The sequence below is a fragment of the Sander vitreus genome, chromosome 2, assembly GCF_031162955.1.
Source record: "Sander vitreus isolate 19-12246 chromosome 2, sanVit1, whole genome shotgun sequence".
NCBI lineage: Eukaryota > Metazoa > Chordata > Actinopteri > Perciformes > Percidae > Sander > Sander vitreus.
Genome location: NC_135856.1, coordinates 28,811,020 through 28,883,108, shown reverse-complemented (window position 1 = coordinate 28,883,108; position 72,089 = coordinate 28,811,020). Strand labels below are relative to the sequence as shown.

Genomic DNA, 72,089 nt, shown 5'->3' with positions numbered 1-72,089 from the left:
TAAATAACGGCAAAGACATTTTGTTAAAAGAGGAGAGCTGCTCCTTCTGCAACCCTTTCTGCTCCTTTCTTTCTCCTGCCCCTTTTTTCTCTTCTTTCATTCTGAATCCATTCCTTCTTCTCTCAAAACTTCATCCAATTTTGTAGTTATTTCTGTTTATACGCTTCTTGATCTGAGTGTACGACATCCATTCATCCATCACTAACTAATGCACAATTACACACACAAACCACATAACTGTAGTGGCTCAGTATACACTTTCTGTGCATGAATAAAATTCAGTATAGTCCAGGGAGAGTAGAAAGAAGAGAACTCAGAGCTAAAAAAAAAAAGAGAAACAAGGACACTGAGGCACACTTTGAATAATATTTAAATGTACAGAGACGTGTCAAGTGCAAGATATAGTGTAGAGCTATTATTTTTCATCATATCATGGTTGTTATATTTATCAGTATCAGATGATTTTATTTATCAATAGCTTGAAAATACAGTGCAGCATTTAGCAGCTAAAGAGCCAGATACGTATTTCCCTCAGGAGTTGTTGGAGACCACACAGAGCTAAAAGGAGAACAAATATTGGACTTCAATTCATCAGCTGGCGAGAAACACGACTTCAAATGAATGATAATGTTGCTCCATATCTGCTGGATGTGTACACAGGCAACTGTTTGCAAACAGTGGATGTAGTTCATCCGTATTAACTTAAAAGGGGGTGATTTGTCAGTGTTGTGTTTGCAGCCCCTAATTGGCAAAAAAGAAAATCCCTTGTTGCAGGTTTAAACTAGACTAGACATAGATACAAAATAACAGTTTGCATGACCTGTGTCTCACCTCAGATTTGTGCATGGATTGTTTTTGGTGCATAATAAAGACACACATTTCCTGTTTCACCACCTTGTTTAAAAGTAAAAATCAAAAGATCAGCGACAGCCCGGTGAGTGATGCATTTGTTCTGTCAGATGGAGGACACGACACCTGACATGACACCTGCCTCAAGCAAATGCCAACTGAGCCTTAACAGACCATAATGAGCAAAGTGAAAATTGTAAGCTGGCTTTGTGAGGAGACTGAAATACAGTCAGGCCATTTAAAGCACATTCAGGAAGAAAAAAAAAACAGCATTTGTTTGTGATCAAATTTATAAATGATAAAACTTAAATGTTTACCAAAAACGTGTTTGTGAGAATGTGTGTTTCTCAGCCAGGTAACCACGTTGGGTTAGCAAGGGTAGAGTTGGTTGCCATGTTCTACCTGTGTGGCCCAGAGAAAGAGAACAGCAGGAACAGATGGCCAGTGGGAGTACATGGCACCATGCTGCACATACACACACATGCAAGCATGCACACAAACCATAGGGCCAGATTCAGACGTTAAACTCCACACAATCATATTTCCCGATGAATCCTCAAATCCCAGCTCTACCATATAATGACATTATGCAAAGGGATACATAGAGCTAATAATAACATATGTAAATCATGGTGTGTCCACCTGTTTAATATAAAGCGTAGATTGTAACAGAAGCCAATATATATGCTCATGTCTTTACATAACCCCGAATCCACGCTGAGCAGCATCAGTGTCCTGGTGTAAAACAAGAAAAATGCATACTAATAAGTGGAAAACACCCAGTAGGATATGAACTACTGAGTCACAAAAATGATAACGTAATAATGAGTTTCATTAACATTACTTATGATCTCAGTCCTCTATACCCTGAGCTTTTTTTTACACACTGTCTCCGCCCACCCACAGTCATCTTCTTCATCTTACTCAAGACACATGAATTTTTAAGGAATCATCAAAGGGGATGGCACTATCAAGCCACACACTCTGTGCCAAGAAACCATGTAAATGGGGTGAACTACATTGCATCTAGCTTTCTTTTATTGATGGTTTAAAATATATGACCTTACCAGACCTCTGTAGCCTGCTCATCATCTCTGCTTGAAGCTAGATGCTCGAGGCTACATTAGCCGCTACTAGCATGGCTGAATCTTTAATCCTAACTGTTGCAGATTGCAGATTGGCAGAACAGGCAGCCCAGTGACAGTACTCTGACCCAATGGAAATCACAATTGTCAGATTGACAGCACTCTAGCCCAATGGATTGGGGGGGGCAATCATATTTCAGGCCGGGCCAGTGCCACCCTGTGCCCCCCTTGGTCTTTGGTGTTTTTTTCCCCCCAACGTCTCCTCCCAGGCAGCGCGGCAATGGTTATGTTTAGGGTTAAGGTTAGGGTTAGCTGCCTGGAAGGCGCCGTTGGAGGCAAAAAAAACACCATCGAGCGCCCCCCTTCTAGCCCCGCCCCTGAATGTAGGCGCCAGGTTTTGACGAGGAATAAAAAAAGAACAATATCGCAGTATCAGCTTTTTTTAAACTGTCCATCATGAGTCCAACAATGTCATACTCTAGGACTGCAATGTTAAATTGTTGGAGCACTCATCAATTCGAATATAGAATAGAATATAGAATTAGAATAAAGGTTACTTCCAAGGATGTAATTGAACTGGGAAAATTATCCCCCACCCCACTTTTACAGATTCAGGTTGATCCACGCTTTTTAAACAGAGTCCTCTTACTGCCCACGTGTCATAATAAGATGATAAGCGAATCTGAGTTGCCTTCAATTGTTACAGTGCACACATAGCAATGAGCTTTATGAATAGCAATTAATTGGCTTTTGTTTCTCCTAGTTTTTTCTTCTCAGGACAATAGCACAATTTGTGTATTGTAATAAAAACGTGTGATTTCCTAGCATTTCTTTATTATGGAAAGCACTAATGTCATTTGCTAAATATCCATCCATCCATCTTCATCCGCTTATCCGGGGTCGGGTCGCGGGGGTAGCAGCTCCAGCAGGGGACCCCAAACTTCCCTTTCCCGGGCCACATTAACCAGCTCCGACTGGGGGATCCCGAGGCGTTCCCAGGCCAAGTTAGAGATATAATCCCTCCACCTAGTCCTGGGTCTCCCCCGAGGCCTCCTCCCAGCTGGACGTGCCTGGAACACCTCCCTAGAGAGGCGCCCAGGGGGCATCCTTACCAGATGCCCGAACCACCTCAACTGGCTCCTTTCGACGCAAAGGAGCAGCGGCTCTACTCCGAGCTCCTCACGGATAACTGAGCTTCTCACCCTATCTCTAAGGGAGACGCCAGCTACCCTCCTGAGGAAACCCATTTCGGCCGCTTGTACCCTGGATCTTGTTCTTTCGGTCATGACCCAGCCTTCATGACCATAGGTGAGGGTAGGAACAAAAACTGACCGGTAGATTGAGAGCTTTACCTTCTGGCTCAGCTCTCTCTTCGTCACAACGGTGCGATAAATTGAATATAATACCGCACCTGCTGTGCCGATTCTCCGACCAATCTCCCGCTCCATTGTCCCCTCACTCGCGAACAAGACCCCAAGGTACTTGAACTCCTTCACTTGGGGTAAGGACTCATTCCCTACCTGGAGAAGGCACTCCATCGGTTTCCTGCTGAGAACCATGGCCTCCGATTTAGAGGTGCTGATCCTCATCCCAGCCGCTTCACACTCGGCTGCGAACCGATCCAGTGAGTGCTGAAGGTCACAGGCTGATGATGCCATCAGGACCACATCATCTGCAAAAAGCAGTGATGAGATGCCCCAGCCCACCGAACTGCAACCCCTCTCCACCCCGACTACGCCTCGATATCCTGTCCATAAATACTACAAACAGGATTGGTGACAAAGCGCAGCCCTGGCGGAGGCCAACTCTCACCTGAAACGAGTCCGACTTACTGCCGAGAACCCGGACACAGCTCTCGCTTTGGTCGTACAGAGATTGGATGGCCCTGAGAAGGGACCCCCTCACCCCGTACTCCCGCAGCACCTCCCACAGTATCTCCCGGGGCACCCGGTCATACGCCTTCTCCAGATCCACAAAACACATACTCCCAGGCTCCCTCCAGGATCCTTGCGAGAGTAAAGATCTGGTCCGTTGTTCCACGACCAGGACGGAATCCGCATTGTTCCTCTTCAACCTGAGATTCGACTATCGACCGAACCCTCCTTTCCAGCACCTTGGAGTAGACTTTACCGGGAGGCTGAGAAGTGTGATACCCCTGCAATTGGCACACACCCTCTGGTCCCCCCTTTTTTAAAAAGGGGAACCACCACCCCTGGTCTGCCACTCCTTAGGCACCGTCCCAGACTTCCACGCAATGTTGAAGAGGCGTGTCAACCAAGACAACCCCTCCACACCCAGAGCTTTAAGCATTTCTGGACGGATCTCATCAATTCCTGGGGCTTTGCCACTGTGGAGTTGTTTAACTACCTCAGCAACCTCCACCAGGGAAATTGATGCCAATCCCCCCTCATTCCATCCTTACTGTACACAGCTTGGATGGTTCCCCTCGCTCCCCTCCTGAGGTGGCGAACGGTTTTCCAGAAGTACCTTGGTGCCGACCGAAAGTCCTTCTCCATGTCTTCTCCGAACTTCTCCCACACACGCTGCTTTGCCTCTTTCACGGCAGAGGCTGCAGCCCTTCGGGCCCTTCGGTACCTTGCAACTGCCTCTGGAGTCGTCTGGGATAACATATCCCGGAAAGACTCCTTCTTCAGTCGGACGGCTTCCCTGACTAGGGTTAGGGTTACCGCCCCTTGAGGCACCTAAGACCCTAAGACCACAGCTCCTCACCGCAGCTTCAGCAATGGAAACTTTGAACATTGTCCACTCGGGTTCAATGCCCCCAGCCTCCACAGGGATGCACGAAAAGCTCCGCCGGAGGTGTGAGTTGAAAGTCTGTCGGACAGGGGCCTCCTCCAGACGTTCCCAACTTACCCGCACTACCCGTTTGGGCTTACCAGGTCTGTCCAGAGTCTTCCCCCACCCCCTGACCCAACTCACCACCAGATGGTGATCGGTTGACAGCTCCGCCCCTCTCTCCACCCGAGTGTCCAAAACATATGGCCTCAGATCAGATGAAACTATTATAAAATCGATCATTGACCTTTGGCCTAGGGTGCTCTGGTACCAAGTACACTTATGAGCATCCCTATGTTCGAACATGGTGTTCGTTATAGACAATCCATGACTAGCACAGAAGTCCAACAACAAACAACCACTCTGGTTTAGATCAGGGAGGCCGTTCCTCCCAATCACGCCTCTCCATGTGTCTCCATCATTACCCACTTGCGCGTTGAAGTCCCCCAGCAGAACTATGGAGTCCCCGACTGGAGCCCCATGCAGGACTCCACTCAAGGTCTCCAAAAAGGCCGAATACTCTGAACTCTTGTTTGGTGCATATGCACAAACAACAGTCAGAGTTTTCCCCCCCACAACCCGCAGGCGTAGGGAGGCGACCCTCTCGTCCACCGGGTTAAACTCCAACGTAGCGGCGCTCAGCCGGGGGCTTGTGAGTATCCCCACACCCGCCCCGGCGCTCACACCCTGGGCAACTCCGGGAGAAGAAAAGAGTCCAACCCCCTATCCAGGAGTATGGTTCCAGAACCAAGACTGTGCGTAGAGGTAAGCCCCACCAGATCTAACCGGTAGCGCTCCACCTCCCGCACAAGTTCCGGCTCCTTCCCCACAGAGAGGTGACATTCCATGTCCCCAGAGCCAGCCTCTGCTGCCCGGGTCTGGTCCGCCGAGGCCCCTGACCTTCACTGCCACCCATGTGGCAGTGCACCCAACCCCAGCGGTTCCTCCCACAGGTGGTGGGCCCATGGGATGGAGGGATGTCCGCCACGTAGCTTTTTCGGGCTGTGCCCGGCCGGGCTCCGTGGCAAACCCGGCCACCAGACGCTCGCTGACGAGCCCTCCATCTGGGCCTGGCTCCAGACGGGGGCCCCGGGCTTCCTCCGGGCAGGGTCACTTCATCCCTTCCTCGATTTTTCATAGGATTTTTTGAACCATTCTTTGTCTGGCCCATTCACCTGAGACCAATTTGCCTTGGGAGACCCTACCAGGAGCACAAAGCTCCAGACAACACAGCCCTCAGGTTCATAAAGACACACAAACCTCTCCACCACGATAAGGTGATGGTTCCCGGAGAAGCTTGCTAAATAGATTCAGGAAATTGTGTTCACCTCTTCTTTTATTTATTTTTGGTTAAAACCCCTAATGTCCTTATTCTGCCCCCCACACCTCTGAGACCAAACCTGCATCTTTGGTTATTTGGTTAACTGGCAGAAACTCTGAATAGCCTCAGTAAATTCATGTAGTAGGCCATGCTGAACCATTTATTGTGATTACTCCCTTCTCTAATTACCATAATTATTAATTCTTTCTTTCTAATGACTTCACCCTGTGACAATTAAACCACTTAATCAAAGCATGGCCCAGTAAGTTCACTGAATGAATTACTCTGGGGATGACATTTGGTGAACTAATTTGACATGGTTGTTTTTCAATTTGAGGTGCAAGATGATTCTGTTGGATAATTTAGCCCTGATAAGATGTTTATGTTGTCTAATCTCAACATCAGGCTGCTTTGATCTGAATCACTTATGGCAGCAGCTACAGTGATTACTAGGGTTAAGTAAACTATACATGAATCTGTATCATGGACATTTATTTACAGTAAACATTGATTAGGGACAAAAGGACATTAGAATGAACCAATGCATGAGCTTATGTGTTCAAAAGTCCTAAAATAGAAAAGAAAGAGATGGACATTTGTTCACAATATTCAGCAACTTAAATGCTTCCTTGTTTACCTCCTCAGTGTGTTATGCAGACAGTTTTGTACTCTGACCTTTGACAGAGTATCTCTTTATAGAGTAGCATTTTTATTTTATATTTTTGAGCAGAACACCAAATGACAGATTTAAAGGTGCCCTAGCATCTGTGAAAAATGTGATTCATCTAAATATGAAATATGTCACACCCCGTCTCATATCAGTGCAGGCAGACTTTTCTCTCTCCTTGACTCTGTCGCTCTGTGCAGGGGACACGGTGTAGTAGTAGCGGTGGACCGCTCGAGCGCGACTCATAGATGCAACAATGCCTCCAGTAAAATAGTTGGCAGTATGCAACCTCATCTGGCTGCTGCTGCTGCTGCAGGAGTCCTGGGGGAGGATTGGAGTAAACACAGCAGCAGCTGCTCTAATACAGCCAGAAAGTAGTGGGAGAATAACATAAACCAAAAGGTTAAAGTGCTCATATTATGCTTTTTGGCTTTTTCCCTTCCCTTTATTGTGTTATATATATTTTTTGTGCATGTTATAGGTTTACAAAGTGAAAAAGCCCAAAGTCCACCCCAAAGGGACTTACCATCTCCAACAGAAAACACTGTTCACAAACTGCTCCAAACAGCTCTACTGTAGTCCAGCCTTTACTTCCGTGAGAAACGTGCGTCACTTTGTAACACACGTTATAATGCTCGCCTAGCTGCTAGCATGGCACGCCCTCATACTCTGCTTCTGACTGGCTAGTAGTCCTTACCTAGGTACTGCACATGTGTGACTCCCAACAAAGATGGAACAGAAGTGAGATGCCTCACTCTGTAGCTAAAACAGAGAGCTCAACACACAGGGTGAAAAGAGGAGCTGCAGCAATGTGCAGTACAACAAAAATCTGGTGTTTTTTGAAAATTAAACCATGTAAACCTATTCTGATATAACCTCTAAATACAATTATGAAATTGAAAATGAGCATAATATGAGCACTTTAAATACTGGTCTGTCAATTACGACTAGGGCCATTGTTAGAAAAAGTAATAATCTAAGATTTTGAGATGAAAGTTATAATGTTATAATATTACAAGACCAGCAGCTCTGGGTCGCTTTCTCTGCGTCTCCCTCGCTTAGAGACAGGATGCTTCCCACTGAAAAGCTTGGGAAAGCAGCTCTAAGCTGCACTTTATCAGAGCTAGTGGAATTAAGCCATAGAATGGTGAGATTGATGCCTGATCAGATGTGTTTTCAGTTAGTTTGGGTTTTCCTCCTTCATTAAAAAGCAGCACAAGGCACTTTACATGAGCATTTAAAGAGTTTGCTTCCCCAAACAAAAGACACTTAACAGGATGGAGGACTATGCACTCAAAGTTTCCTGGGGGAAATATTTATCATTTGTGCACAAAAATGTACACACATAACTTTTTTTAAATGCAGTTTTCTGTCAATGTTGAAACTGTATCTATTTATATATATATATATATATATATATATATATATATATATATATATATATATATATATATTTCAATTTTAAAAACAGCAGCTCCAAAGTGCTTCACATTTAATATTAAAAATGCATAATAATACACAGCATGAAAACACATACGGTATACAATGTATAAAATGGAAACAGATACCTAACAGTAAAAGCAATATAACAAACAAAACAGAATTAAATGACAAATGAAACCAAAAGGAGTTGCAGGCGAAAAAAATATACACTGTAAACATGCCAGCCTATTTTTCAAGACAAGAAGGTCTGTTTAATTCTGTTTTGCTGCTTCTCTTCTCATTATCAGATAATATTTGAGTTTAAAAACCACGTCAGACCAACACGATCCTGGTGGGGTCAGTACTAATCGCAGTGCCATGTTAGTTGTACTCAGCATGTGCACTCACTAGCTAACATTTAAAAAGACAGAACACAAATGGTTACAGACCCTGGAGGAATCCAACACGCAACCGGTCTACCCATCCTCTCTTTGAGCAAGGTCATCCACTGCTGAGCTTTTTTCATTAGCTTAATTTACCTTTGTCCTTATTGTTTGTCTCTCTTAGTCTCTGTGTTTTTGAAACATTATGTTCAGTTATGGTCCTGCTCCTTAGGATTTAAAGACAACTGCATCACCTCTGTCCAATGCTCGCTCTTTTCACTCACACACACTCACGCGCATTCTATAAAATGTAATTATCTCTTCACCTTAGCATCTAAATGATAATGTCCTCTACCACCGTCAGTAGATGGGTAACTGAAACAACATCTAATCTTCATTTAGATGACATTCTCAAGAAATAAATTGGGAAACTGAATAGTGTTAGCTTTTACGGAATAGCGTTAGCTTTTGAAAGAGCAGGTTTTTTGCTCAGTAGCACAGATGAATCAGGTAGATGAATACTTAGAGTTTGACTTTAAAATGTAATGTCATGATATGTTTTTCAATAAGGTCTGAGGCTTGTGAATAGATTGGATTCTTTCCAAACACTTTGTCTTGCATCTCTTTCAACTTTGGCCTCTCCCTGCTTTTATTATCCAGAGACATTTATTATATTCATGTTGAGATTAAAACTCAACAGCAATGGTCCCCCCCCTCCCTCTTTATCTATCAAGAAATTGATTTCAAATGAAATACCATCCCTTCTTTATATATATTTGAAAAAGCTCTGTCTTGTAGCTATGGGGTGTAAGCTGTTTTGTGTGGTAGTATAAGGCTTGTTCTTTTCATTTTTTTCCTCAATTTCAAGCCCACCTTAGATCCCACAGTCTTTGGTTCTCGGTGACAGACTCCACAGGAAAACACTTCACAGCTTCTAGCCTTTGTTTTTTCTGGCACCTGGCTGCTCAGCGGGACCAGGAGCTTTCATTCTTTATTCTCCTCTTTTTGAAAGCTAAGTGCCAGTATATGCTAGGGCTGCAGTCATTCAGATGCATTGCTTGGGCAAATCGAGTCGTAGGCCTCTGCACATAAGATTCACAGTTTATCATGATAGCTGAGGCTTTTACTGTCCAAAAAATGTGAAAGGTACTGTATGTGCAAGTGGCAATTCCAGAGATAAGGCTTATCAAACTGTCTGTCACTACATTTCACATCAAATCGATATTTTGATATTCTACAATGCTCTTGTTTGCTGATATGTCATCAGAAAGATCAAAGGTGCCTCAAGCACTTAGAAGCAGCCTTAAGAAAATGAGCATGTTAAGCATGTTCAATTATGTATACATCACTATTACCATATATCCATACCTGGCTTTTTTGTCTGATTTATGTAATTTTTCAATGGCACTCCTTAAGTAGTTTATAAAAGGCAAACATTAAGCCAAATTAAATTCTTCAGCAAAAGATAGTGCAGGGCAATTATGCGAGTTGTTACCTCCAGGCTACAAGTAATTATGAATTATTCAAACATGCTAAAAAAATAAGGTACATCTCAGAAGGGCAATTTTTTACTGAAAACAGTGTTGCAAAAATCAGCCTTTGTTTCCATGTGCTGGCACACCAATCCTCGAGGGTTCCGTCTGGCAAAGATCCTGGCTGAGCGCTCGGCAGGAGGGAGAATGAAGAAAAATGCTAACACATGTAGTGACTGGATGAATGAGATGAAAATGAGAGAGGAGAGGCTGGACCAGAGTGAACGGTACAAATAAACCTGACTCAAGGCTGATTTATGCTTCTGCGTCGAATCGACGGTGTACCCCCGCAGAACCCTCTGCGTCGCCGCGAACCCCCCTCAGAGCCCTCCGCCGTAGCTCGACGTGCACCTCCAAAAATGTGTAACTTTTAGGTCAACTCGTAATGTGTGTTGATAGTCGGTGTTTCAAGCAGCCTACTGTGGGGAGTAGCAACATGCTAGTTCACTGACATAAGCTTTGCAAATAAACTCAGACATATTTTGGTTACAATGACGGGGTTATCTGTTTGTAAAGTGTCTATATGTCAGTAACGTTTTGAAATTAGCACTTCGCCAACAAGCAGTACTTTGTGGGCAGTTGAGCTAAAGTGTGCTTGCTAACGTAACATAAACTGGCTGGCAGACACCTCGCAAATAACCTCAGACTTATTTTCTGGTTACAGTAACTAGGTCAATGGATTTTACTGTGTCTATTTCTCGATACTTTTTTACAAAATCTAAGCAAGAAAAGGCCAAACAAATAAGATTAATATTTTAGCACGACAGTCTATGGGGTTTGCCATTCTGAGTACCGTTTCGGTGGTGAGTGACACAGACACAGGCGACACCCCCTAGCGTTATGGCGGTGAAATGCACCGCGATGTAAAGCAACCCCGACGCAGAACTACGAAAGGGTTATGACGCCGTAGGAGCGACGGCTTAGCTAGCTACGGCGTGGAGTTGACGCAGAAGCTTAAAACAGCCTTCGGTCTCAGCGTTAGTAAACTTACAAAACAACATAACCATACAGCAACACCACAAACTACAGCTTGAAAAATCATCTTAGATGTGGTTAAACACATCTCTTACACTTTTCAAACAAAAATCTATAAGCAACAAAGAGGTAGCTGAGAAAACAATCTCACAACAAGGTCTATTTAGTAGCCTTTTTGGAGCTTTTGATCATATCATATTAGTTATTTTAGTTCAGAGTTAACCAGGTAGACTATTGGCTGACTTCTTCATTAAAACAACATGAGTCTGTTTGGCTGCACTGGAAGAAAAAAAATGCACCAGTTATGCCTTTGTTATATTTCTGAGTTCCTAAATAAGTGTTTGCTGTAGTTAACATTGGCAAATGTACGCTTCCCATTCACTTCCAATCTATGCGAGCTATCACTAACACTAACCCTAGAAAAATAAAACATTAGTTTCAGGTGGCAAAGCAAATTCACTCCTTCACATTATTGCATCGCGTGGAGTTCAACTTTGACCGACAACGTCGCAGCCTCAACTAATAGCAAAGAAGTGTGTGTGGTTGACATTGCATCCTGCAGTTGCGCATGTGTGACCGTGCCCTGAAACCGCACTTGCTGTTACTACAGTAACCACGAGGGTCGCCAAATCAGCCAGGACTGAAATCTTAAGTGTTATAACTTTAAAAACGTTTCATCCATGCTGGCTTACACAAATGCACATGTTTACGTTAGCTGTTACATCTATTGTATTGTATTGGCTTTTATTATGTGAATGTTCATCATAGTCACCCCATACAGTATGTATCTGTATCAAAAACGTAATGCTGTGTGATGCAGTAAATGTGATTGTAGAGTCTGTATTTACAGTCTGTCTGCAACGGGAACACACTGATCAACAGAAACGAGTCCTGGCTGCCTGTCTGTGAGCAGCAGGGTCTGCGAGGTAACAAGAGAAACCAGATTTTTACTGTTGGGTCTGTGGAGTCAGCCCTGGGCCTCAGCTGGCCTTTGAGAAATAGATTTGCAGGGGTTGGACATAGATGCTCTTTTGGGGAAACGGTCACGCTTCCTTCTTTGTTTCGTTGCTTTCTTTGTTGTGGCAGCTCTGAATACTGCTCTCTACCTACGACAGTCAAGACATTTGGCTCTGGTCAGTGGGCATCTCAACCTTTCATTATGAGCAAAGTGCACACATACATGTGCATGTGTGCGCACACACACACACATACACACACACACACAAAGCCTCATTTCCCCCCCTCGAAAAACATACTACACACTCTTGGACCCAAATTAACATGCTAAATGCTGTAAAAAAAGTCTTTGTCAGTTCATCTTTAAAGGTCTCCCACCATTTAAACCAGTTAGTCATGCATTTCATGACAAATAAGTCTTATATATGGAAGAGAACTGAAACACCTGTCAACATGATATATAAATCATTTTTGCCAGTAAACACCAGTCTGACAACTGTTTTATTTTGCTATCCCAGGTGAATGGATAGTGTGCACCTATGCACTGCAGTTCTATTTCAGTTGTCTCAGTCAAACTGTAATTGTATCATAATCCTCCTTTATATTCTTATTTAAGGATCTTCTTTAAACTTCACATCAAACATTCCAGCTAACCTATAATTATCTTCTCCAGTGGTGTTGAAAAAATTAATCGGCTCACCCGCATAGAGTCAAGGATCACGTCAGAGCACAAATGACTAGTATTTGTCCTTCTCCCACTGGCAAAATGACAGGTTAAAGATGGTTCTGCTGCAATGAACAGGTTATTTAGCTGTCCCTTTTGTCTTTCTTTCCCCCATTCCACTGCCATCTATCCCATCTCTGCTGATCTGCATGATACTAATAGCTCTATGATGCTGATAGCTGATCTATACTGGGGCTGTTCTTTCCTCACCTCTCTATACACAAAGCAATATCTCCAGGGAATAAACCTGTAAGTGAAGGTTTGCTTTGTAAATGAACGTCTCTTATTGAATCAAATGAAGCATGGACTCAGAGAGGGAGGAAAGAAAAGGTCAGCAGACTGAGAACATTTAATGAATATTGAATCGACCACCACCACAGTCACCACCACCACTCCATCTCTTTCACACACACACACGCACACACGCGCGCGCACACACACACACACACACACACACACACACACACACACACACACACACACACGGGAAGGCAAAAGATGTTTTAAAGCTATAGTGCGTAGTTTCTATCTCCCCCATGAGGAATTCTAAGTAATGACAACAATACTGTCGGGGCGTCCACATGATACAAGCCTTATGTGATCGTGCACCCTTCCTCCACGCAGTTGCTGGTATGCAAGGAGGACAGTGGCAGATCTAGAAAATTTTACATGGGGTGGCAAAGGGGTAGCGAGGGATCTTGGCAGGGTGGCAGGGGAAGACGGTACATGGGAACCCCTATGTGTAAACACACTGCTATGCCCTACTATGCCCCTCAACACCCTGCTACGCCCTGAACTGCTACAACTATTATTTCTAGTCATAGTTCCATTATCTTTATTGTTACTATAATTGCCACCGTTCATCATACCAACTGCTATAATTATTATGAATCATAATTCTCTATATCTGTATATCTGTATCTGTCTCTGTGTCCCAACCGGTAGCGGCAGATGGCTGCCCAAGAGCCTGTTTCAATGTTTTAAGAAGCTTGTGGACATAGTGGCAGTTTGTTTTTACAAGCACAGTTTTTTGAACACTAAAGTTAGGGGGGGGGGGCAAGGGGGAGCAGTTGACCCCCCCCCACTGTAGGGCCTTGCCCCCCCAGCTTCCCCCCTAACTTTGGTGTTCAAAAAACTGTGCTTGTAACTGAAACTGCCACTATGTCCACAAGCTTCTTAAAACATTGAAACAAACAATTCATTTATATTAATTAATAATAAATAATAATTGTAGATGTACTCTTAGCCCCCTGCCCCTCAAATACTTAGCTACGTCCCTGCATCAAACGTGCAGAGCGGCGTTCACACAGTCTGGCCCGCACACAGCAAGTCTGCTGCAGTGCGGTTGGCCTGCACCCCGGCAAAGACTGGAACGACTCAGCTGCCCCCCCAAGCCTCTGAAAGTGAAGTCAGTTTCCCCAGGTGAAGTTTAAACACATGTTTAACTTATTGTTAAATTTGTAATAAATGTAATGTATGCTAAAGGCGAGTCAGCATCAACAACAGTGCATCTATTACGTTAGCCAAAAGTCAAATCGCTCCCTTGTGATTTGTAAGAGCATTCTGCCCTTGATTAGTTTTGATTTTAGTAAAAACAAGAACAGCATAATACAAAATATTACAAACTGGCATGTTTGAACTCATAACATTTACAGAGGGTCGCCGTTTTGATGGCGTTATGTTACAAACACACTACTTGCTGAGACCGATCATTTGTATGTTATTAGTTAAGGAGTACTATAAAATCCACTTCCTCTCACATATCACGGCAATAAGGCTGCACAAATTAAACCAGGTGACATCCTTTACTGTCAAACTGGGAACACAACAAATACAATGGGATTAAGAAGGCTAGTCTAAACATAACTGTTGTGTGCATGTGATACATCTCTTCTGATTTTGTTTGTTAGGCTACTTATTAGCTACAGGGCCCTACAGTGTAATGTAATACAAGGATAACCAGAGCTTTTCACATCTTGACTTTTGCAGGCCAGAGTAGCTGGAGATATTAGCTGAAATGTAAAAGTGGGGATCTTGCCAGCAAAGAAAATTCTGAGTAGTACACAGGAGGAAGAGAAGGAGGGAAATGAAGAAGGAGAAGGCAGTAAACTGGAGAGACCAGGTGGGTCAGAGCAGGAGAAGACCACAGAAGGAGATGCAGAAATAAGTGAAAGAGAAATTGTGAGAGATGAAGAGGAGGCTGCAGACTCAGAGAGAGGGACAGAGGCAGAAGTGATCAAGAGGAGGCAGATGAAGATGACAGGGAGGAAGAGGCCTGCAGTTACTCCTGGACCATATGATTTGTTTTTATTCTCCTTCCATATAAATTGCAGTATAGTAGCATAAAATGTCATGTCACTCAGTGAATTTTATTAATCGTATCAAATCGTGACAAGAGTTCACTCTTCTCAAGACACTTTACAGATGGAGTAGGTCTAGACCACACTCTATAAATTTGTAATTTCCAATAATTCCCCCAAGAGCAAGCATTTGGTGCAACAGTGGCGAGGAAAAACTTCCTTTTGGTCAGAAACCTCAGGACACAGGATTAAAAAAAAACATGGACTCTTCAGAAGAAGTATTTATCTTCACTCAAATTTCGGACGACACAATCTTCTGAACAAAGCCATACTGACAAATACAGAGAGAGTATCACGCACACAGGAAAATGGACCGACAGATACACGACTCAGGTACGTAGAATTCAATGATTTATTAGCAAGCTAATAAAACAAGGCAACAGTGTCCAATAATCGGCAGGCAAAGGGAAATCCAGGAAAGCAGGCAACGGTCAAAATCCAAGGGAACCAAACAGGAATTCAGGATAACAGGACACAGGGAAAACCGCTTGAATGCTGAACACAGGGAAGCAAACGATCTCGCACTGGGGTAACAGGCGGGAAAATATACAAAAGGAAGTAAAACAAGACAACACAAGGGAGAACAGAGACTACAAAATAAAACTGAAATGGAAAACAGAAAACATGAAATGTGACAGAGTTGTGTGGAGCTGATAGTCTTAATTAGCTTTGTAGCAACTCATTTGGCAATGACTTGAATGTAATGGACGTTCATTAATATCAGAAAGTTTCGCACTAAAGCTTTAATCTAAAGTAATTACCCGATAGCCAATGTCACCAAAGATTTATACATTAAAACAATAATATCAATAAAGAAATGTACTTCCACCATTTTCCCACTGGGATTGGAAAAGTAGAATAATTACAACTTCTGTTGAAGTTCAGAAGAAAGTGGAATTATTGATTTCTTTTGAGACCATAAAAAGAGTTGTTGCTGATTTGATTCGTTTGGGTTGTTTTTTGTTAGTGTTTTGCATATACACAATCATGATCCATTTTATGCAAATAGTTTTAATATGTGAATCGATTGTAGGAGAGGATCTTTTTCTCTCTGTGAAAGAAAGATTATATATCTTGTGTTCCAAGCTATGCCAGGACAGGAGAAGCAGAGTTCAACTTCTACACATTTATTCTAACCTGGATTAGGATATTAATGATAAAATGGTTTTAAACTGCTGTTAACAATGTATTTTGACATATAACAGCTTCCACAAAGGCGAATTCCCTCTGAAGGCCGTCCGCGAAGGCGAAACCCATCAGGAGGCCATCTGAAAGCAGCATCCCTCAGGCGGACAAGCAGGACGGCTAAGGCTGAATCCCTCGGGAGACCTGGCGGGCCGGTGAAGACTAAACCCCTCTGTGGGCCGGGCAGGCGATAGGGCAGCCAGGCTGAAGACAGGCGACAAGGTAACAGGAACGGGAGTAGGCGGGTCCGCCAACAAGGCAACAGGATCAGGAACGGGCAACAGGATCGGAAGTCGGCAACTCCACCGACAGGGTAACTGGAGCAGAAGTCGGCCTGACCGGCGACAAAACACAGGGGGCAGGAGTTGGCCGGACCGCTGACAAAAGCAAAGTCTCTGGGACGCTGGAGACGGGCGAAGTCTCAGGGGTACCGGGAAAGGGCATAGTCACTGGGGCAATCTCAGGGACAGTCTCAGGGACGCCGCAGCCCGACAAAGTCGCTGGGGCGCCGGTCGACGTAGGCTCTGGAAGAGCGGTCAGTCGACGTAGGCTCTGGAAGAGCGGTTAGTCGACGTAGGCTCTGGAACTCTGGTCCGCTCTGGAAGAGTGGTCATCGAAGACTCTGGACGTCAGCTGAGACTCTGGACGGCTGCGGAGGTTCTAGAAGGCTGTACGTCTGCGGAGGTTCTGGACCGCTGCTTGGCTCAGAACTGCCGCACCCCTTGGGACCGCTGGACAACCCGTGCTCCGGTCCACTGGACAACCCGTGCTCCGGTCCACTGGACAACCCGTGCTCCGGTCCACTGGAGAGCGGTTGAACCAGTGCATGGCGTTGGGGACCATGTCGACCACGTCCTCTCTTGCGACCTCCATGGTTCCCAGAAAATATGGCTAGATGGGTCCCTTCAAAGGACTGCTCAGGGGAGCTGCATGAAGGCGAACTGGACCGTAGATCACCAGTTAGTAATCTAGCGGCTCTGGCCTCCTCAGTCCGTCTAGCACATTTAGCTAGGTACTGGAACAAAGTCATATAAGTCTCTGGCTTTCCTCCACATGGAGAAACTTCCTGACTGGGAGAAGCAGGCAAAGGGTTAGGTGGGGTCAAAAACAGAGAACCTGTAGCCACAATGCTAGCAGGCCTAGAAGCAGGCCGGCTAGTGGGTGCTAGCTGGCTTGGAATCTGATGAGGAGCTGGTATATGACTGAGTGAAGCATTGGTGGAGTTAACAGGTTTGACCACCTTCTTACGAGCCAATGCCAAAATTGCCTCCTTCTGGCAATCATCGTTAGCCTTCCTCCACCAGGCTTTGAGTTCCATAAGTTCACACAAAAGGTCATAAAGTTCATCAGAAATCATCTCTGCTGGGTCCATGTTTGGTGGGAGCATTCTGTCACAGTTTGTCAGGAAAGGCTTGGACCAAAATGCAGTTAAGAGGTAATTTATTAACAAAAAAAGAGTCTTACACAAAGTCCTCAGGAAGGTAGCCAGGCAGGAAGAAACGGAAAAAAACAGAATCCACAACAGGAAAGATCAGCACGGTACACAAAAACAGAATGCTCCCAAACAACACAGAGACAACACAGGTTAACAAGGCATAACAAGAAACAGGTGACACAACAGGTGAAACAAATCAGGGCAGGGCAGAACAATCAAACAGGCGGGAAAACAAAAGACAGGAAGTAAATTAGACAGGACAAGGAAGACAAGACGGACTTCAAAATAAAACAGGAAACAGAACAGAACTAACAATTGTGACAAAAATTGTTGAATTGGCAAAATTGTTGAATTGGTATTGAACACTTTGATTTATTCACACAATGAGTGTGACATCATAGTCACTGTCATTATTTCATAAATAAAAAAAATAACACACTTAAGAACAGCAATTCTGAGGGGGAATGTAATGACCAAAATGCATGCCCCTTGTTAACCCTCCATCCCCTATCTTCATCCCCTAGTAGCAGAGAGAGTGCAGGGGTTGTTTAGTTGAATATGTTAGTCCAGTCTGCCTGACTAATTGGTCCTTTATCTGACTGAGGTTTGTGCAAGTTAGAATCAATGACCCAGACCATGGCTCTGAAATATCAGTTGCCTTACTGCGCTGTATGTTGATAAATCCATGGTGCTGTCCGTGGTGCTGAAGTAGCAGACAGATTTGGAAATGTGATTTTTTGTAAGTCCAACCGTTCTAAATGTTCTCTAATTTATATAGCTAGTGTATTAAAAAATACAAACTTAAAAGAGTCTTTTACAGTTGCAAATCGGGGGTGAACTGCCCCCCCCCCCCGATGGGTCAATGGTTTAATTCCACAGCATTTTCTGTCCTTACACACGCCTGGGATAAAACAGGGAAAGGAACTTCATGTTGTCCTTGATATTTAATATAATTACCATTAATGTGCACAGTTAGTGCGACAGTCAGTATGCCGGATAACATTTCCTCACCACAAATGCATTAAGAAGAGGAGGCATGACTGCAAACAGGCCATACTTTGACATTTAAGTAACACAATGTAACATAAGGCCAGTGTTGACCTTGTAGACATCCATATCATCTTTCTTCAAATGTTTTGCTTATTTACCTTGACTGGAATGTCACCATGATCTTTACTAAACAATTTTATCTTCCATTACCTAACATTTTTGACCTGAACTTAACCACTGACAGAAGTTGTCATGACAAACATGAACATTCTTCATATAATCACTTTGTTGTCACATAATGTATTTGGGAGAAATATAATTGTCACATTATCTGTGTCGACAGCAATTCAACAGAATTTCAGCATTTTAACTACTTCCATGTCAATGAAGAAACTTACATACACATTCACTTACACTGATATATTGTATGAATTTTAATTTATGAATGCTTAATGTAGTACTGAACATTTGGTGCGCCAGGAATATATGGATGAATATATAGATAAATAACAGTCAGTCTCAATCTTAGTCTTAGAAATTTCCTTGGGGAATTATTAGAAAATTTGTCCCCTGTTTGTCTGTATTTGCTGCAGTCTACTGTGGCTTTAAAACTGTTTAGCACAACATGGTTTGCAGTTAGTGTGCACTGGTTGGTATGAATGGTTTAGTAGTGTTGTAGTACTCGAGATCGGTCTTGGTGTCAAGACAGATTTTTTAAGGTCTGGGTCTTGTCTCGGAATTGACCACATTTTTACTCAGCCTTGTCTCTGTGTCGGACAAAGAGGACTCAGCATTGTCTGATTTAGGCCTATGTGTTAAAACTTGCAAATGCAGCCAATACCTTGACTCGTATCTAATTTGAAATTTGTTACCGTAAACCCCCCTCTCCCTGCCCCCTTTACACACAAGAAAGTGAATGCGGGAGACAGGAGAAGCTCTGCCTGTCTAACACAGATCTGGTTTTGGTCTTGACTCAGTCTCATCCTGCCTTGGTCTCGGTCTTGTCTCTGTCTTTCGTCCTGCCTTGGTCTTGGTCTTGTCTCTGTCTCAACCCCTCAAAGTCACAGTCTTGTCTCAATCTCGATACACTCTGGTCTTGGTGATGACTTGGTCTCAGTTTAGGTAGTGTTGACTATAACACTGTGGTTTAGGACTAACCACATTTGTTAAGCCAAACTCAGCGAGCTAGATGGGGCTGAGGTATCTTATTTATTAATGAGAAGCTACAAATCCCTTGTGCAAAACATGATGGGATTATGGGCGTATGGGTTTTATGTGGGAATAGTGACGTAATATAATACAAATAGTGAGTAATATAGAAACAGCTGAAAGATAGGAATGTATAGCTCGAGCTGTTAAAGAAATTCAAAAATGAGAGTATAGTTACAGTGAATGTGTCCACTGGTGTAAGTGAATTGAATGATACTCCTCAACTCCAGTAAGCTGTATAGGCCAGTTAGGTTGCGTCATTGGCAGCACTGCACATGATATTACTCATGCTATTAGGAACACATCAACCATATCCATTTCCCATTAAAAATCCATTGCCGTTCCATGCCAGTAAGCTTTAAAATAGAACCCTTACAGCTGAAAGACAGACAGGAAATCTGGGTCGCCAGCTTTAAAAGAACAAAAGTCCTTGCAGTGCAGCTTTCAAAAAGTCACTAGTTGAACTGAATAACATCCCATAATAATGATGCTATTTGTAATAATATATCACATTGTATAATTAAGCAATAGCGCACAACAAACCATGGTATTTTGTGATTATATCACAGCTAAGGACGTTGTTCGCGCCAACAAGATAATCACAACATATCACGGCCTGAAGAGCTACTCATCAAGTATGGCACTATGAATATTATAGTCACACTGCAATTAAAACACATTTTTTTATGAATTATTAATAAATAATAATGTTAACAAAAAAATAGCCTACATAATAGTAAAGTAATGTATTATGTGTTTAACTTTGATGTCAGATGTACACAGTCTTTAATCACCTACAGATCATCATCCATTTTTTTTTTTTTTAATCTTATGCAGGCCTGTGTTGTGTTTTCATTTCTTGAGATTCAGATTTTAAACAATGTAATTTCCTTGACTGAATAATATTGAGCTCTACAGAATATTATATCACTTGCCTTTTGGCATAATATTAAAAGAAAACTCAATTTCATGCTGGAAACTGCATCAAAGATGTCAGAAGTTGAAAGTCCCACACTGCTGATCATTTCGAAATGCTCAAAATGAGGACAAGCAAACCTGCGCACTGTGGATACCAGGAAAAACTCCTTGCTGCAGGGATGCAAAAATAGAGGCTCTTTTATCTTCAATGTTCTAAAATTTCTGTCGTAGGATCCTTGTTTTGGTGATTGGGAAGGACTGCATATTTTGTCTGTTCTTTAAAAGGTTGCATGGGGCATCAATCAGAATGCAGAAAACATGTTCCTTTTAGGTGTTTTATTGGAATAAAGGTTTAAGTGTGTGTGGTTCTGAAACAGAGATGCAGGCATAAATCCGTAAAATGTAGACCCTATATAAATTCTCCTTATGAATTTCAGACATTTTGTAATGCTTATAGGCATCAATAGGAGCACATAGCATTGTTAGGAAGTCAGCTGTACTGAAAGAAACAGCAGGACAGTGACTGCATAGCTAAGAACAAGCAACTTGATATATATTTAGGCTTAACGGGTCAGTAAGAGAAGCACAAGGTATTGGATGAAACCATATGTGGTTTGTGTGAGACTTCTGAGATATCTTCCTCATTTATTTCAAAGTGAGACGGATGAAAGAGAAAGGGAAGAGACAGACGCTGACTTTAAAATGATATAATATATACAATATATACAGCGGCACTCATAAGTTTATGAATCCATGCTAAAGTTGACTAAAAAGAGGAATAAAAAAATCATCTTTTGGAATAAAAGGTTGTTTTTTTTGATAAAGTTCCCTTGGCCTTTGGAATTAAAATAGCCCCACATCATCACATACCCTTGACCATACCTAGAGATTGGCATGGGGTACTTTCCATAAAATCATCTCTCAATGCAAATCAAACCAGCTATTAGGTTAACCATGCCAATCTCTAGGTATGGTGAAGGGTATGTGATGATGTCGGGCTATTTTAATTCCAAAGGCCAAAGGAACTTTATCAGGATGCATAGTATCCTGGATCCATGAAATAACTGGCCTTTAAAAATAAAACTCTGCCTGCCTCTATGGGAATTTAACATAGGGGTGTACTGACTTATGCCCCCTGTATTTTAAGGAAGAACATTTATTTATTTACGCTACATTATTCATTCACATCAAAAAATTGGTGTCCTTACAGGTCGGATTTTTCCTCATTTTTTTAATTAAGGCATTAAAAAATATCCGAGAGGGCATACTGACGTGAAATATATTGTGGTTTTAGCTGTTGGCTAATGTTAGCTTGCTTGCTAACCGGCCCACCACAAATAGAATTTCAGTTATTATGTGGGAAACACTGCGGCTATTTCATTAGAATGACATGACATGAATAAACGTTACTAAACGTAATGTGAATAAAACCTTAATACATTCTTGTCGAGCAGAATACATTTTCATCCACAATGGTGGGCGTTTAACAATAAAGACAACAACTTCCATGATCCCACGCAACTTTACGGTTAACAAAGGTTTTACTTTTATACTCTTTATTTCAGAGGGAAATATTGTACGTTTTACTCCACTAGCCTACATTTATCTGACAGGTATAATTACTAGTTGCCTTTTAAATGAAGAATTTTACATGGAAAAAACATAGGTTTATATATAACAATGCATTTCTGAGCATTAAACCAGTGGCTCCACACCTTTTTGGCTCACAAAAGCGAGACCCTCAAAAGAAAGTGTCTAGTTGGGGCCCCTTGTCACCTCGCAGATGTCTGAGTTGTTCTGTTCCCCTTTAACGTTCACAGATGGTTTTATTTAAATAACTCTTCAAAGCCCAAGGAGGTAAAATGATCCACTATTTCACAAAAAGAGAAAAGCCCAAAAAATGAAAACAGATTTGTGGTACTTTTTTCTTCTTCCTGCCCCATAAGTCATCTCACAACCCCTCCGATTTACCGTGTTATCTTTTGGAGGGGGCCGATTGTTTGGGAACCACTGGACTAAACTAGCTCCACATCACTACAGTAAAATGCTACTTATACATCGATGCATCAGTGTTAATAATCTAATAATTCAATATACACATCTAATAATATACTTTTATATTTAGCTGTACTTCTACCTCAGTAGGATTTTGAATGCAAGACTTTTACATGTAATGGAGTATTTTTACATTGTAATGATCTTCTCATACCCCTCCATTCATTAAAGTTCTGTTTATTTTGTCCAACTCTTCTACACTCCGCCAGAATCTGCCGTCTGGACCTAAATCAAGCCAAACAACCCAATATATACATTTTTTGACAACAGGTGGAAATAATATTAAACCCTAGTGTTTGTAGCTCAGAAGTCTTGATGTTCTTGCAAGGTGACAATTAAAAGGAAAAATATAAAATTTAAAATAAATGGCAAGGGAAAATATTTTTTCTTTTCTTTTATCAGCAAGCCTTTTGGTATATCTGCAGTCATTAAATATGCATGTTTTTGTTTTTTTTCTTTACCACTGAGCTACTGCAAAATGTAGGCATACTGCTATTTGAATACACGCATAGGAACTATTCCCAGCACTGTTGAAAGTAAAATGAAATACCTGTTAGAAAAAATGCTGAAAGTTTTATTAGTGAGGAGCTAATTCGAGCCAAGGTAGACTCTAAGTTAATGTTCTGTTCCTGTTGTTCCCTGCAGTTAAATTAGCACAAGTAATAAGATGATCGAAGCCTGTTTATTGCAATGACTTGGTCTTAATGACTGTGTTTGTTCATGGTCAGTGATTGAATATATCCTTTATTTCATTACGACTCTCCCTAACACCCACAGGACAACACAACCTGCTGACAAAACCCCTGCTATTTCAATCCCTGTTTCTCCATTTCTTTCCCCTTATTGCTTTCTTTTATTTGCACTTTCTTGCTTTCTTTCACTCTGTGTTTGCTCTGTGTCTCACTGCTCCCATAACCCACCTCAGTCAATTTCTCTCTTTCCATTTAATGGCAGCCAAAGGGAGACAAAATGATGCTGTCATCAAACATAGTTTATGTAACAGTCATAGTTCTGTGGGCTGCTTGCTGTGCCGCAGTCTCCCAATGGCCTAATAGCCTTCTCTCACATTCTTGACTTCTCACTCCAGAGACTCTCACTGGCAGTTACATATTTGTCCAGGCTTAACCAAACCAACACCCAAAACTCAATCTCTATTACATATTTCTGTGATCTATCACATTACAATTGAATCCCATTGATTGTATGTACAAATGTTTTAGAAGTACCAAGGTCTAGATATAAACGGTGGGGTGATCAGGCTTTTGCAGTTGCTGCCCCGAGACTCTGGAACAAGTTACCCCCTGATATTCTCACTTTTACAGATGTAGCTCTTTTTAGGTCCAAACTTAAAATGTATCTGTGTAGGCTGGCTTTTAATACGTAGCAGTGGTGTGACAATTTCATTGTTCTGTTTCTTTGTAACTATTTCTGATTTTACTGTTTTCTATGTTCTTTCTTTCTGATGCTAAGCACTTTGGATACCTGCTGGTTGCTGTAAAGTGCTATATAAATAAAGTCTGATTGATTGATTGATTGATTGATTGAAATGTGTCAAGTAATCCAGGTCAGTGCAGGGATATCTTTAATAAGACTACAGAAAAGCAGCAATGTTTTTCTTGGAAATGACTCACTTAGATGTTAAAATAGGTTTTATTTACTCATAATACTATGAAAATCAACACATTTATGTCTGGGGTGTTGAATGCAATGAATTCCAGTTATGTATTTGTTGTCTGATGATGTAGATCAGTGATGCATATATGTCATGATGATAAGAAAGAAAAAGGTTAAGAATTCGTTTTTTAATCATTCCCCATTTATTCATTCATTTTTTTTTACTCACTTTTCATTTATTGTGCATCAGTTGGTGTGTGTGTGTGTGTGTGTGTGTGTGTGTGTGTGTGTGTGTGTGTGTGTGTGTGTGTGTGTGTGTGTGTGTGTGTGTGTGTGAACACAGAGAGGCTGCAGGTGTGTCAGAAGCTGAGACAGATGTGACACTTTCAATTGTTTCCTGACAAAATATCAGCGTCTTTGAAGTTAACCTTTTCAATTTAAGCCAGCTTGCTCTCCTCATAGGCTGACAAATCCATTAAATGCGGCTCTGGCAATAGCAGATCTCTGACGGACTTGTTTTGCTCGTTAAAGCAAAAAACTTGTTACGTGGAGGTGCAGTAAATAGAGATGTAACACAACAAAGGCGGAGAGAGGGGAGTTATAAGGGAGCTGGAAAAGATCAACGGAGTTTCATACTGTAAGTTAGTGGTCTAGTTTATGGTGCCTCCTCATATGCAAAGGAACACCACCTGTGATATCTGTGCAGGAAGTCAGAGTTGGACTTATATTAGCCCAATTACACATGGAATTAATTTGGTAGACAGCGTTTAGTAACTAATAAGAACATATCTTCAAAATGATAAAATGTTGGGTGCAAACACTGCCGGCTAGCTTGTGGATTTCCCCCTGGGAATCAATAAAGTCTTATTATAACCTATTTGTTGATTATATTTTATATTATTAATCTGAATCTGAAAAAGTAACTAGTAACTGATCAATTAATGGAGTCAAACATATTATATTTGCTTCTGAATTGCTGTGTGGTAGAAATATAAAGAAAATGGACTCACTCCAGTATCTCATAGAAAGTACTAGCACAGTACTTGAGAATGTTACTTTCCACCACTGGTGTTCATTTACTTTCTGCGTGTCTTCTGACCTCACAAGTTGAATTTTGATATAAGCTATGAAGTTTAGGACTACACTCAACGGTAAAAACAATTTTCCTTAATATCACCGATCAGGACACAGCTCGTTGTTCTAAGTTTCCTAAAATTTTGTGGATCCTACAAGCTTATTCTATTGCAACAACCATTGTAAATCACACTAGATGGACTAAACCGTCGAAGTAATGCCAATGTTCTATTAAATAGTGCTTTTGTATGTTTGATTGTTTTTACATCTGAAGTAGTTTCCTGAATAAGTGCTTACCTCATAGTTTATACTATAAACTCCCGTGTATTAAGTTACAAATGTTTGAAAACAGTGACCCCTGAGGAAGCATCAATGCAGGAAGCAGCCAGACACCTACATCCTGTCTCAGTCCTGTGAACAGTGTGTCCCCCTTATACTCTGAGTTTATGAGCACTGTATCTACACAAGCCTGAAAATCTGGTTGACTCTGAACTAGTCTATATTGACGACGTTTCATTTCTGGGATTGTTCCGGTGCCGCCGGAAATTCCGCCGGATGTCCCTAATTTTCGTCCGGCTGTCCCTCACCGTCTACTGTCTTTGTGTTGGCGTTCTAAACTCCGGTGGACTATGGTTAACTGCTCCTCAGATCTCTGCAGGGTAAATCCAGACAGCTAGCTAGACTATCTGTCCAATCTGAGTTGCTGATGTTCCACCAAAACAAGTTCCTTCCCGTGGCTATTTTGCAGAGGCATCGTTGCTCCGTCCCAGCACTTGGCACCACCCAAGATGATTGTGATTGGTTCAAAGAAACCAGAGCACGTTTTTCTCCCATCCCGAATGCTGTGTGGACTAGTCAGACCCTCTTTCGCGACGCTGTGGAGGAAGGTCTGCCAATGCGAGACTAACTGTGAACAAATGCATCTTGGCGAGTAAAGAGCATACAAGGCTTACTTAGTCTCTAAGGAAAGACACTTAATACAAATGTGTTAAAGTTATTTGCAGATATTACATAGCTAACCCATCTTGTTTCTGATCCATTTAACAGCAATTTATGTGGCTGCAAATAACTGTCACAGGTTAAATAAATATATATAACTGCAAGGTAAAATAACATAGCACTACATTTATAGAATATAATACACCAGGGTTATTTATACAATATGTGGTCTGTGTCTCCAAATTCCATAGTATCCCAAATAAAATCCATCCATTTTCAGATGATTAAATTGACTTTTGCTGGTTTTCAAACAATGTAATTTACTGTCAAATCATTTTTTAATAACAGTTCCAATAGGATTCCTATTTCCTATTTGTTGAGCAGATGTGAATTGCTGCAAGCATGGCACAAGTGCACTATCTATATCTCTCTGTCTCACTTTAATTCAATTCACTTTCAGCTGAATGAGATTTATCGACATTAAAGTTCTAAAACAATACTGTCAGGGCGAGGGAGTACAATATAATGTCTTTCTGTCTGACTGTCCGTCTGTCTCACTTTCCCCTCCTTTTCTCCCAGTTTAATATAGTTTAACTGAATTCAGTTCAGGTATTGCCGTGTGTTGGCATGAATGCTGTATTCAAACAATTTAGATCGATAATAAATAAAAAAAAAAAGCTTGCTCTCATTCTGTCTCCTACAAAATTCAATTAGCTTGGCTGGCATGAATATTAGATGAACAATATCAATCGCTAAATCATAATGTGTGTATGAATGTGTCTTCAACTGCTTTTAACTCTTTGGGCCAGTAGTGGAAAATATTTTTTATGTATCAAACATAACAAATGTTCAGATATCCTTACAACAGCTAGAGGGATGGTGGTAGAGCATGCGCCCCATGCGGCGAATCTGACCCGTGGCCCTTTGCTGCGCGTCATTCTCTCTCTCTCTCCCCCCTTTCTTGTCATTCTTGAACTATCATACAGGCCCTAAAAGGCAGTTAAAGCCATTAAAAAATGTGTGTGTATATATATATATACATATATAGTTTACACAATCTATAGTTTACACAATCTTTTTTATCTTAATTGTCAGACAATATGAATTCAATACATATTACATCAGAGGTCTCTTTAATACAAATATGTATATATCTATAATAATCAAACAAATAGGCTAAATGTAAAACCACAACATGAAATACAGTGTGCATGATTTACATACCAAAGTAATCTTCAAAACATTCTACGTTTTTAAAAAAAAGTTGTTATTTTTGTATTTAAGCATGTTGTAAGTTATAGGAAAACATGGCCAACAATTCAGTTTAGTTGTTTTTTTTTTACATTTCTATAGTAACATATTATATTACAAATACAAACAACTAAGCTACCATCAATTGAACTTTACGTGTTAGGAACACAGTATGTGTGGGAATGTAGGCATATCATCTTTAAAAAAGTTGATTTGAAAGTTGTTTTTTTTAACCTAGGTCTTTTTTGAAAGTGAGACATGATGTGTCTGTTGTTACAAACGGTCAGTGTAACACTTATCAGTTCAATTTTCTAAGCACAAATGGACATTTGGAAAAACAGAAAAATGGGTTCAAATATCAAATTTTTCATTTTTTTCCGCCTTGACGAATTACAAAATTGGATCTTTAATCTGTTTTTCCAATTTTCTGTTTTTATTCAGAGGATCAGAAATTTCGAAAATTACAAAATTGCGTCTGGGCTCCAATTATTCAATAGGCTACTGCAATGGTACTCTCTCCCTCGTTCCGCCTAGCTACGTCCCGCCCCCCCCACACACACATTCGACACCATCAGTTGCAATCACCTCTGACCCCAAAGTCTATCAGTTTGGTTTTTTTTGGTCCATATGCAGTTAATGACCTGCATATTCCGCAAAGTTAAGAGAGATAGTACCATTGCAGTATTGAATAATTGGAGCCCAGACGCAATTTTGTAATTTTCGAAATTTCTGATCCTCTGAATAAAAAAGAAAATTGGAAAAACAGATTAAGATCCAATTTTTTAATTTGTCAAGGTGGAAAAAAATGAAAAATTTGATATTTGAACCCATTTTTCTGTTTTTCCAAATGTCCGTTTGTGCTTAGAAAATTGAACTGATAAGCGTTACACTGACCACAAACCCCCACCTCCTAAGGAAAACTCCAGTTAACTTCTGCTGTAGCTATATGTATAACGGACAGTCCATCATAACATTAGCGTACAGAAGATGTGAGAGCAGCATCCAGTCATAAAACGCGTGGAGGCTTACTATTTGCTCAGACTTTTTACAGCCTTCGTTGCCAGGTAACCGCGCAGTGGCATTTCAGAAAGTGTAGTTCAAAAAACGTCGTATCCGCTTTAACATTAACACAGCGACTGAGACAACAAACTACATATCCCAGAATGCATATCTATAAGGAAGTGCCCTTCCATTTTGAGCACATGACCGGTGGTACTCCAGTAAGCCACAACAGAAACGTTTGTAGTGTTGTCGGGCAAATTTTTGCCTAGGTAGTATTTTTTCTGTCGTTGGCTGTGCATAGTTATTTTTAAAATGAAACTGCAGTGTTTAGTCGTTGCTCTGTGCTTCGGCCTTGGTGTAATGGCTGGGAAATACTCTCGTGAATTTAACGAGCCCAAGCCGAGCGGCAGTGATGGACAGCCGGTGGAGTTCAGGATAGCTAAATTGAGCCAGGTGTGGGAGAAGGCTAAACGGGTACGTACATGAGACAAACTATTATCTGTACGGTTAACGTTAACGTGAAGCTGTAGCAAACACGACCACACTAACACAAATAACGTTTGCTGTCGGTCAATGAAATGAAAGAAGCTAGCTACAGTTTGGCTATTGCGGTTTTCAACAGTTACAGTAACGTCACAGTCGAAATATCAAGTAGCATTAGCCTAAATGAAAATACAGCCTTAATATACGCGGTTTAATTAGCTAGATAAGCTGGAGAATATCCACAAATGCAGGTGTTTAAGTGGACAAGCATAAGTTAGTTAGTCTTTGTATTCATGGTGGTCCACAATAGAAGACTAGCCTTCTAACTAAAGTTATAATTCTAACCAACTAAAAAAAAGCAAATGAGTTAAATCAGAGAGAGACTTTTGTAGGTTAATGTGTGCAGACCAATTTCTTATTCTGACAAAACACACATTTAGGAGCAGAGCAATGTGAGCGTCACTGCAGGTCCATCTAGGCCTACATTAATCAAGTTGCACTCTGCCAGTGCAGACTATGATATTGGAATCTACCATCATGTTTGAAAGGGGAATATAATTGGGCTTTAAAGTGTGTAGCATGTAAATAGAAGTTTCTCTATGAACTGAGATTTTCATTAATCTATTATAATTAACAATTCTTCCAAAAACACAATTTGCCGCTATCATACAGTGCATTTGCTCTGTCACTATTTTAGCCTTTCTTTTCTGTCTGATTTTACTCACTCCTTACCCTTCTCTGTCCTCAAAATTTCTCCTCCCCTCCAACTACAGTTATGTTATGTCTCTTATTTGGGTTTTGATAGATGCAGTTGTCCCCAGTGCGGCAGGCTGAGCTGCACAGTGACCTGAAGATCCAGGAGAAAGATGAGCTCCAGTGGAAGAAGCTGAAGGTGGAGGGGCTGGATGAGAACGGGGAGAAAGAAGCCCAACTCCGACGTAACTTCAATGGTGAGACAGCTCTGTCCACTGGTGCAGACGGGGATAGTTGAACCCTGTCCTCACTTTGGCCTGAGTTCACTGTAGAGTCAGCCTGCCCTAAATATGCAGTCATCCACCTTGGCAATGTCACGCTCTGTGCTGAAATTGTATGATTTTTGTCAAGTAGTAAGCTTAAAAAGTTTATTTGCTATATGTTGACCAAATTCAAAAGCTTCCAAGCTGAAAACTGGTATTATTACAGACGCTTGTTTTTACCAACAGAATATAACAAAATGCAAATCCTTAATGCTGTTCATAAATGTTACTCGAAGTGTTTTACATATGACTGAATAACATAATTGAATAAAGCATTGGCCAGCACGTTTTAGGAATCGTAATCTGTGTTGGAAATGAGAAAGTGATGCTGATGTCTCCCTTAAAAAATGAAAGATTAATAACATTGTGTCTTAACATTGTATTCGGAGGCTCCAGTCTGTGGCACCTTCCTGACAGATTAGGTTAGGAAAGTTCATTGATGTTGCCATTTAAAGACAGCCACAGATTCAGCAGGTTGAGGTGAGTTTTATTTTAGTCAAAGCATACAGTCTGTGAATCTTTACCTAATAATAAAAAAAATAAATAGAGGATATAGCTAATGATAGCACATATTAATGTACGAAAATGGTTGTCATTGGGCATTAATACTGGAACCTATCAGGATCACCTAATTAATACTAAAGCCAAGGAATACATAGTTCTGGATATGATAGATTATGTAATAAACTGTGGAATGCTGTGTGGACTCGCCAGACCCTTCTCCGCAGCGCTGTACATTAAGGTCTGCCAATGCAAGACTATTAGTTTTGCAAACCAGCTACATTTGAATTTGTGTCACTTAGAGATGTGAGAGTATGCTGTGCACGTTGCATTCTTGATACTAAATCACATACATGTATGTAGTATTCTTCAATATATATACTTAAACTGTGAAGAATGTATTAACAATTCAGACACAGCTACTGACCCTGCAGTTTGCTTTAAGATGCTAAAAAGACAGGACTGGCATATTTTGATCATCAATTGCTTAATCCAGTCCCGATTAAGTCTGGAGCTGCTGTATGAATGTGTGAAGAATACTTCACCTCAGTATCTGCAGGCAGTTAACCAGCAACACACCAGTCTGTTTAGCATGCTGCCACTAGCACCCAGTGGACCCTTTCCACCCTTTGGCAGCTCAGGCAGCACTCTCCGTCCTCTCTCCCCAGTGGTGGAGTGACCTTCCAGCTCCAGGCATAGCAGCAGTATCACTTTCTGCTCCTTTGTAGCTAAATAGGAATCTTTAAGGAGGACCTTAAGTCACCTTCTCACCGCTGAATCAAGTTCTTCTCTGTGAGTCATTCTAATTGGGCTCATTATTTTTTTACTTTTCATTTCATAGCACGTTTGATATGCCTACAGAAAAAATCCTGACACCTTTCTTGTTGTTAATTAGTAGATCTGGGAATGTAAGCTATTTTTATTGTTTGCATTTATTGCACATCACTTGCATCAAGAGTCTCTGCTGAACCTATAAAATGTGAAGTATACAAGCCCAGCAGTAGTGCAGAGATTGTCTACAAGTTCTTGCATTCTGTTTATGAGGATTTTAAAACGAGCCCCCTGCATGTGAACACTCTTCTAGTGAACACTCTTCTAATGAAGTATCAGTAGTTAATAAGTGACACTGATGGGTTACCAGCAGGTTGAGATGATGCTGAATCAGCAGCTGCCATAGCAGTTTACTAGAGCAGAATAATGAGGGCAGAGCTTCTTCAGAGCAAAGTCCAACTTTGTATTGTTATGTAGCAGTCTGACATATTGTGAGAGGACGGAACTGCTAATAAATTCTGTAGCTGCTTGGTATATTTTGCACAAAACTGACAATAGTAAATAAAACAAAATAAGTTACAGAAATACCAAACAAATGGCAACATCCTCCCTTATCTGTCCCGGAAAAAGAGTCTACCTAAGTTTGTGTCCTAGCAGGTTTTTGATGCAATTTAAAATCATTGTCTTCTTTAGTTTTCCTTGTTTGTTCAGGGTTAGTGTTAGTTAGTTAGTGTGACAAATCATCACTTGGATATCACCTGCTCTGTCAAGAAAGTAGTGATGTTAGTTTGTTCTGATAAGCTCTCGTTGGATTCCCCAACTCTAATCCGTGTTTCCTGGCCTGCTCAGCTTATTTTCAGCAGCTGATTCAATAGAGATGCTACTCCCTGTGCTGTCCTTTTTCAAATGTGTGGTGTTGACTGAATTTTATGAGCTGCTTTCAAGCATTGTGGGCCTTTGGGCAATTTTGGATGTAAAATGTTTTTACATCGAAAGACTTTCTTCAATGATTTAGTCAATTTAGATTCTTTTGCTTGTCAAGCAGTTTCCTCTCCTGACAGCCTCAGTTGTTACTCCTAACAGACTGACAGGCTCATTTATTGCACAGCTTTTTAGTAAAAAGTCTCTGTTGTGTTATGCAGTGATCCTGGCCAAGTATGGAATGGATGGCAAAAGAGACACTCGATCACTGGAGAGCAACTCCCTGAAGGACCACGACACCAAAGAGGGAGACATATTTGATGATCCCAGGCTGGACAAACTGTGGAACAAGGTGTGTATGTGTGCAAAGTAAGGAGAAGTATTGAAATGTGTTTTGGAAATGATGCCTTGATTTTATGCCCTCTTTCTTTGTAGTGCCATTATGGAACCTTTTGCCCTCTGTTGCTTCTGGTGATTCAAAATCCACATGGCTGAAAAAAAAAGCCATGACCCTCAAATCAGCTTAAAAATAATTGTCGCATTAAAAAGATCAGGTGCACCAAATGCTTTACAAGGTTCTCACCCAGCAGCACCTGAAGTGTTTTAATGTAGCTTTTTTAAAAGCCTATACTCAGACAACTTTTGTTTCAGGAAGTATGCATCTACAGTATTTAAGGAAAGAAAATAGAGACGCGTTCTCTATCAGAATTTCCCAAATTACACATTTCAAGTCTAAAGTTGCTTTAGGACCAGAGTAGTAAAGTTCTGTTGTGACATATAGATACCAATTGTGTCAGACAGCGATCCTGGTTAGAACAACACCTGGCATTCTTCTTAATCCAAACCATGTCTGTTACTCTCCTGCTGCTTTTGAGACTAACTCCTTTTCTGCCTCTGACTGTTCCCCCCCCCCCCCCCAACCAGGCCAAGAGCTCCGGGAAGTTCTCTAACGAAGAGTTGCTGAGTCTGAAGAGGGAGTTCCAGCATCACAAGGACAAGATCCACGAGTACACCATCCTCATGGATACCGTCAGCAGGACGGAGGGTGAGCTATGTCAATCACTCCCTCTGCTCTGCTGCCGGCCAGAGGTGTCATACCACCTCTGCTTAGTTTTATCAGTATTTTCTAAGGCCAGGTTTATGAGCCTTTAAGCCCTTTCCTCCTCCATACTATTCACCACTATATGTTTTTGTATACAGGCATACATTAATTATTGTTCTGATCCCAGGTTTGCACCGCAGCCCATACCAGATTACGTTTAACAGTTTAACAGAATTTTGCTGTGAAATAAGGCCAGATTTGTATTTTCTAGCAGTCAGTGCAGTTTCCAAAGTAAATTAAATGCAAGGATAAACACCTCATCACCCTCCTTCAGTCTTATTTGGCTGTCGTCAGTTCTGCTGTTGCTCAGGTCAGCCATCCAAAAATCAGTCCCAAGTCTGAAGTGCTCTCTGTGTGTTTGTTCAGTCTTGTGGTCATACACGTAGATGGAAGGTATCAGACTGCACATGTTGCCACCCAACGCTCTGTGCTCCATCAGTGCTCGTCACATCACATCAAGCTGGGAGTTTTAAGCTGAGCTGACAGGCCCCACTGTGTTTCAGGAAGGCAGATGGGTCTCCTTCAGACGTAACTGCCACTTTGCAGCTGTTTCGTGCCAGAACTCTGCTGCTACCGCTCCACAGCGTTATCGTTTGTGGCAATTGAGCCAGGGGCGTTTTTTCTGCTTGTCTGAAGCATTTAAATATTGAGCCGATCACATGTTGCCTTGACGGAAGTCTCCGTGTGCCTCCACAACACCACCACCTCCATCCATGCACACTTTTACTGCCTTCCCCAGTATTCATTTCATCTCATGTGTTTTTTTTCTTTTGATCCAAATATCAACCGTTGTCCAGTTGGCCTTTAATCCACTTTTTATCTCTTCACCTTTTCCTCGAGCAGAGGTTCTCAATTGTTTTTCAGCCAAGGACCCTTTACAAGATAAAGAATATACTGTACGGTGGATTCCCTAATGTATGTCCCTTGGAATAATTTGAGGTAGCCCATTTTTTACACTTCTATAGTCTTAGTCACATGAAAGATATTAGACATGTATTAAACCTATTTGCATCATCTCAACACATAGTACAAACAACACACACACACTGACAGATATCAAGAGAAGTGTAAGTGTTTCATTCTTAGTGCATACATAGGCTAAATCACCTGTGGATTCCATATCGATATTTCAAATAACATACATTTTGTTAGATTAGAACATAATCTATGAACTACAGTATATTTTAAATATTATTCATCGAACTATGAAGCCTTTTGACAAAAATATTTTATACCCTGATAATTTAAATGAATGAATCTGAAAACTTTTCACGGACCCCCTGGCAGAGTGACACAGACCTCACTTTGACAATCACTGTCCTAGAGTGAGGCAGGCAGGTATTTCATAACCACGTTGCGGTATTAACTGGTAAGATTTGGCTTATAGGCTACTCAAGGTTCTTGAGTAAAATAGAATGAAAAATAACTGTGATATATGAAGAAAAAGGCAGTCCTTTGAAATGTCCTAAACGTTTTACAGGTTATTTTATAGCTACAACTAAACTCCTTATTAAATGCTGTATTTCTTTGTCGCTTTTATTGCTTTAATTTCCTCCTCCTTTTTTTTTTTTTCTCTATTCTTTATGGTTTCTTGTTTCATCCCTCTTTCATTTCCTCTATTCTCCTCCTCTGCCCTCGCCGATCTAAACCACCACCTACCCCTGTACCTCCTCCCCGTCTCTCCCTCTTCTGGCTGTTTGCCTCAGCAGAAATACACAAGAATGTGATCTCTCCCCTGGAGGGCGACGCCAAAGAGCATGTGCTGCACCAGAAGCACACGGACCTGAAGCAGAAAATGAGAGACCTCAACCAGGGCTTTGAGCGCCTCCGTAAGCTCAGCCATGAGGGCTTCACTGAAGACAGCGGTGAGAGAGAGAAAACACATGCACACACAGCTAGTCTCTTTGTGCATCGCAGTCTCACTCTGCGTTTATCTCATCAGCTCAGTCACTGGAGATTGTAATCATAATAACACACTCTGACTCTGCCGTACCACAGTTGGCCAGCGTTGATTTGCTAACAGCTTAGGTGTTTTGTGCTTTTAGTTTTTAGCCCACATAGCGGCATCCATCCAGTCATGTAAACCAGCTTGTCCTTGTGTTATTTAACCTGGAGAAAACATTACTCTCTGATTGAATGTTCGTATAGTTTTGTGCTGCTTTTGGTTGAGTGTACTGCAGAGTCTGCGTGTGGTCTCAGATGTACAGGTTTCAGTGGGAGTCTGTTAGGGGGGTTTAAATGAAGGTGATTCATACGTGCAGCGTTGTGAAGTGAAGAGAAATCTGTGACAGCAGAGATGTGAATGCAAGCAGTTTTGTTTTTGTGTGTGTACGTGTGTACCAAATTACTGAGCAACTAGGCTTGTTGTTGTGATTGTACCTTATAAAACGTCTGCTGTGACGGCTCCTCCTCTTCAAAGCTCCCTCCCTCTTAAAGGAGAATTCCGACCAATTTTTACGTTAATCTTGATCGCTATAGCTACGCGAGTACTTTCGATAGAAAAAACCCGACCTGGATCGGTCCTAGCAAACTGGAGAAGCTGCAGCTACGTGTACAAGCTTAGAGTGCCTTTGTGCCTCTTACCAGACACAAAATGCAATTAGTGCCACATGAACAGGGCCCTAACGTGACAACAAGATGCGTTTTCAACTCAGACATTGTTTAAATTCACCTACCCTGTCTTGATCCTGCCGGTGGGTAGCTTGGCCTGTTAGCTGCTAGCTGTTAGCTGCTATCTGCCGTGATAAGTGTGTTCAGCCAGGCTTTTGTGAAAATCATCACGCAGCAGTTCCGTGTGTATTTGTAGCTCATCCATTTTGTGTGTGATCAATCTGGTGTTGGTGAGCAGGAGGCTTGGAAGTGTCAATCTGTGTTGGTAGTTCTCTTAGCCAGGCAAGCAGCCTTCTCCCCGCATTCCTCAACTCCCGCAGCCGACAAAAATCCCCCGAGCGCCCAGTGGTCTGGTGGATGTCCTCCAGAGGACAGATCATGCCTTCGTGGCGAAAAATTTTAGTTTATTTCCCCCTCAAAAATAGGTAATTGAGCACTGTAGTGGTTACGACCATATCAGTGACTATGTAACTACATGGAAACGGGATAAATGATGTCTGTGGCTTGCACAGTAATAGCGTTACTGAAGGCTAGCTTTAGCTTGCGCTTGGAGCAGCAAGTTCATCTGCCTGTTTCTGTCTCGTTCTTTCCAACTCTTGTGAGGCTAGTTCTTCGTCTGTATACTCAGGTTCGAATAAATAAGGACGACCATCAAACTCAAAAGGCTCTTCCGTGTGTTGTATATCTGCTATATTCTCCATAGTTGCGTTACTAGCTTCTTCCCTTGTGAACAACTCCACTCTTCACACACTACGCTCTGATCTGCACACTGCTGTTTACCTTTTCCTGCTACAACTGAATTCCCAGGAGACAGCGCGATGCTACAGCTAAGCTTCAGTAACGCTATTACTGTGCATGCCACATCGTTTATCCCGTTTCCATGTAGTTACATAGTCACTGATATGGTCGTAACCACTACAGTGCTCAATTACCTATTTTTGAGGGGGAAATAAACTACAATTTTTCGCCGCGAAGGCATGATCTGTCCTCTGGAGGACATCCACCAGACCACCGGGCGCTCGGGGGATTTTTGTCGGCTGCGGGAGTTGAGGAATGCGGGGAGAAGGCTGCTTGCCTGGCTAAGGGAACTACCAACACAGATTTACACTTCCAAGCCTCCTACTCACCAACACCAGATTGATCACACACAAAATGGATGAGCTACAAATGGCTAGCAGCTAACAGGCCAAGCTACCCACCGGCAGGATCAAGACAGGGTAGGTGAATTTAAACAATGTCTGAGTTGAAAACACATCTTGTTGTCACGTTAGGGCCCTGTTCATGTGGCGCAGACATATTAGTTGCATTTTGTGTCTGGTAAGAGGCACAAAGGCACTCTAAGCCTTGCCCCGACAACTGCCGTTTTAGCTCAGTGGACGCTTGTACACGTAGCTGCAGCTTCTCCAGTTTGCTAGGACCAATCCAGGTCGGGTTTTTTTTCTATTGAAAGTACTCGCGTAGCTATAGCGATCAAGATTAATGTAAAAATTGGCCGGAATTCTCCTTAAGTGTGCAAGTCTTGGTGAGGCTCCAAACTGTCTCTTTGGACTGTTCATTTTTGTCTCTTGTTGGTTCTTCCTCTGCAGAGTTTCGAGAGCCCCGTGTGATTGAACTGTGGGAGGCTGCCAAGAGAGCCAACCTGAGTGAAGACGAGCTGGACTCTCTCAAGGTAGCTCTTCAATTGCTTGTGACAGTCTTTTGGACACATCTGCTTTCCCCGATTTGTTTCTCACTTTCTCACAACACTTTTTGTTTTATTAGAGTGCTACAGTCGAACTCTGAGAAACTTTTTAGTCAAGTGCTCTTTTGGTAACTGGTGTATTAACTTCTGTAGTGTACTTGGTAGCTGAGTACTACTTGTGTATGCAAAGGCATAAAGCCTAAAGAGCACATTATGCGTTACACATTGGAAATGCCAAAGTATTCCACTCCTCTTTCTGATTGTGCTTCTTTCACCCATGAGCAGAGAATCACAGTGAACTCATTTTAAATTCTTTTTAAAGATATCTGACTTTAAGATCAGATGTGTCACAGAAAACATTCAGCTAGAACTTTCTAGTTACATTACCTCTCGAGTCACTACCTGAGATGCATATCTGCTCCCTTGTGCAGCGGTGCATGTAACTGAAGGAGAACTGAACTTACACCCCTCTGTGTTCGCCGCCCTCCTTTCCTTGTTCACTTAGGAGGAGCTGCGTCACTTTGAGACCAAGGTGGAGAAGCACAGCCATTACCAAGAGCAGCTGGAGCTTTCCCACCAGAAATTGCTACACGTGGAGTCTTTAGGGGACAAAGAGCACATCAAGAGAAACCAGGAAAAGTACAACACGCTATCTGAGAAGACCAGGGAGATGGGTTACAAGGTAAGGAGGGGTTAAAAGTTTTTTTAGCTCTTACTCTACATTCTGCCGTCAAGCAACACAAAGCTACTGTCCAATGGCTGACTGCTCGCCTGCTGTTGAAACTACTAATGTTGCAAAATTGGCCACGAATAAAACAATGATTTAGTGCTGAGAAAAGCAGTAACAAAGAAATGGGGGACAAAGGTTAACACCTCATATTGTTCCTGCTGTAGAAGAGCAGTCTCTTACTTCTGCTGTTGCAACACAACACATTTTGGTAAAAAAGAAAAGGCTGCTGGAAAGTGTTCAAGAACTCCGAAAGGAATGGGTTTTTTTTTTTAATCAAACCGTATACAAAGAAAATGTATGTTTATCCTGTTTCCTTTTAACCAAATGTATTAAAAAGAACTAGGATATAGCACATTATATACATTCTTATGCATAATTTGTGTTGCAGTCCATAATTAGTTTGCAATGGTACAATTTAATTATGTGATATAGCAGCTAATGTTCAAACTATCTCTAAGTACATTCTGATTAATAAATGTGTCAAGAGTTGTATTCATTACTAGAATGCGGCTCATGGTTTGTTAATGTGCTCATATTATGCTTTTTGGCTTTTCCCCTTTCCTTTATTCCATCCATCCATCCATCCATCTTCATCCGCTTATCCGGGGTCGGGTCGGGTTTCCTTTGTGTTATATATCTTTTTGTGCATGTTATAGGTTTACAAAGTGAAAAAGCTCAAAGTCCACCCCAAAGGGACTTACCATCTCCAACAGAAAACACTGTTCACAAACTGCTCCAAACAGCTCTACTGTAGTCCAGCCTTTACTTCCGTGACGAACGTGCGTCACTTTATAACACACGTTATAATGCTCGCCTAGCTGCTAGCATGGCACGCCCTCATACTCTGCTTCTGACTGGCTAGTAGTCCTTACCTAGCTACTGCACATGTGCGACTCCCAACAAAGATGGAACAGATATGAGATGCCTCACTCTGTAGCTAAAACAGAGAGCTCAACACACAGGGTGAAAAGAGGAGCTACAGCAATGTGCAGTTACAAGTAGTAACCTCTAAATACAATTATGAAACTGAGAATGAGCACTTTAAAATATATCATCTACGATTATCTTTATGCCATAAAGGTTTAAAAGCTATACTAATCTAATATAAATTAAATAAAGCCAAGAGGGGTTACAGATTCCCTTTAACATTGACCAGAGTCGGTGTCACAATGACATAAAATAACCCAACCTTTGCTAGTGAACTGCTAAATGTGATTATTTTTGTGTCAATGCCAAGGTGTTTGTTTCTAAATATCTCGGCAACCACACAAATTGAAGTGTAGATCCGCAGGAATTTTTCTTGCAGTTAAATGTTAACATGCATGTCTTTTATTGTTTGATTTCAGATGAAGAAACATATGCAGGACTTGTCCAACAAGATCACTCGTGAGGGTCTCAAGCACAATGAGCTCTGAGGGACTCGGATCATGAAGGTTAAATGCACTTCCCTCTACAACCACACACACAACGTACGTTAAGTGCCCCCATTCCCCTTAACTACTGAGAAAAATAATTGTTTTCTACTTTTCTAGTGTTTTCCTAGGAATCGCTAAATGAATGAATGGTTTGTATATAACATGAGAGGCTTCTTATTAACCAGCTGGAATTATTGGGCTAACAAACTGGTCAGCTGATCAGTCACAGTACAGATAAAATAATGATTAGTCTGGTACTATGTTTATTTGTACAACTAATGGCAAGCAGGCGTAGAGAAATGTCTGGCTAAAAATGTGGCAGCCAAATTTTGTGGGGGTGTTTGGTGAGGGATAGATGGCAGCAGTTGACTCACCCATAACCAGATGATCAGTTCAGCTGCTGAGGGACGGTTTCTGGGGAACAGCCAACCGACTGCATGGGTACTTCATCTTGTAGGACTATTGGCACATTGCTGGCCAGACAATTTGTCCACACCCATCCGTCATTAGTTGTGCAAGTAATCAGGCTGTTACTACTGTAGTAACTCTTACCGTAGTCTGCTGAAATTTTACGTTTATGGTCTAATCAATATAAAATGAAGAATGCTTTGCAGATTCAGGTAGGAAGCGCTGAAATGTAACATAAATCTTTAATCAGTATGATACACGTGCCAACAACATACAAACAGTAATATTTTAAAAATATAGTTTAATATCATTTTTATTGTCTTGCCATAAATAAAAGCAGTTACTATTTACAAATCCCGTAGAGGAAAGCTGTCCCTGTAGTGACATTTAAAGGGATAGTTTGGATAATTTGAAGTGGGATTGTATGAGGAATTATGACAGCAACGGTGAAATGCTGTTCACCGTGGAGACGAGAGGAAACCTTTATTAGCCAGAGTATACAGAAGAAGAACTTTTGCAGAGGGAGGCAGGAATACGGACATTCTACTTGATACAATGGTGTGCCAAAGGAAAGGGCTGTCTGACAGTGACTGAAAATATTCTAAATACAGTGTAGACTTTAATTCATGATTGAACCCCACTTCAGAACATCTAAACTATCCCTTTAACATTTTTAAAAAACATTAACAAAAGTTTTTTTTTTTCTCCTACACACACACCGGTGGGGAACTGCCGCCATAAAAAAACATTAGCGCCAAATGTTACTTTGACCTGATGATATCAAGAGGGAGGTGAGAAATGGAACACACACTGCGCTTTTTCATTCATCAATTCAGACCAGAAGCAGAGACATTTATTACTGTGATGAATAATGTTGCTGGCTGGCTGATTACTCAGCCATGTCCTGGTAGGGCCACATAGACCTGGATTAATGTAATTTGTACTCAAGATATAACTCCAAGATGCTTCAAATGCTTTTAAGATCTGATGTGGAATGATAGCCAAGCAGGCTGGGACTCGAGTGCGGCTTTATCTCATTGATCTCTCAACTCTTAGTGAAAGAGGTAAGAACAAATAAAACAGACAGCCTGAAGAAACTAAATCTAGCTGGAATTTAAGAGAAATTCTCTTTTTCTCTCATCTAAAATAGCAGTGCCATTCCCTCATAATTAAGGCTATTTATAACAATGCTCAATTATCACCTGAGAGAATCTAAAAGAGGCATACATAAGTGCCATGCAGCAAAACAAACATTTCTGGGGTAAAATGTCAAGCACTAAGTACAAGAATATGAGAACACACATCCAAGATGGCAGCTGCGTAAGAGACTTCCCAGACATTTCCTTCTAATTCTTAGTGGAATGGATTGTTTGTGGAAATTTCTGTTCACTGGCACAACTGTGGGTGTGTTAAGTACAAGTAGCAATGATTGGCATGACCAACTGCAATTAAGCACTTATTCAGAGAGAATCTGCAATGAAGTGTTGAGTTGGGCGTTGCATAGTCAGTTTGGTGGCCCTCGCCGCCTGCTCTCCAGCTCAGTCAGTCTTTCCTCCCTGCCCTGAACATGCTCCGCCCCCACTCTCTGAGCTGTTTCCATGGCAGTGATGTTGAGGTGGGCGTACCTGATGGAGCCCTCTTCTGGTCAGGAAAATCAGTGGTAATGGCAGAGAAAAGAGAAGACATTGGTGTTTCTACTTTGTGTTCTGTAACTTAAAAATTGTCACATGCAGTGACCTGTCAATCCCTGAGATGCATTGATCAGTTACTTTGTTTTAACTGGAATATAACTACCATTAGTTTAACCTGATTGTAAAAATGCATAAAAAAAAAGATGTTCTCTTTAATTTGTCAATTTACAGCTTAGAATTAAGATTGTTGTAAAATGCTTTGTCACTTTTGTATTCCATCATTTTCACCAGTCAATGTGTTATTATACCACATAAATTAGTACTCAAAGATTCTGTTTTTCATGAATACATTGTTTTTCCAAATTAATTCAGTGTACCAATCGGCCCTACTTGCAAAAGGATTTTTTAATTGCAAAAAGGACCGCTGGATGGAACAAATGTAAAAAATAAATAATGTTTTGTCATAATGGTAGCAGTGTCATCTATTTCTTTGGTTGTGCAGTTCACTATCACTACACATAGTTGTATGATAGACAGCTGGTGTCAAACAATAATGCTGTGCCTGCTAATAATGCATTAGGCCTATGGGTAGCGAAGACGTGGAATGCAAAAGCTGACATATCCCTCAGAAGCCAGATAGAAAAGAAAGTGTTACCTCTGACAGCACTGTACGGACTGGAGACTGGAGCTGAGCCGGGCTCCTGCAGGTCCAGCTCTGTGTAGAGGAGCTCTCTGTTGGTTCTAGCTGCCAGGGGGCTGATGGGGATGTTAACATAATTAACAGTGCTGTCACAATGGAGCCCAGTGTCCAGGGATACCGATGGAGGAGCTTCATGGGCAGACCAGAACATACCTGAAGGAAAAATCCCCAAATATTGCTGAGCCAGTGAGCTACTCTTGATAGAAAAACACTGCGACAAATTATATTTCACAATTCAAAAATTCCACTATTCCGAAATCCCCAAATGCCTTACCACAGGCTGACGTTGGCCTTTGTATGCTCAGTGCAACAGGCAGAGGTGGAGGGGCAGAGGGTGGCAGTAAGGGCACCATCTTCTTCAGTCCTGCCAACTTATCACCAACATTATCATACTGCTCCTCTCTTACACGGAGGGGAGGATCTGTGAACAAAGGATTCACATCATTCACTTGCATACAAATTAACAATACAACAATGTGGAAACACTCCATTACAGGAAAGTATATTTAAAATCTTACTTAGCTAAAATGATGTATTAGTATATGTAGTTTCAGCAAAATGTACTCGGTGTCAAAAATCCCAGCCCTGTCAGTGCTATATATGATCTTATTTGATTGCATTACTGATGCATTAACATGTAAGCAGTACATTTATTACATTAATTTTAACAACCTTGTATTCTGTTGGATAGTTTAAGCTATGTTTTAAAAACTATTTAAAATGTAATGTAAATGTACTTAGTTACTTTTCAGCTCTGAGTAAGACCCAAGCACACTCGATGCATTCACAAACCCACCTTGTGTATCTGCAGACGGTGACAGGTCTGATGGTGAGTTGGCAACCTAAAAAATAAATGACAAACGCCCTATTAAAAACAGATTTGATCTTGAAGCAGTTATATAGCTTATTTACAGTTCTACGTTCTAGGAATTAAGCTTGTTTGATGCTTCTGTCATGTTAAATTTAAAGCAACGCTATCTTCTGCTGCACTGCAGCCACAAGTGGCAATAATAGCACATTGAATGTGCCTTCAATTCCCAAGATCCCCTTGTCAGTTGCTTTAAAGACATCACCATGGTCATCTATGATGTTAGAAAGTAGTGTAACAGTAACAAGTAGAGAGGAGTGTTAAAGTCACCACATGTACTTATGACATTAACACAGCATCTAGCTAAAAATTTTTAACATTAGCCACCATTAATGACTGATCATACCAGACCAATTAAAGCTATAATAGCAAAAACCTCTGAGTGTATTGAAATAGCAAGAGTGTATTATTGCTTATGAATTCAACAGTTCATGTATAAGAGGAAAATAGTGTGTTTCTTCTTTCACATGTTACATAGTCTTGCTTTAAGCATACAAAAGCTATTTTGTATGGCTCCAGAATACCTGGAACTAATGGGCAGATAAAATCTTACCTGAGTCAAGCATCTGTTCCTCGCTGACCGCCACTGCTCTGGTGTAATGTAATTGTCTAAACCATGACTGCACTGGAGAGACAAGAGATGTTATTGTCGAGGCAGGGTTAATTGTTTGGTCACTGCAACATTCAACATTGTTACTGGCTAAACGGGGGGAAAACAGCAACTGTCCAGACTGGTGAAAATGAGGATTTTTAACATTTTCCTCCTGCCCACAGCAGCTAATAATGCAGCACGCTTGAGCTTCAGGAATATTAACCGTTATACGGTTTGTTTCAACACACATAATACAACTTGTGCGTCGTCTCATTACCTGACAGGAAGGATGTGTAGTGTTTGCCACATTGATCTGCTGATACTTCAGAGTCGAGGAATGATGAATATAGAAAACTAATTTCTGTTTCATACAACAGGATTCTCCTCCAAGGGTTTCTGTCGGTTTCATTACTAATTAACTTTCTCAGTCCCCTTTGCCTTCTCTCTCCAGTATAAACATGATGTATAATGAACACACACACTCCTACACAAGCTGTCAGAAATCACAAGGCATGCTGCTTCCTCTCCTGCTCTGATGAGAATTTACTTGCTAGTTGCTATAAGTGGGAAGTGCTTTTTGCAACCAATCAGAATATTGACTAGAAAATGCATTTCCTGCAGAAAATGCTTGTGAATGCTTAAAAGCTAAATTGCTACAGCTAAACTGGCATATTATATAATATACTGGCAATTACTGGCATAATTGTGTAAGAAGAAGGTGAAGTAGTGAGAATAGTTGGAAAGGTTTTAATTAGTATGACTTTCATTGAAATGTTGAATAATACACAATATTGTATTAAACAGTGGAATATTTTAAGGTTTAAAAAAAAAAAAACACATAGTATAGCATGTCTAAAAGTCATAGTATAAATATGTTGAATTTAAGTGATGAAAAAGTCACAGTATATTTTATTGAAAAAAGTGATAAAACAGTCCTAGTATAGCATGTCGAAAAAAGTCCTAGTAGCATGTTGATAAAAAGTGACAAAAATGGCATAGTATGTCGAAAAAAGCGATAAAAAGTCATATTATAGTATGTTGAAAAAAAGTGATAAGAAAGTCATAGTATAGTACGTCGTAACATGTCATAGAATAGTATGTTGCATAAAGTGATAATGTCGAAAAAAGTAAAATAAAAAATAAAAAAGGGATAGCATAGTATTTCGAAAAAAAGAAAAAAAATTCATAGTATAGCATGTTGAATAAAATGGTAAAAAAAGACAGTATAGTATGTCAAAAAAGCAGTGCAAACAACTGAGCCACTGTACCAACTGACTAAAGTATTTTCGAAAACATCATAGTATGTCGAAAAAAGCCATTAAATAGTCATATGTCGAAAAAAAGTAATAAAAATGATAATGTATAGTATGTTGAAAAAGGTCATAGTATGGCATATCAAAAAAAGTCATATAAGAAGTCATAGTATAGTATGTCGAAAAAGTGATAAAAAAGTCATGGTATAGTATGTCAAAAATAGTCAAAGTATAGTATGACGGAAAAAAAACAATGGTATAGCAGGTCGGAAAAGTCATAAAAAAGTCGTATGTCAAATTAAATGATAAAAAAAAGCATAGTATGTCGAAAAAAGTGATAAAAAGTCATAGTATAGTATGTCGAAAAAATGCAATGTATAGCATTTTGATTTTCTAATAGCTGAAGGTTTTGTGAATAGTTTCAAGTTTGAATTAAGTCTGTAGGTGAAAGTATGTGGGAGAAGTAACGTTTAGAAGTGGTTTAACATTAATGCTGCGGAATCAGCATTCACACAATTAGACATAATGTGGAGAAGTCTCTTCTGAGGGTTTGATGTTTCAGACAAAAAGTATCAAAGGGAAAACAACACTGGCCTAACTCTTTTACAGTTATCGTTTTTCTCTGTTGGCGGTTCAGTGGCTCAGCGGGTAGACTTGGCTTTGGTTCAGTCTCTTCTGTCTGGTGTTTGAATCTTCTCATCATGTTTCCATACGCTGCGATGATTAGACCAAAAATATGCAAAGTCCTAAACTGCTCGTATGGAGGAAACCGAGGAGGCATGCTGTGATTGCAGCCTTCACAGTACTCTGTAGTACAGAATGAGCCTGTGAATCTTAAAAAGCAAATATATTGGTTTATGATGCTTGTGATCCCCAGTTTGAGTCACAGAATAGCAAGTATATTCTAAACAGAAATGATGATGTTAATGTATCCTGCTTCCTGCTTTTCTGCTCCTGTGGCAAGCACTGCACTGTTTTGAACTTCCCCATGAGCCTTAAAGTCATTGACTATAAATCACAATTACAAAGGAAGCCCCCCCAAGTGAGTCATTAGGTTGAACTATAAGTAACAGTGAAGAGGCCAGATAGTTGCTGCTTGAACTGCTGATGCATCACTCACAAACACTGTAATTTCTGTAATAACAGCAAGAGAAAAGGTACATTTACAAAAGAAAAGTAGACCCTCAACAAAATTGACTAAAAGACACTTAATGGGCAACTTGCTGAACTACACTCTACTAAGGCTTCAACAATTACCATACAGTTGAATCAACATCTCATTCAATATACACCCAAACAATAGCATTGCAAACTTTAACAAATTGCCATTTGCAGTGCTATTGTATAGTAAGGTGTTGTCCATCCACTGTATGTAGGGCCAATGCACAAAAGAGCTTTCAGAGGACAAAAGAGCTTTCAGAGGATCTACAATCAAGAATTGTTGATTTACATAAAGCTGGCAAGGGTTACAAAGTTATTTCAAAGACTTTAGAAATTCACCGGTCTACAGTTAGGCAAACAATCTACAACTGGAGACACTTTGGGACTGTTGCTACTCTACCAAGAAGTGGGCGCCCAGTCAAAATGACACCAAGAGCACAACGAAGACTCATCAATGAGGTCAAGAAACAATCCCGAATGACAGCCAAAGATTTGAAGGCATCATTGGAACTGGCTAACATCTGTTCATGAGTCTACAATACGTAAAACACTGAACAAGCAGGGTATCTACGGCAGGACACCACGAAGGAAACCACTGCTTACTAAAAAGAACATTGCTGCACGCCTAAAGTGCAAAAGAGCACATTGACACTCCACAGCGGTATTGGTAAAATGTTTTGTGGACTGATGAAACTAAGATTGAACTATTTGGAAACACCACACAGCACTACATCTGGCGTAGAAACGGCACGGCATATCATCGTGAAAACATCATCCCAACCGTAAAGTATGGTGGAGGAAACATCATGATTTGGGCCTGCTTTGCTGCATCAGGGCCTGGCCAGCTTGGAATCATTGAGGGGAAGATGAATTCCCAAGTATATCAGACAATTCTTCAGGATAATATGAGAATGTCTATATGTCAGCTGAAACTGTGTAGAAGGTGGGTGATGCAACAGGACAACGACCCAAAACACCGGAGCAAGTCCACAACAGACCGGCCAAGTCAGAGCCCAGACCTCAACCCAATAGAGATGCTATGGATTGACTTGGAGAGGGTCATACACAAGAGACGTCCAAAGAATATGACAGAGCTAAAGCAGGTCTGCCAGGAAGAATGGGCTAAGATTCCTCCTCAACGATGTGCAGGTCTGATCCCCAGCTACAGGAAGCGCCTGGTTGAGGTTATTGCTGCCAAGGGGGGGGGGGGTCAACCAGTTATTAATTCTAAGGGTTCACTTAGTTTTTCCACTACCATTTTGAATGTTGAATGAGTGTGTTCATTAAAGACATGAAAGGTCAGAATTTGTTTGTGTTATTATTTTAGACACATTATGTTTGTCAATACCCTTGACGTAGATGAAGACCAGATCACATTTTATGACAAATTTATTCAGAAAAACATGAAATTCCAAAAGCTTCACATACTTTTTCTTGCCATTAGGCATTGTCAGGTTAAGTCGAAATTAGGCCTGTAACAATTACAATAATTGTCTAATCGCAATTTTTTTAACGTAATTGCCGTTTATTAGTTAAGTGATTATTGTATTTTATTAATGAGGATAAATGATAAAGGATACGACGTTTTATGATTATAAAGAGGCGTGGTTTACGTCATAGGCTGTGTTATTACATTATCTGGGTCACATAGTATACAAGATATAACCAAAAGATGTACAATATACTGGGATCCATTCAACAGTTACATTTGTTTGAAAAAGTAATACATATTTGGCTCTATGGGTGGCAATTTAGGTTGGCTGGTTGGTCTGTCCACCACTTGGGTCCAGACTGAAATTATCTCCACAGCTATTGGATGGCTTGCCATGATATGTGCTACAAATATCCAGGAAGATAATTCTTTATTTAAATGTTGAAAGTACAGCTTTTCCCAGGATCAAACAGGTCCCCAGAACTTAGAGTACCTCCCACATCTGTTACAATAGAAATATGTTAGCCAGGTCTTGAACTTTGTTGCTTGGTGAGAGCAAAAAAAACAAAAGATACTTTGTCGTAATTTTAGGTACTAGAATTTTACAGCAGTGTCTCACTGAGGTGCCTCGACTCTTAATGGTCTCTCTGATCCCCGGGATTGAGCCTGTGTACAATATATATATTACTGATGTGATCCAATTTATGAAGAGAGGTTTTAATTTCATCATACATTATAAAAGAAAACTCCCTCTGATATGCTATAATCTGCTTAGTTGGTTGATTGATTGACTGGTTTATTGGTGTATTGACAGAGTGTGAGAGTAACAGTACCTGTGTTTCTCCACAAACACAGCCTCCAGGCACCAGCAGGGGTCTAGGTGTGGACCTCCCCTCACTGTCCACAGAGGGCGCCCTCTCACTGCCCCAGGAGTGGGAGTGCTGCATCATGACCTGACGCTGAGCCCTGAGTCCTTTGGGGCTGTTGCTCAACCTTTGTCCTTGACTACCCACTTCATCCCTACTGCTCCTGCTGTCCCTGGCCAGCTCAGGTGGGATTTCTTGGACAGAGGGTTCCCTCAGGGACAGGGTCTGGAGCAGACTCCTGGGGGTGTCGTACCGCAGTCTGAGCAGGCTGGGAATTTGATACTCCTCACTGTGCACCAGGGAAGCACGAGAGCTAGATCTGGAGGCACAAGAGCAGGGAGAGGTAGCAGAACTGTGCTCTAGGGTAAGTGTGGACTGAAAAGGAGGGAGAGGAAGAGGAGGAGTGGAGGGATGAATGGCAGGAGGTGTAGGAGGAGGATGAGGTGGAGCAGGGAGGCTGGCCACAGAGCCAAACTCTCCCTCCCCTCCCTGGCTGGCCATGTCCAGACTTCCGGTATATGAGGAGACACTTCCTGAGTATGATGACTGACTGCCTGTCGCTATCCCGATCCCACTGTCTAATGAGCTCTGCCGCCCGCTGTCATGGAGACATCGAGGATGGAGCTGGGCGGAGGATGGACGCGTCCCAGAGCTTCCCATCACAGCAGCATAAAGCCGGTCATCTGAACTGGTCAAAGCATTTAGCGTGGAGGAGCTTGACGGCGTCTCATTGGAGAGGTGCGGTCTAGATAACAGCTCTGCCCAAAATGGAAGTCTGCTTCCATAGCTCGCATCAGATTGGCTGGAGGAGGAGCTGGAGATGCTGCTTTGGTCGTCCCCCGCAACAGATGTGCTGCAGCTGTAAGTGGAAGCTAAGAGGGGGAGAAAGTTATCAGATCCCGATAAAGTAATTTATTAACCTGCACACAAACACGCACATAAATGCATTCATCCCTACATACCAACCCCAAAGTTAAACTGCTAAACACACAGAACTTCAATTAATATATACATCGTTAATTTGGTTCTGGATAGTAAATATTATGACCCTGTGAAATCAGTTTTCAGTTATCTTTTCTCATTAGCTACGGTTCAAGTAATTTGCAGGCCTTTCTATTCAGTGAAGTTGTTTTTCTCCAAACTCTCTAAACTTTAGAGATAGTCAGCAAAAATGAATCACGGGACCTCTGATCTTGTAAACTTCACATTTCTGGCTCATACACACAAACACGTAATTATGACAAAAACTTTCCCTGAATGGCTTCATCAATATTAATATAGACCAGTGATTAAGCCTTTGTTTGGACAGAAGCATGCAATGATGAGTCAGAGGTACGTCATGACAAACAGCATCTAAAGGTCCAAAGATGATGCATCACAGAGTGCTCATGAGTCACACATTGGTTATATAGCCGAAGATGAAGTTACCAGTATAACATACCTGTGCTGCTTGCAAGGCTGCAATGAGATAACATACTGAGTCTTTTCTCCAGCTCTGATGCCTCCTGGCTGATTCGTTTCTCTGCTGACACTGGGTCAGCATTGGGATCTGCTGTTTGTACAGTACAGACATGCACAGACACAAAATGAGCACCAACACACAAGATCTTCAGAGCATTTAAGCAAAGAGAATGAAGACAGTCTTCATTCATGCACACATGCTGACATTAACAATGAAAATACTTATATCTGCTGTCCTCTTTTCTAACACACCAACTCCTGTCCAAATCGTTTACCTCGTCACATTTTAAAGTAAAGCTCAGAACTGAACTATCTGCAGTTTGAGGATCAATAGTCTTCGTCATACTTTAAATAAAAATGTTACTTTGACTGTAGTGCAAATAGTCTTTGGAGGGAATGAATCCACTGCAATTTAAATGGTGTATGTAAATAAAAACCTCTATAGAAATATAAAATTCAAAATTCACATTCACCTTTTTTTAAGGCTAAGGTGTGAAAACAGTGTGCTAGAATGTATTTTTTAGAAATACAGAGCTCACACAACTAGGCCAGAGAACTCCTTTGTATCTTAAAACAAATGGGAGAAATTAAGAGAGAAGTCGTTAGAGTGCTACTGTATGCATCAGCCTCCTCTTTAAGATGTCTGCCGTGTGTGCGAGTGTGTCTCCAACTGTTATACCCGCTTGTAAAGTTAACATCTCCTACAAGGTTATAGGCGCCTCAGCTATCTGTTGGAACATCAATTTAGTGTAAAACCCTGCCAATTAATGCCTGCTATATATATATATTGTGTGTGTGTGTGTGTGTGTGTGTGTGTGTGTGTGTGTGTGTGTGTGTGTGTGTGTGTGTGTGTGTGTGTGTTCGTTGCAGTGGGTCAGGGTGTTTGTGTGTATAGGTGTCAACAACCTAACCCCTGGATCTCTGCCTCTGGACCGCAGTAGCTAATGCTAACGTGCGATGCCAAGTTTCTTCACTATGCTATGTGAGGTGTCAGCTAACATTTGCTAACGTAGCTGGTCTACGCTAATTATAGCTGCTTAACAGCACTGGATGTGTTAGGGTTACAGAGGGCCTCAGAGCAGACTGAAAAAGGTTGCCTCACACTAGAATAAATGTTGTTGCAGTAATTGTTTGCATAATAATCCTGACTTTGCAAAATGTGCAAGAGACAAAAACGACTATAGGCTACCTAAGTTATAGATTTTTAGTTGTGTAATTACATTGTAATGAATACAATTGTAATCGGTGACACGGAGTATGTTGTCTGCTTGCATGTCAATGGAGTCAAAAACTGTCCCCTTTGACCCTCTAGTTGCTTTAACTTCTGTCAAAACCATATACTGTTAATATTAAATGTTCAAAACCATACTGTTAATATTATTAATTATTAAATTTACAGTCAATGGTCAAAACATGGGAAACAGCAGATGATACGTTCGAGAGTAATTGCAAATCATACGTCACAGAATAATGTAACACAGTAACATAACACATAATTTATTCATTGATTACATGCCACTTTGCAACACAGTAATTAAGTAGAGACCTAATTTTATTGACATCATATTTCATTATCGATTGAGCTTACTACAATATGCTAGTTGACAAGTGGCTAATGCTAATGCTTGGTAGCCCAATCGTAGTTAATGATATAAGGGTAAGTTACAGCAACATTAAACACTGTTAACAGCGCTGGGCTAACCTTAAAATTCGCCACCTATCGTCGGCTGTAAGTGTAGTTGATTAATCTAATGCCAAGTTAGCCAGCTAGAGCACCACAGTCCGTCTGCCTGACTCCCGGCGCTAAGAGACTTCAGTCGGGATGAGAGCAGACAACTAGTTACGTTACGTTCTGTGCAGAGGGGCTTTGAAGTGTTAGTCGAGATATCCCGGAGGTTTTCCGTGAAGCACGTTTCGAGGCTTGTATCGTTTTAGACAAATGACATCATTGATGACATCCGAAAGTCTTCGCTGCCAATCCATACCACGTGAACGGTTTGGGAAGTGGTTTGAATCTACACGGTTTAATTATACATCTATGATCTACACGACTGGATTACTGTAATTCTCCTTTTACTTGCCTCAGTAAATTATCTGTAGATCGTTTACAAGTGGTCCAGAATGCTGCTGCTAGGTTGTTGACAAGATCAGGGAGGTCATGTCATATTACCCCTATCCTGGCCTCTATAGTCAGGCATTCGTTTAACCACATTGTTGACTGTATTCCTATTTATTTTATGCTTTTGTGTTTTACTATGATTTACTGGGATTTATTGTGCTTTTTTATTATCAATTTGTTATAATGTATTTATTTGTCTGGCACATTCACTGTCCTCTGACCGGTTAAATCATTGCCACTCTACAATTTTAGAATACTAATAGTTTAATGAGAGTTAATGATGTGGCAGAAATTGAGCCGCAATAGGCTATCCAGATGTCTCTGGTCCGCCCCGACCATGCCGCCCGCCACCCCACTGGGCGAATAAGTCTTCTAGTGGCACGGAGAACAACAAACTCCTTTCCCCTCAGTGCTGAAGACATCCGAGAGGGAACACTGACATGTAAAATATATTGTGAAAATTGTGGTTTTGGCTGCTGGCTAATGTTAGCTTGCTTGCTCGCTAACCAGTCAGCTAACACCACAAATAGGATCTAGGCTAAGTAATTATGTGGGAAACACTGTGGCTATATAGTATGACACAACATGAATAAGCATTACTAAACATTATACAACTTTAATAGTTTAACTAATTAAAATGTGTCTGTGAACGGACACATTTTAATCGGCAATGGTGGTTAACAATGACGATAACTCCCATGATCCCACGCAATTTCACGTCATCAAAAGTCCATGTTTACATGGTTTAGATTAAGAGACCCCTAGCAGCAAATATTGTATGTTTAAGCTAAAGTAGCAATATCACAATGTGAAAATACTATTATACTTTTATTACTATTATAAGTAAGTCATACATTTAAAATCTACTTAAGTACAGATGTGTTAGCAACCAAAGTATCAAAAGTGAACATGCTCATGAGGCAACAGAAGCCCCCGTCAGTGTAACATTATCATGTCATGTGATAATGTTGTGTTATGTTCTAGAACTTCAGCTAAACAAAAAAACAGAGTTTAGAGGTGCCAACATGCCTCCTAAAGTCTTGATCGTACTGATAAGAAGGATCTGGTTTGCAGTGAGCCATCGATGTGATGAATAAAACAAGCTTTAGGGTTGAGTCCTTCTGCAGAACAAGACTACAAGTAGAGAACTCCCTGATAGATTATTCTACTGAGACCTACAGACAGGAACATTAAAATATATCAGTATTAAGGAAATAGATTGGAAAACTGGGTCCAGGTCAATATTATACTTTTAAATGATAACTGACTCTGCAAAACGTGTTAAGCGCAGTTTGATATTGGCAGTAGCTAATGTCTGAAAATGGAGAATTGAAGGTCAAAATGAGTTACTTTAGACTTCTCTCCATGTTGGCATCAATCATCTCCATCTATTTCACCTAAAATATTAACAAAGTTAAATAAAAAAATGCACATGTCCAAGCCCTGTGGGAGGTGGAATCAGAAAGGTGTTCAACTTAGGTAAGCTACAAGGTTCCAAACCATGTGGAAGCCCTAAAGTAGCCCTTCAGCCATTCAGACAAAAAGAAAACAAACTCCGGCCTTGGAAGTGAACACTTAATGGATCATGGTTAAAAAATGCTATTGACATTTCTTAGGCCGACTACACACTGGCTGCGTGGCGTGAGCGTGGCGTTTCTGTTGCGTGTCAGTTGCGTGGCGGCTGCGCGGCGTTTTCTATGTCTTTACACACCAGAAAGGTGTCTGATGCAGCGATGCTGCTGCTAGCCTTGTCTGTACACATGTATGTTTCCCATTGATTTACTGCACTCAAGCAGTAATATACTTCATGTTAAGCACATGTCCAAGCCCTGTGGGAGGTGGGCTTGTCTCCGTGTCTACTCAGAGGTATTGCAGATTTGTCAGATCCTTGGTATGTGCCCTGTATAACTTTTCTCTTTCCAACTGTCAATAAACTCTCTGTTGACATATTTGTGGTCTCAGAAATTCCTGTGAAGTTAGCAGTACGTTACAATAGCACACAAGTCACACATAAGGCATGACCCCTTAATCCATGCGGTGACCCTTGGGGCTTTAAGCATGTGGTGTTTCCGGTTGCATGGCGCCTAACAAATGCTAAACATGAACACTAAACAAGGCTGTAAACCTTTATAATGGAAGTCACAGAGTTACATACCACTGTGATTGTTTTAGCTCAGAACAGTGGGACCAGTGTTTGCAGGCATATTGTGTATGCATTTTTTTGAATAAGCGTATATGAATGCGTGTGTGTGTGTGTGTTTTTGACCTGGCAGGACAGGGCGCAGTCCATGAGGGGTCCTGCTGGGGGTGATGCCCCTGACGATGCAGTCAAACAGCAAACTGATCTGCTCTCCTTCTGAACAGGACAAGAAGAAAACACCAGCCCCTGGAAGTTGGAAAGGGAGAAGACGGACAGCACCAACAATGAGAGATATGCATATAATGGATGACTCAGAAAATGATGATGGAGTTGAGAAAAAGAAAAATTAAACAGCATGAAGCAGTAGTAATAGGTACGGCAAATGGCAGAGTTAAGAAAAAAATACTGTAGTAAATTGTGAAATGTAGAGTAAAATCACATTTTTGAGCAAGGTCAAAAACAATATTCAGTGAAGTTCAGAAGGCTGTTTTAAGGGCAAGGCAGTTCTTTGCCTCAGCAACCACCCTATCTTCTAAAGACTACATAAAACGTTTCTCAATTCATTCCTCACGGTCCTGTCAAGCCCACACACAGGTAGGAGTCTGTGAAAACACAAGGCAAGCAACAACAAAAAAAAGCATGAAACATCAAAATGTTACATTGCAGAGATACTGAAAAAACAGACACAAAGTAAGCCCTCACTCAGCGGTTGGGTAAACAAATCATATTTGTTCTTATGGAACTGAGTTTGCGGATACTATAATCGAAAAAAAACAGCTGAGAACGTAGAGCAGAAAATTTAGTTTCTTTGATTTGAATATAATTTCAAACAAAAGATTGAAGAAGAAGAAGTTAATACTACTAGTACTTTATTTTAGAACCCAAAGGTGACAAAACAAAATGTAATACTTGGGTGAAGGTATCAAACTAGAAGGTTATATTTACTTACTCCTATTTAGTATGTGTTCAATGCTATTAAAATGTGCCTTCATAGTACCATTTAGTTCCTAAAGCTGAATCATCACTGGAAATGAAATGTAATGGAAACCTGGTATGTATTTTATAGTAGTTTCTGAGTCAGTGGAAATGCTGGAGCTGCTAATTAACTCACCAGATCAGTCACACTTTCACAACGGGAGAAGATGAACTATGAAAATACCATCACGGATAATATCGGTGTAAAGCTTCTCGGCTGAGATTATGCTTTATTGAAAGCCAGGATTTTACTTAGACATTATTTTACTCTAACTCTACAAAACACTAAAAAGAAAAAACAACAAAAGCAAAAGGTATTCTAATTTTAACTCCAAATCTATCTGAACTGATTGAGGGACGTTTTAGAAGTTGACGTAGCCCAAACCATAAACACAATCACAGGTACAGGGGTTGAACAAAATAATAGAAACACAATACAATCTAGTGCGATCCTTGACATTAGTTAAACAATAAATACCACCTTTATGAATCCACAGTTTTGTCAAGTAAAGGTGGAATCAGAAAGGTGTTCAACTTAGGTAAGCTACAAGGTTCCAAACCATGTGGAAGCCCTAAAGTAGCCCTTCAGCCATTCAGACAAAAAGAAAACAAACTCCGGCCTTGGAAGTGAACACTTAATGGATCATGGTTAAAAAATGCTATTGACATTTCTTAGGCCGACTACACACTGGCTGCGTGGCGGACACACCTCGCAGCTGACGCGCTCACGCCACGCAGCCAGTGTGCAGCCGGCCTTAGACTGTGGTTTGGATTGCATTTAATTCTAAGGCCTTTACTTAAACACCTGGAACCACCATCAATTTATTTGACGAAGATGCTACGTGAGCCTTGAGAGTGAACCAAAACAAAGTAAAATTGTGGGTGGAAATACCAAAACAATGATCTGAAGATGCTTAAAAGCTCAGTAGAGCCAGGGAGAACTGCAGACTCCAGACATATAGCACCAGATATGAAGAAAAAAAAACTTATTGAATATTGATTATAGCCAGAATCTTCTGATCTAGATGAATATGGATAACCACTATAATGACACTGTAAGGCAAAATTGCTGGAGGATACTCTCAGACATTTTATTATCTCAGGATAAACCCCTTAAGATGTATCATCTAGTTTTTAAGGGGAAAATGTCACATGTGCATCGACGTACTACTGTACTACAATATGAGGTGAGTGTGTTTATGATATTATGATGATATTATATCTGAGAGATATGGAAAGATTGCTGACATAGCATGTCAGCTTAAAATTGCTTTTATCTAGATCACAAGGCTTATGTGTGTGTGTGTGTGTGTGTGTGTGTGTGTGTGTGTGTGTGTGTGTGTGTGTGTGTGTGTGTGGTACAGGGTCAGCAGGAATGCTTATGGACCCGATAAGCCAGAAAATTTCCATCTAGCTAGATACAGCTCTGCTCCAAACATCACTTACAGAACACCATGGCCTCATTATCTGGAGTACTGATCTCACTATGTACTTATTCACAGTGCTACATTGTGTGCATATGATGGTGCAACCAAAGGCACACATCCAACAGACATCCATGAAGACCCCAGCTCAACTGATTACTGTCTAGTAAAGGGCTTTGCACAGCACAACTGCCCACTGTGCCACAGGAGTGGTTAGTTGGCTGTCAGGCAGTGTGTGTGCATGTGTGTGTGTCCATAGCAGTAGAAAGGCTTGTCTTGTCAATTCGGTGTATGTCTTCTACTCTGCAGCCAGAAATCTTATCGTCCGAGGCACAGCTGACTTTCAAAGTGCAGCTGCAGCAAAGAGCCCAGTGGCAGTCAAGGGTGAAATATTTTTATATACAGCAGCATTAGATGACAGAGGGCCCCCCTTACTGATTTGCTCAAGCGAAAAGGCCTCAAGGGAAATTAGGGAGCAGAGAGGGTAAAGGAGTTATTTTATCAGACGTTGAATTAAAGTACAGTGCTCAGAAAGTGCAACCTAATATTAGCCAGTAATTGTTCTGCACCATTTGCACAGATCATGGCCTGAAGCTCTGATATAAATATGTTCTGGTATTTTGTACTTTTCAAGCATACCAATGCACTGTGTGTTACTGAAGAGATTCTTATGCTCTCCCAAGCTCCAAGATTTTCTTTGCAGCACATCAGTGTGTTTCTATTTACAGTATTTTAATGTTTCTGCATGATTTACAAGTACCCAAATTGTATTGTGGTATTTGCACACAGCAGCTGACTCCAGGATAGACCTTACAATGCTAATACAGCATCTTAGCCATGTTACACTGCGGTTGCTTCGATGTAAGTGCACATAAACACTCAAAACATGACAATAAGCAGATAAGTAGGTGTGTAATTACCCCAAATACAGTCTGCTTTGGATGAAACCAGACAAAACAACATAATATCACCACTGAGCACTGGTATGTCTCACATGTACTCACCAAATACAAATAAACATGTAAAAATGTAAACCAACACTCAGCTTTACCTTGCACTCATGCAAGGAATGTGACTTGCCGATTTGACTCTTACATCTTTCTCTTTCTGTCACTCTGTTTCTGCACCCACGCCAAGAGGGCCTCTCTCTACTTCCCCAGTGGCTGCTGGGTATATGTAGATGAAGTGAAGGAGAAAACTGCGATTAGCTGTCCAGCCAGCAGGCGCTAAGTGATTGGCTGAGTGACCACTACAGGGGAGGCTGGTATTTATAGACATTGCCCATCAGAACGCTGAAACCAGAGCCTGGACCCTCATGGTTATTCCTGTAGGAGCCATGAGACTGTTTGCTCGCACACACACACACACACACACACACACACACACACACACACTCAAGACAGACGTCACATAAGTGCATACAGGAACTTTCCCTCAACACTAGCACACCTCTGAAACAAAATGTCAGCAAGGAGATAGTTTACACTATACAGGAGAGGTAGTAAAAAAATATTTTCAGGTATCTTAATAAAATCAGGAACACAGCAGTTGTTGCCAAGTGTCCCTACAATAAACACTGTCCCATTTAATGCTTATCTTGCTGTCCATGTGAGACACGCACACAAAACTGCCTTTCATTCTTCACATTCATACCGACATCAACGGGACATTCACAGGATACCTAAACCCTGGCAACCACACAAACACACACCGCATTATTTGGTGGGCAGGCGTACAGAGTGGTGGGTTCATACATAGAAAGTAATTTCTTATGTGGATAAAGTTACTCTATAAAAACCTGGAATAAATCACAGGTTTTTATGTGAGTCTGATAGTGTTAAATGACAGATCTATCAATCTGTACGCACTAGAGAGAAATGAAAAGGAGAATTTATTTATCTAAGGGTAGCACTTTAAAAAGTGCAATTTAGACATCTATGCTGCAGTGGTTGTATATCACATGGACAAAGTTACTGGTCCAGTGAGTTCTTGGTTGGTTAGACTTTAAAGTTCACTCACTCTCACTCTTACACTGAACATCAGTCTCCAATGGTTGAATGCATTCTTATGGATTTTGTGACAGTGTACCGCCCCATCAACAACTCTTTTGGTATATTATAAATCCAAGACGAAACTATCAGAAGGGCGGGGCCGTCTGATATTTCAGCACCACAGACAGCCCCATGGATTTATCAATGCACAGCACAGTAAGGCTACCGATATTTCAGAGCCATGGTCGGGGCCATAGATTCTAACTTGCATAAACCAAAGTCAGATTGGGGATCAATGAGTCAGGCAGACTAGACATAATCAACTAAACAACCCCTCTGCCCCAGCCATCACTCTGTTATTAGGGGATGAAGATGATGATAGAGGGTTAACAAGGGGAGTGGCATCTCCCCCTTAAATCTCCTACTGGTTGAGGGTATCTTTTAGGTATAATCTTCAATTCATACAGGAAACAAGCAATTTAAATCTCATTCTTCATTAAGTAGAAAATATTTTGTTCAGCTTGTTGTTGTGTTTCCATTTGTCTGCTTTGCAAGATAAATACAAAACCTTTATACACATGTAAAAAAAGAGCAACAGTGTTGGCTTAGGAGGTTTGAGTCACACTGCTTATGCAAAATACAACATGTCTTGTCATTGGTGCTTCCAATGATGGATTGAATATTGGTGTAAAATGGGAACATAGAAAGAAGCTCTTTATTCTGAGGGACAGACATTTTAAATTGCTGTTGACATTTCCCTCATTAAGCTCTACTATAGCTCTGGCAGAAATTACCCTGGATTGATGATAAGACAACAGAGCCAGGGATGTGAGGTACTATACATTGCCCATAGTTGTTATTCAGCTATTAGTGTTAAAGTGTTGCCCTTTTTGGCTGCATGCCACAGTGTCTAAATTCACACAGCAGTAAACCTTCCTCAGTCCAGGAGTTACTCACAGTATCCGCAGCGAGTCCCCCCCTCGAACACAAAGCCATTTGGCACCGCACCATATCGACGCAACGCCGACAACTTCCAGTGGCCAATGACGACAGGAGGGACGCCTCTGGTAAGTACCAATAGGCTGTTGCACAGGTGGAGGGAGGCGGGGCCGCTTTCTAGTTTGGTACCTGGCTCGACATTTACACTGAACCTGTGGACTGAAGGAGAAAAAGAGAGACAGAGTTGAGAAGCGCACACACACACACACACACACACACACACAATAAAGCACATTAATCACACAACAAATGAGGTTGAACATGAAAACAAACTAACAGGGCATATCAAACACACAAGCACATGAACACTAATGTACAGTGTAACAATGGCTGCGGTAATGATGATTAAGCAGTTCTTTAAGCTCTGCTGGCTGCAATTTGTCATTGCTCAGTTTGTACAGATGGCACTTTCTCCAAGGTGCCAAGGTGTGTCGCTCCCTCTCGCAGCCAAACACATACTGTATAGTGTCACATATAGTATGCACATACACTATATCTATGTACAGTATGTGCCCATCCAGTATGACACAATTAGTGGGGCGTTTTAAACAAGTTATAGTTACAGGAAAAATGGGAATTAGTACAAAATAACAAATTTAAAACAATATTTAGAACGCACTTTAAAAAACGGTTTTATGTAGTTCACTTCTTTTCACCTTCAACAGACTGCTGAACAGGCAGAGAGCTCTCTGCCTGAGCACCTCTGGGTGCAGTCTGGCTTGCAGGGAGCTAAACATGCAAAGATGTAGCTGAGGGCCGCATCGTGCTGGTGTGTTGGTTTACTAATCTCAAGCAGGTGTTTTTCTAGCATAATGAAATTATGTTAAACCAAAGGCTGCCTTGAGGGTAGGGAATCAGGATGCTTTGGAAATGTTAACAGCAATGTAAAGTATTCACAATTTGCAAGAAGGGTAAGTTGAGGTGAAATGGTTTCCATATTTGGCTAGCAGCATTGTGGACAAACTGCAGGCATGATAATGACTTTTGTTGGGTAAAGAGAGCTGTAGTAATCTACAAGAGGATACAAAGATAATTGTGGATACGTTTAGAACTATTCTCAGCCACAGAAAGCACAGCTACAAATCCTGTGTTTTAATAGTTAAATTGTGATTCTTAGCAGTGGTAAATATAAAATAAAAAATATATTTAATGTGCTGTGGATTTTATTTGAACAGGCAGAAGACAGGAAAGATCTGAGTGGCTGTTATTAAGCTGGAAAATGTTCTCCGACATGCATCAGCAAAACTGCAGTTTGTGGGTTTCAAAGAGAGACGAAATGTGACATTCACATAGTGACGGAAGAACAGAATGCTTGTGGATAATATGATTATGGGGTTGGATGGAGCCTCAAAAATATCCTGCAGGTGATATTTTGGAAAGAGGGGGAAGAAAAATTACCTGTTCAGAAAAATGTTTAGAAATACTGACAGTACTGCAAAAATGTCTTAATTAACACTGGCTGGAGAGCAGAGGACACCTCTGAAGGCTAACTAGAGGGGCAACAATAAAAAATGGCCCTTCAGTTGTAGTATTTCTTAAAAAAACGTTGCTTCTGACCACATTAAACTTAGAATAATACGTAAATCTCAAAAGTTGTTGCAACTCTATCTAGCACAGTTCACACATATACGTAAATGGGATTCAGTGTCCTTTGTCATTCTCCTTTATCCTCAGCTTACCACTTTTCACTGAAAAGAAAGTGGTGAAGTTGAGACAGCAGATTTTGCAGATAGAGAATGACCACAGTGATGGAGGACAGATTGTATCTGTCTGTGTAATTCCACTTGTCATCTCTTTGATCCCCTCGAGCAAGTGACCTCAAGTTAAGTTTTTTTGCCAAACATACTGACAGTTGCATATAAATACCTTGTTGCCAACCAAATTACAAAAGGATTTAGGATATTCTTACTGTGCCTCAACCACATTCAGGCTTTACTCTTTTAAAACACGTTCAGGGCAATAAGAACTGGGTCACGGAGCATCTGATGTCACTTAAGTAATATTTTAGATACTAATGCTGAATCAGTCACTCCTTGAAACAAAAACTCCCTATAAGAGGGTAGTTAGTACTGCTAATGCACAAAAACAACTGCCTTTTCAGCTGTTTAAGAAACTCTGAGATCCTTGCTTCTTCTGCTACTTAAAACAAAAACTAACATGATATAAAACTAGCTGAATTTCTTGATGTGTGGAATCCAACTGCAGCTTAGTAAACTAACTTTCCTCATCAGTACATAAATCATTCACATATCACATCCCAGAACAATCACTCAAGACCGTGACATATACACAAGGTCCACCGACTGACCCTCTCCCAGACTGTAGCGGACGCGGGCATCCCAGGCCAGCAGGGCGTCTCGGTTGTTGAAGCCCAGGACCAGCGTGTGTGCCAGACAGAGGATGGAGAAGGTGTAGGATACCCCGTCATATCCGGGCCCTGGCTCCACACCACAGATCCCCTAAGGTGGGAAAGAAAAGAGTAAATTACACTGAGAATTTAGATTGTATTACTAATATTCTATTTAATGCTGTATTATTTCTATTATCTCAAGGGAAATAGTCGTATCAGCCTCAATCAAAAGAGTCGTGTCTCTCCTGATTGAGGCCAGGTGGATTTGTCAGCTTAAGGAAGTGGTCCTCTTTGTTTAAGGCTGCTTTCCTGTTTTTACCTTGTGGTATCTGAAGATTTACAACTTTGACTTAAGGTTTGCCATATAAGGGAATTCCTATGAACTTTATCCTACTGTTGCTGAAACATTTGGAAACTGTTAACATTAGAAGGGGCCCCCTAAGACAGAAGATATTTTGTCGGAGCTATACCATGTATGGGGCCTTAAATGGCCAGTTCCATACTCCAAGCATATACTCACACCCCCACTAAATGCACAGAATATATACAATGAGATAGCCGCAGAACTTCAGAGCGACAATATTTGAAGATTGGGTCGGTCGTCCTCCGAGCTCCTGCAGAAGCTTGTAAATTGATGCTGGAATCTTTGATGTAATAAACCTTTTTATAATCAAGAACAGTGTCAACGAAGTTCCTTCTCCACACATCGGCAATGCAGTGCTGCAACTTAATTTACAACAACCTCAAATCCTTATCCATCCATGTGGCATTCACATTATTCTGGTCTATCCCCTTGTACATGTGTTAGCAGAAGAAAGCCTGAGGTATGTGATGCAACAACACCAAAGAGCTGTAATAAAGCTGCCACCGGTGTGTTTCACCTGCACTGGGATCAGAAGCAGCGAGGCTGCTGCAGCTGAACATACCTCCAGAGTTACATTGAGGCTCTCCTTCTGGTTGCTGCCCTTCTCCTTCCCTTTCTTCTTCTCCTTATACACCAGCAGAGACAGACAGTCTAATGCAGAGACACACAGAGTGGGGAGCTTTAAAGACAGACGGGCTTAAAAGTCAATTCTGTGCTTAATAGCAGAATAACTACAGATTCACTTTTTTGTAATCTCCGCTGCATGTCTTGTCTGTGTTTATGGCACAGCTGTCATAACAAACCCTAAAACAATGAACTGATCCACTGGCACAGCTGATATCACACACACACACACACACACACACACACACACACACACACACACACACACCTAAATTATACCCACTTTCATCAAGGGCACAGCAGTAGGCTACAGCATGAGCCACATGTAAGCTGAGGGGAACAGTGTGGCTGTCCACAGCGTCTCAAGTGAAACTCAATTCTGCTTTGAGACATGCTGCCTTCATTTTCTGCCCAGCTTGAAGAGAGAAACCTCGGTTACACTGTGGCAATGTCACAATATTAACTGGAAAAGTTACCCGACACTAAAAAGCCTTAAGATTTCATTTAATCTCCTGACTCCTAATTTGTAGGGGGCATACATCTGATCTCATCTCATTTGTCTGCACCCTTTAAAAGACGAATTTCGTCAATTAGATAAAGTCAATCGATCAATTCAGCTGTTGTATTGCGTGATAAACACACGTGTTGACGTTGATATGTTGCGCTATGCGCTCCTGTGGCGCACGGCCAATTCACAAGTTGTGAGGAAAGCAGAGAACTGCAGAAAAGCAGATATTAGTGCTAAATGATGCGGATGTATTAGCTGATTTTTTTTGTCGCTGTATAAATGTGCACATTTTCAATGGGACTAGTAAAAGGATTGTAAAAAATTAAAGCAGGTTGCGGTTGCCACATACCTGCGACCGGAGAGGGCTTCCGAAGAACGACGCACCGAGTCTTCCACTGTGGAGAAGTTTGTAAATAATCAATAAATGACAAAGCATATTCCTGTAGTTGACCCTGAAGTATACAAATACATTTTAAAGTTTAAATATGAGGGGAATATTGGAGAAATTAACCTTTTTTCCATCTCTGAACTTGACTTGTCCCTCCGCGACAACTGTATCCGTCATCTTCTGACATGGTTCCGAGCAGCTGTGTGTGTGTGTGTGTGTGTGTGTGTGTGTGTGTGTGTGTGTGTGTGTGTGTGTGTGTGTGTGTGTGTGTGTGTGTTTCTCTCCCCCAGTCCACGGAGAGAGAGGGAGGTCACTTTTCAAAATAGCATTTACAGTCCAAGCCCCGCCGGCACACTGCACACTCTCCCCGAATATCAGACCACCGGGGCGGGGAGAGATACCAGCCTCGCACCGCGGGGTCCTGCCAAGTTAGTACAGTTGTCATCCGGCGTCAAGTGCTTATTGTTTACAATGTAGCTAATTCGATTAAAAGTGCATAACTCGCGCACCTTTCACTTAACCCATGAAGCTGGCTCTGAGCCGGGTGTTAGACAGGAATTCATGTTGCCTTAATGCTAGTCAGTGGAGCCTCCGCTCGGTCTGTCGAAAGCCAGTTTAATCTGGAAAAAGGTGGCGCGAGAGTAATGCCAATTAAGAGATGTAAAATGAGTATATTAGCTTCAAATCCGCAACAATAAATAAATGATATGAGATTACCTGTCAAGAAAATACTTTATGTGAACATGATATGCCCATATGTCCACTGAATGAGCACAACCTGAGGGCAAAGTGGAATACAGCAGTCCTGCTGGTTTTACTGATTCACTGTTGTCTCAAAGGTCCATTGTTATATAAATCCTTGCAATGCTCTCAGGCACTTGACTCTGGACTGGATGTTTTCGGGGTGGTATTACTTCCAGGGCCTCTGTAAGTTCAGGGGCAATTATCCCTGGAATAACAGGAGAATGTAATCAGCTAGCTGGTGCCAAGAACACTTATCTCAGAGTCTTGCCATTACAGACAGCTGACAATGTCTTAGGGTTCCCTTTTCAAAATGTCCATATTTAATTGTAATGCAGGTGGTGTGACATACTGAGTCTGAGAAAATAACCCCCACGATGTCATTATGGTGGGTGTTCACAAGGCAGGGAGGGCCTATTGAAAGACGCTGTTAAGTTGCATTATTTATGGGAAATGTATGTTCCAACATGAGGACTGAAAGAATATTTCAGCCTCTGTTGCTTCGAGTTTGCAAGTCTTCCAACTTTATGGAAAAGCAATACTAAATCCTTGAAGTGCCACTTTAATTTACAGATTTACAACATACAGAACCAAAAAACTACTGGTGTTTACAAGTATTCTCCTGCATGGGCACAACGGTCTTCAGCTAGGCCAATTCTTTGCTACACACTCTGTGTATAGAAATTCTAGATGCTGTTTTTGCAGTTAATATAGGCTACAACATATTAATAAAGTTATCATTCATAATCTGAGCTGACATCAATCAGCTTGTGACTGTGCCTTCAGAACTTGCTAAAGCTGCTAAATAAGATTTCATTGTTTGGGGGGGGGGGGGGTTCTGAGGTGTTCCTTGAAATGGGCATTTTCAACTAAACATGCATTATCTTTTATAAGGCAACATTTTTTGTTTGTAATAATAGCTGTGAAACTAAGTGGAGTGGAGTAAAAAGTACTATATTTTCCTCTGAAATGTTATGGAGTAAGAGTACAAAGTAGCATTCAATGAAAAGTAAAGAACAAGTCCCTCAAAATTGCACAGTAACTTGTGTGAACACATAACTTTCCACCCCTGCACGGTACAGTTAGAATGATGTAGTATGGAACTGGGACACAGCATTAGATTAATCTCTGCCCGTTATCTTCTAATAGCAGCCCTCGGCATACAGTCTGGGAGCAGCTGGTCAGTTGTCACTGAGCCCTTTGCCACAACTTGAAAGCTAGACAGATGTTCCAGCTGCTACAGACACAATCAGTGTGGTCAGAGTCACATAGACGACGTCAGCAGGCCAGGGACTCTGAAGCAGCTAAACATCAGGCTACTCAAACAAAGGTTGCTTTCCATTTACTCCGGTCTATCTGCCCCTTGCCCTCACTCTGCTCCAACTGTCTCTTGGCTTTGACCATAGAGGGCAAGTCTGAAGTCTGGTACACTGCCGACCTCATCCTGCTGCCACGGCAATGCAGCTCCAAGGCCACACCCTCCCACTTCCTGTCCAGCTCTGAACCCTGGGAGCTCCTTAGATCTCGGGACCCTCGGCAGGTTTGCCTGCTTTCTTCTGGGATAGTAGTCCCGATTTTGTCCAAATCCAAGGCTCGTTTTGGGGTTGAGTGGTTAGAGCGGGATGAAGGTGACTTTGATTTGCGACGTGAGCGAAGAGGAGGCTTTGGTGGAGGAAGAGGAGGAGGAGAAGGAGAGGGAGGGATGGGCTTGGAAGATGTTTTTCTGCTGGACATTTTGAAACCTCCTCCTCCTCCTCTTTCCCTGTCCCTCCATCTGTTTCTGTCTTTACCTGAGGAAGAAGAGGCTGCTTTAAAAAGAGAGACGACAAAACAGACAAGAACAGGAGACAAAAGAAATGACAAAGCACTCACCAGCACTGCAAACCATACACATGCCAGCAACACGCACAGAAAACACAAAATATGAGCAAAATGTTCTGCATTTGTTGGCAAAGGTCTGTGGTGCAGGAAAAAGTAAAATGACAAAACAAGAACACCAGACTATGAACTGAAGCTACAGGATATATTTATCCCTCTGTATGTGAAGAAGAGATAGAGAAATTAAGATTATTCACATTCTTTCAAATTCAAATGAAATATTACAGCCATGACCCTCCTGTAGCCAAATCGATACCAGAAACAGAATACTCAAAAGATAGTTTAACAGAAAGCCAACTACTAAGGATACATTATAAAAATACAAGCAAAAGGAATAAAAAATGATAAGAGCAATAAAAAGATAAAAGACGACATCACATAGAGCCTAAGTCTATAAAATGTGTAATTTTTGCCTGCTGTATGAATGCCACTGTCGTTCAGCCCAATGCTTTCCAGACTGAAATATCTGTTGGATCGATTGGCTTGAAATTATCTTCAGACAGGATGACCCGTACTAATAACGTGGTGATGCCTTCATTTTGACATAACCATCATCCTCCTCAGCTCTTGTTTATTGTTAATTAGCATACCAACACCCTAAGCTAAAATAAGAAAAACACTCTAAACTAACTAGAAAACATGGTTAACATCGTGTAACGTTACTAACATCAGCATGTTAGCAGGCTGTTGTTAGCATTTAGCTCAAAGCCTCGCTGTGCTTAAGTATAACCTCACAACATGGCTGCAGGGGAATGTAGGCTACAGTAGATACAGTAAAGTACAAAGTCGTCCTACTTACCAACTGCAAGTAAGATGACTTGTTACAAGAGCTCAAAATTGCCTCTTTTTTAGCTTTAAAACAGAGGTAGGCTACGAATAAACATCTCAAAGACACTACACAGCCTTGGTCTACAGGTGTTTCCACTTATTTCTGAAGTGTTTAAATAATAATATAGAAAGGAAGAAACTATTAGAAACCTTTAAGAATAGTCAGAATAGGTTTGATAAAAGATACAGATTCTATAAAAGACGTTATCAAAGAGGATTGGTATTAAGCCTGAAGAGAATCCAAACGTCTGACCCTAAGAGATTTTGGTCAGAAATGAATAAACTAGGGCCAAGGCGTAGTTGGAAAATACCCATGGAGGTGCTGGGGAATGATTGTAGTTTAGTGACTGGGCTGTCTGATGTAATCAATAGGTTGATTGATGGAGGGCACTACGAGGATTTATGTCAGAGGAAAAATGTAATAGAGGGCCACATTTTAAAAGGGGAATATTGGATAAATAAGGATCTAAATAATAGTCTTACAAAAGAAGAAGTTCAAATGGCTATTAATAAAGCTAAATTTGGAAAAGCGACAGGGGTTGAAAATATCCCAAATGAAATACTGAAATCACCCAAACTATTTGATATTTTGTGTGATTTATTTAAAGGATGTTTTGAATCCGGCAAAATACCCTCTATGTGGCTTAAATCAATTATTAATCCGATACCAAAATCCCAAAATGAAAATCCAAGGGTGCCTTTAAATTATAGATGGATTAGTCTAATGAGCACAGTTTATAAGCTGTATTCTACAATACTTAATGAGAGGCTCATGTTGTATTTAGAGAAAGAAGAGCTCCTTGTGGAAGAACAAAATGGGTTCCGTAAATCAAGATCATGCCTAGATCACATTTTTGTATTGTCTACAATTATAACTAAAAGAATAAGTGAAAATAAGCCAACATATTCGTGCTTTATCGATTTTCACAAAGCTTTTGATATGATCAATAGGGATCTGTTAGCATATAAGCTTATAGAGTATGGGGTAAATGGAAATTTGTATATGGCACTGAAGTCTGTTTATCACAAGCCCATAGCATGTGTAAGATTGAATGAACTCCATACAAACTGGTTTCCAACATCATCAGGGGTAAAACAGGGTGATGTTTTGTCTCCCACATTATTTGCAATTTATATAAATGATTTGGCAAAGGAAATTCAAGAATTGAATTGTGGGATAAGACGTGGAAATGAAATGATAAGTATTCTTTTGTACGCGGATGACATAGTACTACTGTCTCCATCTGAAAATAATTTGCAGCGGATGCTCTCCTATATTGATGATTGGTGTAATAAATGGAGATAGTTTATTAATAGAAAGAAAACAGAAATAATTCACTTTAGAAAACCTTTAACTACTCGCAGCACTTATGAGTTTAAAATTGGGTCACACAAGCTGAACTTTGTAGACTCATATAAATATCTAGGTTTCTATATTGATGAACATATGAATTTCAGAAATGGTGTTAAGGTTCTTGCTGATTCAGCACGTAGAGCTTTGGGAGGAATCATTGGTAAAAGCAAGAATCTGAAAGACATACGTTTTCAAACTTATTCTAAATTGTTTCAAGCTTGTGTGTGCCCTATACTTGATTATATTGTGGGTGTTAGAGGACTTAGGAATATATCTAATTGTGAATTAGTGCAAAATAGTGCCATAAGATTTTTTTCTGAGTGTGCATAAATATACCCCTACATTGGCGATAGTGGGAGACATGGGATGGGAATCATGTGAGGCTTGCTGGAAGATATGTATGGCCCAGTTATGGAATCGTCTGTTAGATATGGACGCAAATAGGTTGACAAGGAAAATATTTCTCTGGGATAAACACATTCTTGGTCTAACGACGTATGCAAATTGTTCTGTAATTATGGTTTTGGAGTTGTTTCTTAATAATGAAAAGCTGAATATTGGTTTGTTTAAAGAATCTGTGTTTGCTAAAGACAAAAAGCAGTGGGCCGATGATATATGGGCTAAGCCAAAATTGCGTATTTTTGTAATGATAAAACCAGAATACGGCACTGAGAATTATGTTGTATATAATGTGTCAAAAAGGCAAAGATCTTTATGTGCTCAAGTGAGATCTGGTGTCTTGCCTTTGACTGTTGAAACAGGATGATATGTTAATGTAGAAGAGGAAAAAGGGATCTGTCCCATGTGTTGTTTGAATGATATAGAAAATGAGTTCCATTTTGTTTTCTATTGTCCTTTTTATTGTGAACAGCGTGACTTTTTGTTTCATAGGATAAAAGCAGAGATTGACTTGGTAAATATGGATGATGCTCAAAGACTGAGATGGCTGTTCACATATGAAATACATAAATTAGCCAATTATCTAGATAAAGCTTGGGAGAAGAGGAAAAAAGCTCTTTATCGAGATGAATTGTAGATGAGAATTTGTTGTTTGTGTGTGTGTGTGTGTGTGTGTGTGTGTGTGTGTGTGTGTGTATGTGTATATACACATATGTATGTGTAGATGTGTGTATATGTATATATTTGTATTCATGTATTTCTCCGAATGATTTGTATATGCGACAGGAAGATGTTTGTTAAATAAGTAAATTTGTGGTGTCTTCTAATCCCATGTGGGATGGGCCAAAATGTTGCAATGGCATGACACAGAAATAAAACATAACTAAAACTAAAACTATTGCCTGAGACCTCTGTGTGAGCGTAGTTGATTGACATCTCCATCTGTGTTAATGTTGTAGGGACAAATTAACCTTTACATTCTTTACCTTTATTTGTTATTAAATACACCTGCGTGGGTGTGCAGAGACATAATGATTGTGCCATAAAAGTGCAACTGTATAGGCATTAGGCCTACTATTTTCTTTATCACTCTTATATATAGTTAAGTACAAAATATTTCAAGTGGAAATAGTATATATATATATACTATATATTTAAATCAGTTTAGAAAATGTTTTATTTCCTTCTCTTTCTTCCCCTGTTCCTCTCTGTCCACCATTGTCTTTGTTCCTTCTCTTACCAGCAGATGGAGCCATTTGAGATGAGAAGCGCTGCTGATGCACTTAAGAGGCAATTATTTTGTTGGCCAGTGGACAATGGCAATGGTCCTAGCAAGAGCCAGTGAATTGAGGCACCAATGCCAAAACTGTATTCATACAACAGCTTCTGCTAACCAGGTTTTCCCATGCAATTACAGCAACAATTAAGTCTGTGGGTCCTTCAGCATGAAAACAAGAATCAGACCGAGATAAGGTTTATGTTGAGGAACTGTCAGCACTTCCTTGATATTCAAGTCATGATTTTCAACAAGATTTTACTAAATTGTGTATAACCAAATTAATGTTATGGTCTACATAAAGGAGACAATTTCCACTATCCACTGTCCTAATCTAGATACAGATCCTCCCCCCCTTTCCTATCTATTTTCCCGACAGTCTTCTGGTGAACACTTAAAAAAATCCCACAGACGTGGCCGGGTTGTCTCGGTGGGTAGAGCAGGCGCACATATACTGAGAGGTTTATGCCTCAACGCAGGGGTCCAGGGTTTGAATCCGACCTGTGATGATTTCTTGCATGTCTTCCCCCTCTCTCTCCCCTTTTCTCACCTAGCTGTCCTGTCAACATTAATAATTAAAGGCAGAAAAGCCCAAAAAATAATCTAATCCCACAGACTAATACATCAAGTCATACATGAACTTAAGTTTTTTTGAGTGTCTGAGTGTGTGGAAAGTGAGAGGGAAGAAAGTCGAAAAGGCAAATATATTTCTCCTCTCTGTTTCTGTACGGAAATGTTTTGTTTCATTATCTGGCCCATTAAATATAGTGTCGCAAACACAACTAATAACACTGACACAGATCTAGACGTAGTCCATGTTTGTAGGTGAGCGCGAGAATGTATAGTGAAGTGGAAATTAGTATCTATGTGTGTGTGAGTGAGAGAGAGGAGGAGGAAGAAACAGAAGCTAGTTTTGTTTGTGGGCTACCAAAGAGCCCAGCATGACAAAGCTTGCCTAACAACACACTGAGCAGAGGGGAACCCATGCATAGCTAATAGCCCAGTCCCCCCGAAAAAGGCTTTGTACACAGAAACAAAAGCCCGGTCCTGCGCACACACACACACACACACACACACACACACACACACAAAAGAGGCAATAGAGAGAGGTGGAGAAGAATATTAAGTAAGACAGGATAGAGGTTGTACAGAGGGAGTGGTCAGAGGAAAGAAATGAAAGTGAAGAATCTCTTAGCTGGTCATTTGAACTAGGAAATATACTATTAAATATAGCTATTTAGTTCCAGTGGTGAAAAAAGTTAAAGCACTCATGCAACCGGAAGAGGTCTGTCAGTATTATTTTATTAAATCAAATTATTTATTAAATGTATTATTAGTGCTAAAGATGATTTCAACTACTTTATATACTGTTGTGCAATTTAACAT

At 40.9% G+C, this 72,089-nt stretch overlaps 2 protein-coding genes across 2 annotated transcripts; one reads left to right on the top strand and one right to left on the bottom strand.

Moving 5' to 3' along the window:
* The first annotated feature begins 28,936 nt into the window (after positions 1 to 28,936).
* lrpap1 (low density lipoprotein receptor-related protein associated protein 1) lies at positions 28,937 to 42,484 on the top strand. Its single transcript, XM_078264812.1, has 8 exons — positions 28,937 to 29,217; positions 30,032 to 30,176; positions 32,657 to 32,787; positions 33,360 to 33,480; positions 35,247 to 35,402; positions 37,734 to 37,816; positions 38,334 to 38,510; positions 39,905 to 42,484. Exons 1-8 carry the CDS (start codon positions 29,056 to 29,058, stop codon positions 39,971 to 39,973), a joined length of 1,044 nt encoding a protein of 347 aa, XP_078120938.1. The 5' UTR covers positions 28,937 to 29,055; the 3' UTR covers positions 39,974 to 42,484.
* Positions 41,213 to 64,404, bottom strand: dok7b (docking protein 7b). The gene is made up of 13 exons (XM_078267742.1): positions 64,351 to 64,404; positions 64,189 to 64,234; positions 63,270 to 63,358; positions 62,302 to 62,452; positions 59,952 to 60,152; positions 54,731 to 54,850; positions 50,326 to 50,433; positions 48,852 to 49,756; positions 44,134 to 44,205; positions 43,509 to 43,554; positions 42,987 to 43,133; positions 42,668 to 42,865; positions 41,213 to 42,028 (listed from the first exon to the last, which is right to left on the bottom strand). The coding sequence occupies exons 1-13, from the start codon at positions 64,402 to 64,404 to the stop codon at positions 41,886 to 41,888; spliced, it is 2,280 nt and encodes a 759-aa protein (XP_078123868.1). The 3' UTR covers positions 41,213 to 41,885.
* Positions 64,405 to 72,089: the final 7,685 nt, after the last annotated feature.

What these genes read in the sequence shown, in the direction of transcription:
- lrpap1 (XM_078264812.1), top strand. Translation starts at nt 29,056, where the DNA reads ATGAAACTGCAGTGTTTAGTCGTTGCTCTGTGCTTCGGCCTTGGTGTA. An exon ending in TACCGTCAGCAGGACGGAGG is followed by an intron (nt 33,481 to 35,246) that starts GTGAGCTATGTC and finishes TTGCCTCAGCAG; the next exon opens with AAATACACAAGAATGTGATC. An exon ending in ACGAGCTGGACTCTCTCAAG is followed by an intron (nt 37,817 to 38,333) that starts GTAGCTCTTCAA and finishes TTGTTCACTTAG; the next exon opens with GAGGAGCTGCGTCACTTTGA.
- dok7b (XM_078267742.1), bottom strand. Translation starts at nt 64,404, where the DNA reads ATGACGGATACAGTTGTCGCGGAGGGACAAGTCAAGTTCAGAGATGGA. An exon ending in AGTTCAGAGATGGAAAAAAG is followed by an intron (nt 64,235 to 64,350) that starts GTTAATTTCTCC and finishes ACTTCTCCACAG; the next exon opens with TGGAAGACTCGGTGCGTCGT. An exon ending in TCCGTACAGTGCTGTCAGAG is followed by an intron (nt 42,029 to 42,667) that starts GTAACACTTTCT and finishes ACTGATTTTCCT; the next exon opens with GACCAGAAGAGGGCTCCATC.